At 42.8% G+C, this 72,089-nt stretch overlaps 2 protein-coding genes across 2 annotated transcripts; one reads left to right on the forward strand and one right to left on the reverse strand.

Annotated features, from left to right (window-relative positions):
- Positions 1–10,572: 10,572 nt before the first annotated feature.
- Positions 10,573–26,634, reverse strand: UBE2QL1 (ubiquitin conjugating enzyme E2 QL1). The gene is made up of 2 exons (XM_075706419.1): positions 25,798–26,634; positions 10,573–10,704 (listed from the first exon to the last, which is right to left on the reverse strand). Exons 1-2 carry the CDS (start codon positions 26,632–26,634, stop codon positions 10,573–10,575), a joined length of 969 nt encoding a protein of 322 aa, XP_075562534.1.
- Positions 26,635–45,244: 18,610 nt separating this feature from the next.
- MED10 (mediator complex subunit 10) lies at positions 45,245–48,976 on the forward strand. The gene is made up of 4 exons (XM_009491486.2): positions 45,245–45,378; positions 45,627–45,710; positions 46,881–46,983; positions 48,167–48,976. The coding sequence occupies exons 1-4, from the start codon at positions 45,251–45,253 to the stop codon at positions 48,263–48,265; spliced, it is 414 nt and encodes a 137-aa protein (XP_009489761.2). The 5' UTR covers positions 45,245–45,250; the 3' UTR covers positions 48,266–48,976.
- Positions 48,977–72,089: the final 23,113 nt, after the last annotated feature.

Genomic DNA, 72,089 nt, shown 5'->3' on the forward strand with positions numbered 1-72,089 from the left:
ACCTAGCCTCCGTAAGAAGTTAAGGACATTCCTAAGGGTCCTTTGAAGACATTTTTCAGTTGGAAACAGGGAGATTCTATCTTTCTACTAGTTTTTTTCTTAAATAGAGAAAAATCTGGCCAAACATTTAAAAAACCTTTGATGCTTTGCCCTGTTCAGTTGAAGCTGGATATGCCAGCTGTTTAACTTCATGACTTAATGAGTATACTTAAGCTTTCACCATTTGTTTTACAGCATCAGTATTAGAGGACAAAGGGATGTAGGCATTGGGAAATAAAATGCTGCTTCGATTTCTCTATTACATTAGAGCTACAGTTACATGTCATGTGCCAAGATCTCAGATCACTTGGAAAAGTGTCCTGAAGAGAGAATTTATTTCTTGAAATTAATTTCAGTGACAGAGATGGCATGACCATTTTATAAACCAGGGCTGTCTACTCTTGGATTCATACATTAGCTCTAACATTGCCCTGATCCAGCAGATCATAGCTTTAAACGACACAAAGGCAGCAGCAATGTTTATTTGTGCTTACTAAGATAGGTGCACACTTCAATTTACTTGTTACACTGGCAGCTTCCAAATTTCTTTCCAGCTGGTACGTTGCACAAAACTTACCTAAAAATGTATCAAATCAGGTGCAGCTCTGCAAAGTAGACGAGTCATGCAAGTTACGGATGCCTGCTAGCTGAGGATGGTGGAAATACACAAACATTTGTGAGTGCTTTCCCTCCTACTAGCACTTGCACCTTTTCATTTAAAAGGAGTCCACACTGGCCCATGACGGTGTCAGTGACAAGGTCCCTAGGGTATGATTGACATGTACTCTCAATCTCTTGGGAAAGCACTGGGAAGGTGGACAGTTATATTTAACCGAATGGCTGCTGTGGGCATGTGAAGAAATGTAGGACAAAGAGGTATAAAGAAGAATTTTCTGGTAGTCTTTCAAATTTCTAGGCACCCCCTAACTTCTTAATCCTTCCCAGTTTGGCTTTCTTTACTGACAGGAATTTATGTTCTTCTCTGTCAAAAGGTGATTTCAAGAGAAATCAACAGCATAAACTGAAGCTTCTCCTTCAGGAGGCTGCAATAACTTCTGCTTCTTTTCCTTCCAAAGAGCTCTTAAGTTCTTCCAGGAACATGGTTAGCTACAATAATTTATGGTCACCAGGTGTACTGGTAGGGACTGTTTCTGACTGCTCCTTTGCCACCTTCACCATGGTGGATCCTCACCACTCATACCCCAGTTCACCTAGTTACATTTATGTTTTTTCCATAAAGAATTTACCATGGGTATTAATGGCAGTGTCCAGCTGTCTCTTTCTGAGAGCTGGTGGGTGAATTGTAGAGTAGATAGCTCCAGCTAGCAAGTGGATCATGTCATCTGACAGTGAAATTCATGTCAAGAAATATATTCCCTCTTCAGGTCACTTCCAATGGACAGGAACCTTTGAATTTATTACTGCCAGCACAGAAAGAAGAGCAGAAATGGCCTTGAGATAAAGTTGTCATTTATACCCCAAGTGCTGCAGAAGACGTATATGTAGTTATGCTCCAGGTTTGAAAACCTTATGGGTGCTATGGTGGAAAGAATACCAGAACAGCCTGTTTCAGCTTTGCTCTTGATTTGGGTCCAAGTTTCCCCTGTATATATATTATATATATGTGTGTATATACAATATATAATATTATATATTATAGATAGAGTAGATAGTATAATTTTTGTAGATATTATAGATATTATCTATAAACATGTATATGTAAATATAAAATAAAATTAATATAAAAATTTAAGAATACATCAAGGATAACCGAGTGCCTGTAGAGTAACTGTCCAGAAAGTCAGGCCAAGAGTCAGATTTTTTTCTGCTTGGTCATGGAGGAGAGGTGACGGGCAACTCAACATAGATACACCTTGCTTGCAAGAGACCTTGTAGAGGCCGGGCACCACGCGGGCTCACTGAAAGCAGCAAAACTGCTCTTGCAATGCTTAACATTCAAACCAAGTGCACTTCCAGTATTACTCCATTTTGCGCCGTGCAGAGGATAAACGAGCTGAATCACACCACTATTCGCTGTTGCAATGTTAACAGCTGTGCTCTAGGGCTAGTCACTTTGAATACATTACTCCTTTGTTCGATCGCTTTGTTTTTCCAAGTGCTCTGACTGGGCTTGTGAGGGAGGGGTACTTGACAACACAACCTTATCTCAGAAATGGGGTCAAAATAAGTGCAATCAGAGAAGGATTTCCTATCCAGGAACAGTGATGCAAAGCACACCAGGGAGCAAGGAAGGAAAGACAAATCCAGGTCCTTACACTGGCCGTCTTTGACTCTACAAGGTGGACAGGGGAAATACATGTATCGACCAGATGGGGATCTGTTGTGCAGCAGGATGGGGACATCAAATACAAGTAGATGAACTGTACTGTGATATATTCCAGGTGAAAGTCCCTGTCAGAAATGCCACCAAAATCCTTTTCACCTCAGATGTTAATTTGCAGAATGTTTAGAGGATGCAGGTAAAACCAGGGAAAGATTGAGAACAGGGGCTTTGGCCCTAGGAATTCAAGAACAGCTCACCTTAGCAATCATGAAAGCCTTGCAGTGTAAGACAACTTCAATTACAGTAACTTGCTTTCCAGAATTTAGAGAATTTTCTTGCAGAAGATCCCATCTGTAAGCTCCAGGCTTGCTTTATGTGGTTTCCTTCCTATTCTCACTACTGAGGGAAGTATTTTTCAATCTTGCAATGCAGGGAAATGGACAACATGAAAAACCTCTTAAGCTTAAAGTTCTTCAAGGAAAACAGAATTAAATGTTCTCTCAAAACACCTATTTACATGGAAAATACTTATAACAGTGGACTGGTAGCTGGTATATGTATGCAAAAATTTTAGTGTGGATATGCTAATTAGCGACACCTTCAACGGGTGTTTGCACAACTTCATACACCTCCATCCATGAAGTGAAGTTAGAGCATAGGGTGCTTGGAAGGGGTACTTTACACTAAGTATGGAGTCATGATCCCCTGGCCCTTCCTGGAGGTCAGCAGCTTATCAATCAGGTAGAGCTTCACAGGCATATTTTTGGCCACGACATTTGTTTCCGTAATACCTCTGAATAGCAAAATTTATAATATAACTAATATAATAGAATCATAGAAACATTTAGTTTGGAAGAGACCTATGGAGATCTCTAGTCCAAACTCCTGCTTCAAGCAGGGCTAACTTCAAAGTTGGATTGGGTTAATCAAAGCATTATCAAGTTGAGTCCCAAAAATCTCCCATGATGGAGATTCCATTATTTCTGGGCAACTTACTCTAGTGCTTGCCTGCTTACATGGTGAAGAGGTTCTTCCCTCCATCCACCTGGGCCCTTGCTTGCTGCAACCTGTGTCTGCTGCCTCTTGCTCTTTGGCTCCATCTTGGAGAAGAGTATGGCTCCATCTCCTCTGTAAACCTTTTTTAGGTTGTGGAAGACTGCTATCAGCCCCGTCTCAGCCTTCTCTTTCCAGGCTGAGCAGAACCTGCTCTTTCAGCCTCTTCCCACACATCACAGGCTCCAGACCTCTAACCATCTTGGTGCCCCTCCACTGGATTTCCTCCAATTTGTCAAAAAGTGCCATGTTCTGGGGGGCCAAAACTGGACACAGTACTCCAGATGTCAACTCACAAGTGATGAATAGAGGAAAAGAATCGCTTTCCTTGACCAGCTGGCTATGCTCTTGTCAGTGCAGGCCAGTATGTGGCTAGTCTTCATTAAGACAAGGGCACACTCTTGATCCCTTGTAAATCTGCTGTCCACCCAGGCCTCCAAGTCCTTTCCTGCAGCACTGCAAGCTAGCCAGACAGCCCCCAGCCTGCACTGATGAACTTGATGGCTCAATTCAAAGTTCGGGGCTTAGCACCTGTCATTGCCAAACTTCATGAAGTTCCCACTGGCCCATTCCTTCAGCTTGTCCAGGTCCCTCTGAATGTGAGCACTGCCTTCCAGGATATCGATCACTCTCTCCCAGTTTGATGGGATTATCATAAATTCTATTAATATATTATAACATTGTACTTAAGTAATAATTAAATAATAAGAACAATCTCATCTAGTATGAGGCATTGCCTATGTTTGTATTGTTATTGTACATTCTCAGAACTAAATGATGCTGGCATAAATTAAGAAATGGTTTAAATTTCTCTTAAGGATGGTCTGCTTTCATTCCCAAGATGCATGCTAATCCATCTCAGCATGGATTTTGTGCTGAATTTGAAGTCTTGGTTTTGTCGAGGAACTTCAGAGGGGGAATCTTTAGTAAAAGTCTACGGATCTTGTTAATGCAAATGGCAAGTGAAGAACTCCTCTAAATCACACAGACAATTAGATCTGTTTCAGTTACATTTCACTGATTTTGCCAAAAGGACCTGCAACATACTTCGAATATTTCTGTTAGTAAACCACAAATAATTTAAAACACATGAGGTCACTGAATAAGAAAACACAAGAATATTTGACAGCAAAAGATAATGAATGCTAAGTGTGGTGGCAAACACTAAGTAAAAGATGCAAAGTTTTCAGAGTGTGAGGAGTTATCTCTGAATTCCCATTTGGTGAAACACAACTGCAATGAATATTTATGGCCACCTTATTTAGCAGCATGAACAAAAGGAACTGTTATAAATAAACAACACTATGACAGTTTCACTGCTGTTAGCTTGACGTTCTTGTCTGAAGTCAATCAAACTGAAAGACAAAGCAATCAGGGAAAAGACTAAGTCAAACATCAAAATTACACAGTTTCTATTTTTGTGTTAACTACCGTCATCACTGATTTGTCCAAGACTTACTAGTGTGAGGAAGCTGTTGGTGAAATTTGACAGGTGTCAGCATGGCATTTGCATGCTTCTAGATTGAAATGCAGGCTTTAAATGTAAATTTACATGACTTGTTTTAAGGTTTCCTTAGCATATCAGTAAAACTTTGAAGTGATATAAAGGGGGGTAAAATTTTCAACGCAGAGCAATGTACATTTAAGAGGATGCAATTAAGTAGTCCGTAAGACAGGGAGGGGGGAACAGAGAGGCAAGCTCTGTCTTTATAACTTCTTGCAATGTCCTACTGGCTGCTCTGGCTGCAATATCTCACCTCTACCCTTTCATGTACAAACAAAACCACCTCTCCAGTGCAGCTGTGCTGATAATAGCAGGTGACTCACTTTCAACCTAGTTGTCCTCAGACCTAGTTTGACAGCCACTTTATTCTTCAGAGCGAGCAAAGCAAAACTTTAAGTGTGTCACTAACTTACACAAAAACCTCCAGCGTGTATTTAGTAACCCATCTGTTCTGCAAATCTGAACTCAGGTCAGAGATGTACTGAACCCTTTGACTCAATCCAAGTAATATACACATTTGTCAAGTATTTGCAAGATGGGTATATGAATACAAGACAGGATGCACATTATCTAGGTAAGCTCAGAGGCTTGTTGCCCCCAGCTTCCCGCAGCTGGCACTTTGGAGGGCAGTGCATGCTCTTAGTGCATGGGCACAGCCCTCTTGGTCTCTCTCGTTCACTTAGACCAGGGCTGCATCTTCCCCCTAGGAACGCACCGGGAAGGCTGGGGGAGATACATACCCAGGAGTTTTTCTTCAGCATCTCTACTGACTGTCATCTTCTGAAACGTGATGTCTGTAGCAGACTGTTTAATATAGGTTGGTGCTTGTCAGGGAGGGGATACGTAACTGGAAAATTATATTGTACCAGCAGGTTGGCCCGCTTAATTCTGGTTTAGTTCACCGTACAGTTTGAGAGGAACCTTCTTCACCAGAATTTACCTACCGCGCGGAAGAGACAAACCTTTCACACTGACTCTATGCAAATGCTTCCCCATGTAATTTCAGTTAAGCCTGCAGATGCCGGAGCATGCATCGCATCTGCCCATGCAATGCTAAAAAGTAAATCCTCAATACATCAGCCAAGCTCCACACCCAGGCATTCAGCTGGAAGACAGTTATCCTCTAAAAACCTCATCAACAAGAAGTGTGTTCATAATTGACCACCTCGTTGGAGTCATGTAAATAACCACGCTGGCCGTAATGCTAGTGTAAAATGAAGACACTGTGGCTCCATGTCTATGCTTGAAAACCTTGGGGAAAAAAAAAAAAGAGTAAAATGTGGTGAAGAAAACCCAGAGATTTAAATCCCATATGCCAGTTAGTTGTACAGTATTTTCTCTGCATAGTCAGCCTATCAAGAATAGATTTCTTTCTATTGCAAGTTCCTGTGGAATGGAAAGTACATACACATCACAGCACTGGCCATGACAGCAACCACTGCTTGGCAGCTGTGACTCTGAAGAAGTCTTTCTAAATGAGTTTTCTAAAAGCATATATATATATATATATATATATCTCACAGCCATATCACGCGGTTTTGTTATAGTAGAAGGGCTTTGTCCCAACCCTGCTATTTCTGCAAGAAGCTCTGTTTTAGGATCTTATGTACTGGACAAGGAGAATGAAGTGAGTCTTTTTTTTATATAATACACTGTCACAGCACCAACTAAACAGACCACACCTATTATCTTTCTTTGGAATCGGGACTGAAGTTTGGGCTGGAATGAAGGAGACACGCTGCCTTTGGGAGAGAAAACATGGCAAGTTCAAGAGGTCTTTGACTGCTGAGTTTTTGATTGTTGAACTTTTCAGACCAATTGCTAATGACACAGAAATACGTTCCCATATAAATCATCAGCTCTGCTCTTTGTGGAGATCCTTCAGTGTTTAGGTATTCAGAGACAGCTTTCTTCCTTTTATCATAAGCTTTCTTCATTCAATGCCTGTATTCAGTCAAGTAGCTTCTTCAGACTCAGAGAAGGGGCTCCAAAAGGACGTATTCTAAAAAAGCCAGAAAGTAGCTTCCTAATACAACTTCACACCTCCCCAGATCCTAGTTTCAAATTAATCATCTGTTCTGGGGACACAGATGGAAAACAATATTCCTGATTAAATGGGTCTAATGAGAACTGGAGGACCTGTGCTGACTGCTAATTTTATAAGACCTCCTAAGGAGTTTTTTGACTGGATAAAGGGGGTATATTGATGTTTACTGTCTGGAAAAAAAAAAAAAATCCCCCCACTTTTTTGATATTGAGGAACTTTGACAAAGCAGATGACTGGCCAATCTATTCTGATTTTGGCCTCCTTGAGTTTAGGATCTGGGAATGACACTTGGCTTTATTTCTCAGTCACAGAAGTCAGGCAATGGCCTGATTTGAGTCTCACACCGCAGCTCCAAATCTTAACATCCTTCTCTGCTGCCAGGAGGAGGACAGAGCAAGGAGGAAGCACACAGCACTTTCCAGAATACAAACAAAAAGGACATTGTAGGATCTTTTTCACTGAAGCTCCCTCAACAGAAAGGCACCTGGAGCAGCTCTGCAATCAGCTCCTGCAGTAGATCATACCTAAACTGCTGTCCTTCAGCGTTCCTTGTTGCTTCTTTCTGGTACTGTGCTGTGCTGATCTCCTCTGGTCCCTTGTTTTATCCCCTTCCATGATCAGTTTTTTTAATCCTGTGTTTTAGCTGCCCAGTTATATCTTCCCCAGCCTACACTTCTCTCTCTCTCAGGTCTTGCTCCCTTCCTTCCTCTCACACACCTTTCCTTTCCCAATTTTCTCATTCACTTTTTTTAGGCTTGTCTGTTGCAGAGAGAACCCGTCCAGCACACAGCTAGACAAAACCCATGAACTAATTTTCCCTAAAATAGATCAACCCTCTTTCTAAATCTATTAACTACATTCGTAGCCATCTCCCTTCCTCCCTGGTCAGAAGCATAATGCTTCTGTGCTTCCTGCTGTCCTCTTTTTCCTGCATCTCCCCCAGCACAAGCTGCTCCTGCTATAAGCCACCATCTCTTCAATAGGAGCAGTCTTATTTTTGGTGCGGCAGGAACTTCATCCTGCCCTAGTTCATGCAGTGTACTTTTCCTTCTTTCTTCCTTGCACGATTTGTTGCCGCAGCTTATCACATGCGCTTTGCTCCCCTTCTGCTACGGCTTCAAAGCACTCCGCATTTTTTGATTTGCCTCTCCTACTGCTCCAAGACTCTGAGTGATACAGAGAACCTCCTACAGCCAGAAAGTCACTGTGATTTTTAGCGATGATGTTTGCTATAACTATTTAAAGAACACTTAAGAAGACACGTAATAAGTAGGTTTGAGGGAAGTGGTAGCAATCCACCCACTACGTTCCTTTTAGCTAACCCTTTAATTAAATATTAAAGATACGGTTCTCAGGAAGATTTAAAATAACCCACTGAGAGAAAAAAGAGGCAGGTTAAAAAACAGCAGAGAAAGAAATAATCCCCCCCAAAGACTTACCACACCTTCACACTGCCTTTAACATAAATTTACTGTGCTGATGAGGGAAGAGCTTTCCCGAAGGGAAATAACAAACCTTATGCTTTCCAGTGCTAGATCCCTCTGCATGTTCTCAGGGAGTCCCACTAGGGATTGCAAATTGTTTGATGCCTAACTAAACACACTAGTTTCCTCTTTCATAAAGGATAGCAAGAAAATGTTTATAAAATTGAGTAAATAAATTACTTGAAATGTTATGCCTCACTCAAAAGACACATTCCGCTGCTGGATGCACAGAACTGATACACAGTTTGAGGGAAACAGTATATATACATTGATTATAGCATCGTCTCCAAGTATAAAGCAGGGTGAGATAAATCACAGCAAGATCTGTGCAGATTTGCGGTATGAAGCATTTCCATTTATAACTGAGATAAGGCATACTAGGTGGGTACCACAAATGGTCAAAGGAGAAAGAGAAGAGGCAGATGGTGGAGATGAGATGTGTAAGAAACCAGCCATGTCCACAAAACTGAGTGGCTCTGACCTACGTAACCACTTTTGTGAAGGCTTTGATTATTTTTCTCCCTATCTAGATGACAAACAGCTACACTGGCAAAGCACCTATAGATAAACTGAGCAGGGATTTTGCACAAATATCTGCTGTGCTGCTTTGCTTGCGTTCAAACTCCTTTGTCCTTCATTACTCTTTTGTTCTTCTCTACTGCGTGTAGTTTTAAATCAAACTCCAAACCCCAAAACTCTCTGTACATTGTCCACTGTTGCTGTAATTCAAACAGAAACTGGTCAACCATTTTGATTTGGTCTTGTGTTAGCCATAGAATGGAAAGTGTTTTCAAATGCATACTTTTTCCCCACCGCCAAATCAGTCTTACAGTCGATACTGTCCTGCTTTCAATTAAAATATAGCCACAACAGATATATCTATAAAGTGCCTAGAATTTCATAGTAGAAAACCTATTACTTTGAATACAAAAGTTGGCCAAAATGATTGAATTTCTGAGGCAACAGAAACGATACTGGCGATTTTATTCGGCATGTGTCCAATACGATTTTCCATTCAGAATCCACATTTTTTAACGCTTTTCTTATACCATTCTAAACATTACCTTCAGCTTTTATGGAGTTCCTTAGAAAGTTTTTTTTTCAATTTGTTTACCAGAAAACTTAAATCTTAATGATTAAATAATAGGACATTTATATACATCAGTGGGTTTTCTCAGATACTGGGCTCTAAGTACATACAATGTCTATTGAGTGAAAATAAAAATAAAATTCCAGTCATGCAAATCATCTTACAAACCATGTTCCATTTGCCTTGAAAATTTTTACTCTGTTACTGGCATATCATTTTAAAATTAAGCAGATAGTTTTTTAAGGTTGCTTTGTCCATTTCCATTCGTTTGTTTTGCCATTTTGAAGAACTGACAGGCCACATGCTACTGCAGAAGGTACCAGCAGGGTAATCATGGTTCTGCTACCACCAACCACTCCAAGCCCTGGCGTGGATGTGTTTAAAAAAGCCACCTAACCTGCAGCTAACTGCACTGGTTTATTTCTGAACAGCACATCACAATATCAGCATAGATAGCACATTGTAACCGGTTGGGTGATTCCACTTAATTTTTCAACACTAAGACCTTTCAGGATTTTAATTCTGGTTTCATTTATGAATTAAAGGTCATATATAGAGCACAAATGAGGTCTAAATTTAGTCACAGCAGACCACAGTTCCACATAAAGACAAATCTTCAAGTTATGTTGACCTGCTAGGAGACGAAGATAAACAGCAACAGCAAACATGTACCTGCAATGCACTGCTTCCCTATTAAATATTAACTGTTTCATTTACATTTAAATGAACTGAGCAGTAATGGATAGACTTTCCAGTACTGCTGTTTGGTGCTGCTGTCATGGAAAGAAGCTGAAGACAATGTGGGCTGTATGGGGGCAAATGACGCAATCTCGGCATCCGCTCAAGTGACTTCAGTGATGACCATTCTCCAATCTTGAAATATAATCCTACACAGCATTTTTTTTTTTCTCTCCCTCTGTAAACACATCTGTTCATAAATAACTTAGATGTCTCCTTGACATTCATGGTATGTAACTGAAGCTGAAGTAGAAAAGGATGGGTGTTGTACAGCACTGAGGAGATGTCACAGTACTTTTGTTCAGCATTTTTGTCAAGTGCAGGTTGCTAACATCAGCCATCAGAGACGGGCGGGGTCACCCACCCATATTTTTCATGGGTCTTCACCAAACTCTTAAATGTTGCTTCAGCTTCCTTTCGACTGAATGACTTTTTTGATTTGCCAGCTTTTCTGCAGATACGGCCCTGCACCAAACAAAAAAGAAAACCTTCATTAAACATGTGAACACTCAGCTGGAAACCACAGCTTAACTTTTCAACACGCCAGGCCAAGAGGCATTCACTTACGGGTACCAGAAAGCAGAGTTCCGAAACTGGGGCAAACAAATACTTTATTAGAGATGATTAAAAATTGTATTCGGCGGGGGGGAGGGGATGGGACCCAACCTAAAAACATCTGCTGGGCTATTTCTTCCCAGCAAGCCCCTGTGCTGGCACGCTGCCCTGCATGCAGCAACCAGCGGCCGCCGCTGTGGCCATGCCGCACGGCTCGCCTTCCTCTTTGCCGCGCGGGGACCCCTGCAAGCAAACGAAGGGACCTCTACCATAACACATTTGGCATGCAGACCCTCACGCCCGCCCCATACGGGCCGGGGCACAGCCCTAAGCAGGCAGGGACCGTGAGGAGCACACGAGCACGGCACAGAAACGGCGCCTCGGCATGGCGGGGCGGTCGCTTCCCACCGGCTCCTGGGAACCGGCAGGTTTTGTGAGCGTTCCCCGTGACCCTCTTCAGTCGCAGGAGAGGAAGGGGCTCCCCAGCCCTCCCAGGTCCCCCAGCGCCAGGGGCTGTGGGTAGAGAAGGAGGCAGGCTGCCGCAAGTGATGCCAAGGTACCAGCTTGGGGCTGGGGAGACAGAAAGAGATTTCAAACCAGTTTTGATGCCACGCTTGTAATATATACCGAGGTGCGAGTATCACGGAGCGATGACCCTGGATAACCATCATAAAAGTGGAGCGTTTCTGCATGCTACATCTCAGGGCTACCCGTTCCTCACCCCCTACACCCCACTGCCAACGCAGAGCATCACTAAAAATTACATCCATCCCACGAAACACATTCCATTCTTCTAATCTGACCTGTGACAAATGAATAGCTCTGGCATTTCTTAAAGGCAGGAGCACCTTAAAACCAACTTGCTTCCAACCTACATAAAAAAATTCTAATTTGTTTATTACCCCTTCGTGACAAGTTTGATAATAAATTAGAAAATACACGTTTAAACATGCTGCATCTTTATTACTTTGCAATTAAATATTACCTCTAAATGCATGGCAGTATATAATTTCAAATCCTTGTTTGGCAACAGAGACATTTACTGAGTTATTAATAGCTTACCTTATTTTTCATATTGGTCCATGTCAATTACCAACTAACAGAGACGCAAGAAAGAAATATAGCTGCGGATTGATTCCACTCTACAGCAATAATACCCTTTAAAGTATTTACACCTACTGGATTTGTTACAAAATAGTTTATTAAAGTAACAAGTCTAATAATTTTAATAACTGTTTGATAGACTGCACTGAAAGACTTTTTTTAAGAATAAATGGTACTTGACGAGCAGATACCATATTACAGTGTTACAATTATTAAGAACCAAGTTAGTATATTCTCATTTTTTCCATTCTTTTGCTCAAAATGATGCATCAGGCTGCATCTTTTGCCTCTTGTATCTTAGTGTCAATTTGGAATTTAAACCAAAAATTGTCATTTGTAATCGCATGCAACAAATAATACTGAGAAAATAATCAGGTATATGGAGGGGAAAAAAAAGGGAAAAAAGGGGGGGGGGGGGGGGGGGGGGAAGAAAACAAACTCTGTCCTCAGAGTATCAAAGTTATTTTTACAGACTAAAATGAGTAAGATTAGTCTGCAGTGTGGACAAATAATTTTGTTCTAGAAAGCTGTCACAATATTGCACAGATACACTTTTGTGTTTAGCAGCACTCCTATTATAACAAAACTGTGGACACATGAGAGAAAAAAGCTGTTCCCTATTCCTGTTTTAATAAGTCATTTTTCTGTGTGGTTTGACTTCTTTTTCAGAGCCTACCTTAACTAAAGATTAGGAACAGCCTCTAATTCCCACCTCGATTTATTCACAGACAATTTATACCCATTTGGCTTTCACAAAAATAGCTATTTTACCTTTTGATGCTTTTCCTTGCCTTTCTCCCTAGCTGTCATTTACAGACTAGCAATGTATTTCCTCTTTAAATACCCCTTGATTGACTAAACAGCAAGACACCTTCCTCATCCCCATCCTAATTTGGCAATTAGTAAAATTAGTATTTCCCAAATAGGGATGACCTGAATGGTACTTGATTTAACCCCACTAATAAATTTTCTTAGAAAATGTTCCTTTTTAGTTGTGACAAAAGGAACACTTAAATAAAATTGGGTAACATATTTTTTTAAATCTCATTGACTAATTATCTTACATATCCTGCAGGATTATTTTTGTTGTTACAATACATGTTTTGTATTTTCTTCCTAACCTGAGTTTCTGTTGGAAGCATACTTAGAGAAACATAGGAAAAGATAAAGCAAAGTGCAACAGAAGATGAAATCGGCACAGGAAATGCTGTCCTCAAAATCTCACCAATTAAATACTTTTGAAAGTAAATTTAAACTTACTCCACTACTTAGTTTCTGGATTAGGTCCATTTGCCATCTCTTGTCTTACACATATTATTTTTTATCATTTACAGCTTTGATACCTTTCTGTATTGTGTGCATAGCACCTAGCACAGTATGATCCATGTCTTCCCCAGCTTTACCAAAGTATTAACAAACATCTGTACCTAGAAATAGGATCTTTGCATTGAGAACAGCTACTGCTCATGTTCAGTGTCAGCTACTTACTGCTTTCAAACAAGGAAAGTAAGAATTCTTTGGTGTTGCAATAATGCAGTGAATATCATCACATAATCTAAAATGTTACTGGAGCCACAGCAGATGAAATGAGCATTGTTCCATGAGTTTATTCTCATACTTCTTTGTTATTAATGTAACGGATCATTAAATCCACTTCTAAACTGCGTTCTGGTACCATATGCAGGTTGTATGTAAACTGCATCAGTAAAGACCAGCTAATTCTACCCCACTGTAGTCCATGTATTTCTATGTTTAAACAGAAACTATGGATGGCATGGTTAGCACTGTCTCTTATTAACCAATATCCTGCCAGGTGTTTATAATTTGGATAAAATTTAACCTTGTGGACTGAAAGTTTCCCTTCTTGGTGCCTCAAGTAAACCTGAGGTAAAAAGAAAGAAGGGTGGAATTTCAGTCAACACAGTTCAGATGCTTTTGAGTCTATACTCGGGTGGTATCTGCTGTCTTAACGATTTTTAGCTTTTTGCCATTCCCACAAAAACTCTTCCCAGGTTTAACTAAAAAATGGCATTTTGGACGCAATTATAAATGAAGAGTGTCAAACATTTTAACAGGCACTGTCACCAGCTCATATTCAGAGTACTACTAAAACATACAGTGACTTTAACTCTGGTCAGGAGACTATGAGCTGCTGCATTCTGTAAAGACGATAAGTATGGTAAATACAGCATGTAAATACAGCGCTGGCCATAGCTCAGTTGTGCACAACTGAATTTTGACCAACCTCTAACCCATTACTGCCATGGTAGGGAATACAGATCATTTGCATGGCCAATGTTTTGACATGTCTAGCACCAAATCAAGAAAAGATATCAAACCGATATCTGAACAAGATCAAAAGATTCCACAAAAGATTAAAAACAGAGAAAACCCAAGAAAGCCTTTCATAAAGATATTAATGTCAACTTTAGCTCTGAGAAGCCACACCAGCTTATTTAAATACTTGCAATACTTTCAGACAGTCACAGAGTGCTTTTCATAAAGGGATAACTGAAAAACTAATTAATATAAAGAGTTGGAGAGAACATTTCAGATTTTGCCATCTGCTGTGACTTCATGTACTTATCAAAATATAGTTTTAACAAGCTAGAAACGTATGAAAGGTGAAAGTAATGCCACAGCATCCAACTGGTTTACACAGCCACGCCGAAATGCAGGGGGATATGTGCTGCACTCAGCCTCCTCACTCACTTGTGCTCCTACTGCGCCTAGTTTGTGTGGCACGGTGAGCAATTGCATGCCACTCATCTACTCTTTGCCCGAACTAATGAGTTTGAACAAACAGCTGATAAGGATCCAGTCTATAACCCTGATAACTGCTAGGAGAAAGACTTCCTGGAGCACGGTCTGCTGCAGGTAGCCTTCTCAGGACTGTGGACATACCTAGGGACCGCTCCCTCCCGCCATATTCAACAAAAGACGCAAGGTAAATCTCACATGTGATTTGGCACCCATATTTACAGACCACTGTGGGCAAATCTGGGAGCTTTTCTACTTCCCAGTGATGCCACAGTAGTCTCCATGTTCTTCCACAATCATCAACGCATCAGCATGTCCTCCCCTTGAGAACGCCGTGTGACACTGAAGCGCATCCTCAAAAATATTCAACTCAACATCTAGTAAGTCTTTAAAGTCCATCAGTATCACTATCAGCAATGTGCCATATCTTTTTTTCCCCAAAACCACCATATCACGAAGTGCTCCGAAGACAGAGTTAAGTCCTGTACAGAGAGTCCTGCAGCTCTTCAGCCCTGTAATCCCACTACAACCACGTATCTGCCCACGTGTGGCCTGTGTGTCACGAGAAACAGTCCTGACATTTCTGCTGGTATTTCCAGAATCACGATGGCCTGAAGGGGATTTCTTTGGCAGCGATGAAGGGATTTGCCTCTCTCATCAAACCAGCTATAGTAGCTCCCAGACCAAAACCCAACAGTTTTGGCATAGCACACAGCATCAGGTGTGCTTCCATGTCGTATCAGTTTTGGCACCACCTGGAAGGACAGGACAACGTAACGGTGGCCAGCCTCTCATACGATCATACAATCACAAAAGTGCTGGCTGGAAGACATCTATGCAGGTCTCTAAGTCCAACTTAGATACTCAGAGCTGAACTGCCAACATAGGTCAGCTGTGGCACTGCATAGACACGTCCTGAATCCTTCAAGGTTGTGGTCAGTCCTCTCCTGATGCAACTCCCTGTGTTACTAAGTCCCAAATTTTCAGAGATTTATTGTACGCAGTCACCAGCCCTTATGGGACTGAGGTTATTCTGGAAATAGCGCAAGCCCCTGTGCCACAGGTCTCTGAGATGCCACAGCAAACCCTTCAGGCACATCCAGACTTTTTTGCCTGGACTGGGTAACAAAAAGTTGGTATTCATTGCAAATGGTACACAGCTAATAGACTCAGAAGCAGGCAAGCCTTCACATTGTTAGCACCAGTCTTAACACAAACTCCTCAGCCCTGCATTCCTCCTGGATATGCAAATAACTCGAGGTTGGTCTTCCAAGGGCAAATCATACCTGCCTTCCACACATGGGGCTAAATGTGGCCCATCATTTAAGCCAGCATAAGGGTGCATAGGTACAATTTCATTTTCTCCCTTCATCTCTTAAGAGATCTCTATAGCAGGCTCTAATGATCCACTTCTAGGTATACATCAAGAGACGGAAAACAAGCAAAGGTTTAGAGAGGTACACAAAAGACTGTAGGAAGTCACTGTGCCACACAGTGCCTCACTGGAGGTGATCCCTCCAAGGACAGGAAGGAGACCCACAAGGATATGCTCATTTTCCAAGTCTGTTGTCCCAGGCTTCTCCATGGATGATACAAAAACTGTGGATTTTCTAAGAGCTGGAGCACACTATAAGTCTCCAGTATGTAACACGTTCCACTAATGTGCCAGTGACTAATGGCTTTGTGCCTCAACTGTTCAAGGCTGCATACTATGCAAACATACTCAAATCTTTTCTGATAAGTAACAGAGGAATACCGTGCTTACACCTGAACCGGTCCTATTCTAGAATATTTAAACAAGTGTTCAGAGACAAATATTTCCACTGGCTTTAGAGAAGCATTCAAAAGTAGAGCAATGCTGAAGTGAGCTACTGTCATGCTCTCAGTGCAACGACTGCAATGTGTCACAACATCAGTGCTGGAGTGCAATATACACAGTCTCTCCTCCCAATTACATGGTTTATAATTTTTTTCCTTCATGGACTGATGAGACACAGTTAATCATGTCTCAAAAACTGCACACAATTTATATTGCACTATATATAATTATTAGCTGTAGCTAAAACAAAGCAGTATAGAAAATTATGCAGACAAATACTGTTGATATTGCAGCATAAGTGCATTAAAAATGGGATGTTTTCCTGCAAATGTGTAATTTCCGAAGCAGTATTTCCATGCTTTTTTGGTCTCCTTAAGGATAATCCATACAAAGAAGTGAAAACGCAACAAGTTCTGGCTTTAAAGCATCCTATAAATTGCTCCTTCTGGGAGCGTGACTGTTCTTTGTCCAGCAAAAAGAAATCTGAGTTCCAGCTGAGTAATTATTAACGCTCGCTCGTCTGCGCACAGCCTGGTGCAAGTAGCTCTTAATCGATACAAACACTTACAGCCCCAATCCCTGTTTGACAGCTACAGAGCACTGCGCTGCTCTTCCTCGCCCTTCCCTAAGGAAAGAAACTCCCTTCCTGCATTTTACGGGTGGGACAAACTCTGTGTTGGCAAAAGAACAAGAAAATTTTGACAGCCGACTACGTTCTTGGAAGGTGCCTCTAGCACCTCCAGGGCCAAAGGTGCCCTCCTACAACACGGCGGGCTTCCGTCAAAAAAGATGGTCCCTGTCCCCTGCTGTCAAATGGGCACCTGCTAGTCTAGATGCCGAAGGGTCATCTTCTCTGTCAGTCTTCTGCCGAGCTCCCTAGACTACCTCTCTGTGGAATCAGGTACCAGCAGAGTTACTGAGGGCAAGACCAGGTGAAAAGGCTGGGAACATGACAGCCCTTCTTTGCATTGGCCCACAGGTCCTCCACATCAGGGACCTGAAGTTACCCAAGTTAAACACGGGTATAAACCCAACCACAGCAAAGCAAACCACCCTTTATGACAGGTTGTGAAGATGCAGGAGCTACAGCCCAGACAACAATGTCCATCTCCACATTTCCCATAGTTTCAGCATGCTAAAAAAAACCAAACCAGGAGTAAAAAGCAGACTACCTCTGGGAACATTTAATCAAGTTAAGACCAAATTTGGTTACGATTAGAGTCACAAGCTGATGCACTTTCCCCCCTGCTATTTGCACAAACATGTCAATCACTTCACTACGTTATGTTTCATACTGACGCACATGGACATCTACTCATAGAGCCCCCACTTAAGAGTGCTTTAACTATGTATCCTCAAATGACCTTTGGAAAAAGGATTATCTGTTTCACAGGTGGGAAAGAGGAATACAGTGAAGCTATGTGACTTGCCCATGACTGCATCGGAAGTCAGTGGCAAAACCTGGAAGCTAAACTTGGATCACCTCTCCTCAGCCTAAATGCTCTAACTGCGAAATATCCTCTCCCCCAGTAATTATAGAACACATCAATACTAGGTGTCTTTAATAGAAATAATCTTGTCAAATTTATAGAAAATTTGACATTTATAGACATTCACAGAAAATGTGAAAAATTAGTAACATCAATTTCCTTTGCTTTGTGATGCTTCAGGGTTTTTTTGTGGGCACATATTAGGGAAATAAGCCCTACATTTCTTACTGCAGCTAGGGGTTTGTTATCATTTGTAACACAAACCTAGAAACAGGAGAAATCTCTAGTCATTCCACAGCTCATAAAGCCTGGCTATGAGAAGTATCTGAGCCCCAGGCCACTTCATAACGCAGGCTTACTCTTCCTTCCTCGGGTTTATTTTCACTCGCCTTTGAATGCAGATTTGGGATTGTGACTGACTTGTAACTCTGTCAAGGAGTCACTGCAGAAGTTCCAGGGGCTTTGGAGAGCCTGCGCAGAAGACGGTTAAATCAATGAGGATCATCGATTTTAACAACACGCACAAAATCATGAAGCAGATAAAAAGACATTGGCCAAGGACAGACTCAGCACGTGCGCAAGGCAGGCACGTATCTGCCACACACAGCTGAGGACAGGCACACCTGAAGTGTCACTCATCAGTTCGACTTTTAACTGGAATGGGGCAAATCAGACTGATACCTTGGTCCTGTTGCAGAAGAGGAATCACCTGAATGTCATAAGTGTGGTGCTTGCTTACCTGTTTTGCACAGACCAATAGCGACTGCGAATTCATTTTCATCAAAGCACACCTACGCTTCTTCCTGGCTTATGCTCTTTCAATTCCCAGCACGGTGCTGGTTTCACTGCCAGCCAGCTTAGGTAACAGCACCATGTCCCTCCCGTGCAGCTTGTCCTGCAACTTCCAGGATCTACTCAACTACCGCTGTTTCCAGCCAGAGTTAAAACACCAACACTGTGGACTGCTCAGCACTCTCTGGAAACAACTGTGGACTATGACTCAGGTCAGCCCCAAGCTTTTTTCAAAAATACGATAATATTCAACAGAAACCTGGTGTTCTATTTGCAAGCAAGACAACTACATCCTGCACACATTAAATTTAAGACATATTTTGAGCCATTCAGACAGCAACATCACCACAGTCCTGAAGTTCTCCTTATTTAACAGCGGAGTAATTGCACCTGGCAATCCTTCCACCCTCCCATCTCCCTTCACGCCTAATGTCAGGGTTACCTTTTTTGACAGTTGCAGGAGAAGATAATTTGTAAACTGGAAACTGCATGTGAAGGACTGAATATGTCAAGGAAAAGAAGAGATGTTCACTGACTCTCACCAGCCCAAAAGAGCTTGGATGGGAAAAAGAAACGCAGCTAATATTACGTTACTTAACCAACGTCCCACTTTGTGAGAGCAGATGCCCACTCAGGGGACTTGCCTCGGATCACACCTGGCAATAAGACTCCCATGATACGAGGACCAGAATTACGGTGGAGTTACAAATCTTTGATCTGGAAGTCTTCGGTCACGCATGGAAATCCCTGGGCACTGTGTAGATGCTAGGAAGTCTGCATATTTTCAAGGCTAGCCTGTATAAGGAAGAGAATGTCTCCCTCGCAATAGAAAGTGGGTTTTTTTAAGTTACTCCTCCAGGAGGACACAATGTCACCCCTTGGGACTAGGCTTTCTGCATTTGAAAAAATACAATTCTTCAACAAAGTATCTGACAAAACACCCATATGCTACACAGTTCCCCCTATCTGAACACCTTCACTGAAGAAAATGAGGACTTCTTTTAAATTCTTATTTAGGAGATCAGCCAAGTATTGCCAGGAAGAATTAGTTCTACCTGCTATAAAAGCATGTTTTAAAACAAGTAGTTTCAATTTAGTGATTTAACTTATTGGATGACTATTTTAACACCAGGGATGACCGTTGAAAGTATTTTAAAATTTTCCTTTTTATGCTTTGAAGGGGTAAAATGGAGATTATGTTCTCCCTGCTTTTTAAAAGAATTAAAACAGCCTCCTACTTCAATGAGTTGGAATCCCTGTGTCTTCATTCCTCTCAGTAGAATATATTTGCATAATAATAGTGGATAGTCAGAACAGCAATATATCAGAGTACACATGAACAATGTTTTTTCCAGCCCATTCATCAGTCCCAGCATCTCAACATAGAAAATATATATGCTCCCACTTAAACTTAAGCTTGAAAATCCTAGGTTTCTCAATTGCAAAAAAAAGGGAAATCTTTGAAGGGAAATACATCTGATTTTCCTCTGCAGCTAAACAATATTCTGTGTTACCTCTTTGGCCCAGCATTTATACCTTTTCATGGGCAACAAGCCCATAATACATTCTTTGTCTCCTCTGTAATCTTTGTACATGAGTCGATGTGTTTTTCAACCATGGACCTAAAGCAACATTTCTTCCCTTGATGATAACTGGCATCATTTGCTCAGGCAAATGCCAAAAGCCAAAAGCCAAAAGCAAGCTGGTTTTATTTTTTAATGCCCTAATACGATACAATGGCTCCAAGTAATTCAGAGACCACTGTGTTCTCTATACACTTCTGCAGCCTTTGAGATTAGCTGATTTATTCATGGCTACAGTCCTCACACCCAGCATCTGGAGTATGAAAACCCATGGATTTGCAATTAATTTCTGCTATACATATTTGAAAGACCTGGAGTCTGCTGACCTCCTGGACACCACGCAAGTCCCATCTGCTACCCGCTCACTCATACTTTTGTTTGAAAGGATGAAGAGGGGGCAATTTAGACTATGATTAACTGCTACCTTCTGTATCTGTTTTTCATAAAATAAGCCCATTTCTCCTGTTTCAATCTGGTAGAAGTCAGCTGGGATACTTGTATTTTTAAAACGGAAAGATATATCAGTCCAATGGTCATAGAAGGCACATACCTCTTGAAGCAAACTAACGGGATTCCACTGAGGTATTTCTAATAGCACAATACAATAGATGAAAGTACTATATACCAACAATGTTTATTTGAATTCAGGAAATTTTCCTATAAAAAATGAGATCTTAATTACAAATTACATTTTGGTTTTTATTTAAATCATTACACAGAAGCCCACCACAGCAGAAGTACTCATAACTAGGGGTTCCCCGTTCCTATTTTAGTATGTCCTGACAAAATTTTTATGCTCCTTCTATTCACTGGAAGAATAATGGAGTATTTTCCTCAACACAAAGAACTTTTTCCACAATGTAATCTGCAGAGTCGCCAGTTACCTGAGAGCTGCCTTTGGCTGGCAGTCCTGTCCCAGCCTCCACAGAGAGAACAAGGAACTCATAAAAAGGAGGACAAGGCTGCTACTGGTCAACACTACTGCAAGCTTAAGCCCAAAGTCTTCAAGGCATCAGGTGTGTTAATTGTTCTCAAAAAAAAAAAAAAATCCCCAAAACCCCCTGATGCATTATTTGGACATTGGCATACATAGCTTTGTCCTCTTTTAAACTTCCACCAAACCAATGTGAAATCATTCCTCTCCAGTAAGAAACAATATGTCTATTAGAGGACACAAAATCCTCTCCCACTTTTGGACAAAGTCTGCCTCTTTTCGTCTGGGACCGTATCATCCGCCGCGTTGTCAGATGAGAGATGACTCCTCCCTAAAACACGGGTGCTGGCCTCAGACGTGTGCGTTACTCAAGGCGAGCCATGATGAACCTCCTGCTGTTTCATCACTCTCCTACGACTGGCACTGTTCCCCCTTCCTTCCTTCAGTTATTAATAGTATTGTGACAATGGCACTGACATCATGAAGCCGAGAGCAACAGACTGATTTTTAAATCTCTCTCAAATTATCAATAAACCCTTTCAAAGGGTGCTGCTAAGAAGGAATAACGCTCACTGGGCCGCTTCCACAGCCTGGATAGACAGACAAACATGGAAGGCTCTGCCTAGACAGGCATGTCAAACAGTTTCCTCCAGGACAACAAACAACTGATATTTAAATTATTTTGTTAGTATCACCCCACCTCCTCGGCTGACACCCCAGCTCCGCGGCAGCTCGCAGCTACCATTTTGCCAGTTTGGCAGGGCCAAGCGTTCGCCCATGACGATGGGAGCCAGCGAGCAGCTGACTCCGCAGGACGCAAGTACAAAGTCATCCCCTCAAAACCAAGGCTACAGATGAGTTGACGACAACACCAAGTTTTTAAAAATAGGATTGTGGATCCCAGACAGATAAATAGTCTTAGGTCTTTGATGTACTGAGAATTCCCCTCAAGATACTGACTAGAGCTGTGTGAATAATTGATTTTCTCAGCTGAATAGCTGAAGCAACCAACCAAACAAACCCCACCTTGTTTGTTAATTAACATTTTTTTTCTTGAAAACTGGGGGCGGGGGGGAAGCATAGGTTGGGACTGTTGAATTGTTTCATTCAAACAGAAATTCTCTCTCTTCCATTTGAAACATTTTTTTCTCAGACAAAAAGTTATCTAAAAGTGCAATACTAGATTTGTGATAGGAAGTAAGGGTATGCATCCCATAAGGCATAAGGTAGGACATCTCTCAAGCAAGGCCACCCGAGGCGTATGGTTCCTGCTTGGTGAAATCTGGAGAAACAGCCACCGTGCTTTCAAATCCAGCCCCTGGGAGACATGCTCAGGTTTGGGAACCTGGACCCAGGTTTCTCCACGTACAAGGGCAGTGCTGAAAAGTAATGGAAAAGTGCTACCTCTTAATTTCTGTGTTGCACGCTTATGTCTCCTTACGGACGTAGCCCCTGAGGGAAATGTTTCACCTGTGAGATGTCAGAATGACTTCTCTCAATTTTTCTTTTATGCTGCTAAAAGGTCTGTGAAATCCATTTAAAAAAATCTGAATTTGTCAAGAATCTTGACTGCCCAAAAATGTATTTTCAGTCTTAGTTTCATCTGCTGTTTGATCACTTTGTCAAAAAAAAGAAGGTTATATATGTTCATAGGTTCACAGACCAAGAAGCGCTGCACTTCTCTCCAAAGAACCGGCAGAGAACAGCAGCGTTACAGTTAGATCGGCAAAACGGGACTGATGAGAAAGGCTGAATGAAATCAGCCACCTCGGTTTTAATCACGCAAATCGCCAAAAGGAGGAACGTACGCTGGCGGGAAGTTCGGTCCTGCCCACTCCCGTGCCGGCGAGGCGCGCTTTCGGATGCGTCACAGGCTCAAGCATTCGCAATTTCACGTTAAATGACGGCGCTGCGCACTGGGGACATTTCTCTGGAAGGCCCCATTCACCCACGGGCACCGGCAGCGCCCCATCTCCCGCTCGGCCTCAGGGCTGCCGCCATTTGCTCATGCGGGGTCGTTTTGAGGCGCTGGAGAAGGGACCTCGCCCTTCCAGCCTTTCCGATTAATAGCAAGTGTGCTGAATGCTTCACGCTAATGCAGGGCGCAGGCTGCTGACGGAAATTACACAATTAACCTGGTGTAAGCCATCGCTGTTTGTTCAGGACGGCTCCTTGCAGGCACTGAGACTACCCACAGCACGGCAAGAGTTACCCAAAACCAGCCCCGCAGCTCTGGGAAATGCAGCGCCTCGGCTCTCAACGTTTCGGTGGCTCCATTTGCTTTTTTTTTTTTTTTTTTTTTTTTTTTTTAAGACCAGAGAGTCAAAAGTAGATTACCTGTAAAATGAAAAATGAAACGGGGGTAGGGGAGCGCCTGTCGTTATTTTGAGCCCTATTATGCAATGGAGCCGAGGTTACATAACGAGGGGAGTGCGATTACAGAAACGTGGCTCCCGTGACGCGGCGCCCGGCTGCGATGACAGGCTGGCAACCCATCCCGGGCTGCACCTCTGTAACCCAGAAATTAAATCTGTTGTCTCCATCGCCTATGAACATTTCCACTTGGAAGGCATGTTCCGAGACTTTGAAACGTGCATGTTGCACCTATTTAACTACTAAGTTACTGGCGGCAATTTACTTCCGCCTTTTATTTTGTCCCACGTGCATTCTCCTTTTTTATAATTAACTTTGTAAACTTCTGGAAGAATGTCATTGAAACTCTTGAACTTTAAATGTGTCTATTAATGATGCACACATAAACATCCTCTGTTATCAGAAATCACTACCACTTTCTGGAAATCTCTTAAGTGGTTTAGGGAAGAAAATTATTGGGTTCTATAGCTTAATGTTTATTACTAATAAAACAATTCAGTACTTTTCTTCACTGAGCCATTTTATGATCCCAGTAAACCTTAATTTAACCAGTTTTCATTCAACATTCAATACTGCAGAAAGATGCTGAACTGTTAAAAAAATGGAGAGAATTTAGCATTGTCCTTCTAAACCCTTGTTTAAAATAATGAGAAATACGATCACTATTAAAAGAGATGGGTTAACAAATAGTGAGATGCGCTAAGAGTAGCAGCTACACAACTTCAACATACCCCAGGCTCAATGTAAATGAAAGCTCTTTTTTTTCCGGTAGGTGTTTTTTATACGCCAAGGTGACCTAGGAAACTTGACCTCTTCAAATGAAGTGCAGAGAAAAATACTATCTGGTTAAAAAACAGGAGCAGTACGCCCAAATCAAAGAGGGAAAAAGGAGGAAAAGCAACTTACAAAAGAGTCTGTTATATACCCAAAATTGATCTTCTGTCTTAAGAGAAACCAAGCCTTTACTTCTGCTCATGCAAGCAGTTCCATGGAGGCAAACAGGATTAACCTCATTTTTAAGCAAATGAAAAGTATGTTGTTATTTACTCCTTCCCCCTCTCCTTGCCAAGATACGAATTTAAGAAGTTACTTAGCATCATTTACTGACAGACGTGGAGCTGTGCATGCCCCTGAGTTCAAGGGCATTCACGAAGTGAACAGGAAAATCACCCTGCCACAGCCGTGCGCATATCACCCACTACAATGACCACAAAGAAGGGCTGGCTACGAGTTTCACCAGCGATATTTGCCCATTTATTAAAAACGTCTTATGAAATACTTCTCTTCTGAGCGTATTCTGCAGGAGAGAAAGAAAAAGAAAAAGCATAAAACGCCTTGATCGGCTCAGACGAGATCCTCTGCCAGGGGAACCAGGCACCTCCTCCGGAGAGGGTTGCTGGCAGGAACCATCTAGCTGCCGTAACTGCAGCACATACCCGAAATTACTTGTTCCCTTCAGGCAGGGAAATTTTACACTGGTGCAACTTTGCCGGCAGCTCAGGCAGCAATTCCAGGTGTGACCCCACGCCAGACCTCTGCCCTGTGCGCTGATCGCAAACCCAGGAGCAGGGGGCTCGCCTTCTCTCCCCCGAGGGATGCTATGCAGGACAGCACCAGACAAAGACCTGGGGGCAGCAGCTCCGGCGTCGCGCCCTACGCCAGCGGCAGCACTTCACGCCGGAGACCAGCAAGCATGGCCGACTACTTGGCGAAGGGCAGGAGGTGGAGGACTCGAATCCCAAACCCCGCTGGAGCATGAAGAGCCCCTTCTGCTTTGGGGCGAGGGAGGTGCCCCTCGGGGGCAACGGGCATGACATCCTGGTGCCGCACGCAGCAGAGCCAAGCACGGGGACAAAAGACACGCGGGAGGACGCGCTGGACGCGTCCGCCCCTTGCTCCTCCAAGCTGCCCTGTGCATCCGCTGCACCTGCCTGAGAAGGCACCCCAGAGCAAAACACGTGTGCCCCTGTCTCCTTCCCACCAGTGACGCCAGGTCCTGGGGGGGAGACCCGTCACCCACAGGCCTGGCCAAGGTCAGCCGCAGGCGGGGCTTGACCCGCTGCCCTTTGGGGTTCCCACCCAAACACGCGCGCAGACACGCGCCCCGCCGCCACACGCGGGCAGAGCGAGAGCCCACGGACCCCCTACCTGCCCCTTGACCAAGCTGGCCGCAAACTGCCTCATGACGGCCTCCACGGTGTAGGCGCTGGACCAGCCGCGGGGGGTGAGCAGCTCCATGCAGATGGCTCCGCCGTCGAGGACGTAGCCGTTCTCCAGGCGGGGGCTGAGCACCCTCATGAAGGGCGGCGAGAAGGGGAAGTTGTCGGGGAAGGTGAGGTTGAGCAGGATGTACTCCGTGTTGGTCTCCTTCATGTCCTGCCACAGCACCGAGTCCTTGTCCACCTGGTGCAGCTTCACGTTCCAGTCGAAGAGGCTCTCGTCCACCAGCTCCACCGAGATGAAGCGGTCGCTGAGCCGGGCGATGTCCTGCAGCTCCTTCATCAGCCGCCGGGTCCGCACTTGCGTGCAGTGCTGCTGCCGGCCCGCGGGCGCCAGCGGCCCCGACCCCGACGGCAGCGGCACCAGCGGCGCCGGCCCCGACCCGCAGCCGGAGCCGGGGCCGGGGCCGGGGCCGGGCCGCTGCGCCGCCTCCTTACCGGCGCCGGGCTCCCTGGCCGCCTCCCGGGGCTTCTCCCTGCCGCCGCCCGAGCGCGGCTGCGGGGGCTGCTGCTTGGCGAGCTCCGGCGCCTTCTTGTTCTTGTGGCCCCCGGGGCTGCTCTCGCTGCTGCTGCTGCTGCAGCCGCCGCCGCCGCCCCCGGGGGGGCCCTGCGGCTGCGGCTTGTTGCTGCTGTTCTTCTGGTTGCCCCTGCCCCTGAGCGAGGAGCCCTGCTGGCTGCTGCTGCGGTGGTGGTGGTGGTGCTTGGGGTCCTCCGTGTCCCGGTTGTGCAGCCGGATCAGCCCGATTTTCCGCAGCAGAGTGGCCATGTTGCGCGCGGCTCTGGCTCTCCCTCTTGCCTTGATGGGTTGGTGGGGTTTTAGCAGCAGTATGATGAATTTAGAGCCCGGCTGGGCGGATTTGCTGCCGGCGGGCAGGGGGGGACGGCGCTGGGCGGGCGGCGGGGCCCCTCTCCCGGCGGTCCGGGCGCACGGGGCGCGGGCGGCGGGGGGAGAAAGGCGGCGGCGCTGCCGCGGGGAGGGTGCGCGGCCCCGGCCGCCGCTCAAACGCCTCCCCTCGCTAGGGCTGCGGCGGGCAGCATTGCAGCAGCGGGGCTGCTGCCGGGGACATCACGGCCCCGCTGCCGTGGCCATGATCCCGTGAAAAGGGAAAAGGAAAAAAAAAAAAAAAAAAAAAAAAAAGCCCGGGGGGGGTGGGGGGGGGAGGAGGGAAAAAAAACCAAACCACCCGTAAGGGAGAGCCCCCCTCCCCCCCGCGCTCAGCGGGCGAGATGGCCTGCGCTGCAGATGGCTGCCCCCAGCACCTTCGGCTCGCAGCCGGCCGAGCCAATCCCCGGCGGCTCCCCGGCGGGCCGGTCCCCACGCCGCGCCGGGCGCCTCCCCCGCCGGGGAGGGGGGCAGAGGCCGGCAGCGGCAGCCCCTGCCCCCGCGCTCTCCCGCAGCGGCGCGGCGCCCTCCGGCCCCTTTGTTCGGCGCCCACCCGCGGCTCCGGCCCCGCGGCTCCGGCGGGGGGAGAGGGGCCGCTCGGCGCAGCCCCCTGCCGCAGCCCCCGGCGCTGCCTACGCGCCTGGCGGCACCGGCGCTGCGGGCCTCGGCGGGGCGGCGGCCGGCGGGGGGTGGGGGGACACGGGGAGCCCGTCCCGCAGCGCCGCCGCCCGCCCGCGCCGCGCCGCGCCCGCGCGCTCCGCTCCGCCCCGCCCCGCGCTGCGGCAGCGCGGGGCAGCGCGGGGCAGCGCGCGCGGGCGCGGCCCTGCCGGCGAAGCGGGCCGGGGGCAGTGACAGCGCCGGGGGGGGGCGGGTTGGGGCGCTGGGTTGGCCGCCGCCCCGGGAAGGACCCGCGGGTGCGTGGGTAGGGGGTATCGCGGGCCTGCGTGTGTGGTGGGGTGCGTCACCGCTCGGAGGGCTCGGACGTGAGGTGCCGTCGTGCTTCAGGCTTAGTGCACGCGTACGCGCGTGTAGGTAGCACATATAGAACGCAGGTGCGTAAAAACGGTAGGGTCGCGTGTAGGGGCGTGATTGCATTTAAGCGCATCTGTGTAGATGTACTTACTGCGCACGCATCTACCCACCTGAACACGTATAATAGCACCTGCAAGGCGTACACTTACAAACATCCATATGTAAACATGGTAAAAAAATAGGTATAAATACATACATGTGCATACATTTGCATGTGTGTGTATTTCTGTATTTTTTGCGTTGGGAATGATGTGACCATCTTGGTTACTTCACAGCAGATACACGTACCCTGTCCCTCTCACACCGGCTCACCTCCAGACCGGGTAGGTCCATCCTCCTGGGACTCTGTGTAGCACAGGAAGGAAAAGCTGATTCCGAAAATCTCTGTGCCCACAGCCCTCTTTACCTTCAGAGACTGGAAAAGAAAAAAAAAAACGCAATAAATGTTTTGGATTGGGCTGTAGCAAAGGCAAGGCCCAAAGCGTGATTACGTCTGTTGTGCCGAGGACATAAAGCAATGGGCAGCGTGTGCATATAGCAGCATTATATTCCGTAACGCCTTTCCCAAGCAAGCACCCCCTTCGCCAGGACTGGCCTAAAAGGCTGTCTTCCGTGTTTTTGAAAAGTGGCTTACGCTGGAAAAGGACTGCTGCACTTGTGCAAAGATCTCCAGAGAAAACCGGCTGGGTTTCTTGAAAGGTTATCTTCAAGGCACGTTACGTTTTCATCAAAAACTGGGTAACTGACTCGCTTCCAAAAAAATGTTGAGGTCGGTTCACTTCTGAGCTTTTTTTCCCTTTCTTCTTCCTGTTACTTAAAGCACTTAGTTTTACTGACAGGTCCATATTCAGCAGGTGACCAGCCACCAGTGACCATTATGTCAAACTAGATAGCGTGAAATGTAGTCTCTTTGCTGGGCTTTACAAATGGACCCAAACGATAGATCAGTCTGATTTACCACAGATTAAAAGGCTCGCCGTTTTTAAAAGCAAGATCCTAGAGGTAGAATTACATTTGTTTTTCAAACGTGGCATAACTGAAGGCTCAAAATCATCTTAGTAAAATCATTGAGAAACCTTCTTACTACAAGGGTGTTCATAATTTCATTTATTTTCTCAGTTTGCGCAATGCGCACAAAGCACAGAAATAAGTATTTATTTATTTTAAGATCTTACCTAATAATGTAGCAAATAAATTCACTCTACGGAACCTGTGTTTGAGGAGGTCACAACAAAGGTAAACTGAATGATGGGCCACATGGTATAAACGAGGAGGAGGAGGCACAGCACGACTCCATGGCCCCGGCAGGGCTGCCCTGTGTTGGCTGCCCCATGGTACTTCGGGACCGGTGGGATGGCCGCACTGTTCTTCAGCTCCTTTTGGGGGAGCAGGAGGTGGGGGAGTTGGAGGTGGAGGCCTTCTCCTCTTGCTCCCAGATGACCCTGTAGAGAAAGGTCAGGACATACTAGCGGAGCTGACCCACGTGTGATACCTGCTTCATCTCTCATTAGCCTGCTTTGAAGAGAAGGAAGATGAAGAGCTGCGAGCTAACTGTAAATGATGGCCGAGGAAGCAGAGATGCCACAACGCTGTCCTTGTTTGCTCCTGCCCTCCGTGCTGTTGACCTGCCCGGTCCAAAAGCCTGTTGGTGTGATAACACTTGGGCTTGCTTTGATCCTTCCCTGTGTGCAGATACCCAGGGTTGGCTGCAGGAGGTGTTTGCTAAGTTTCCTACCCTGAGAAGATCTGCATGTGAAATGCTGTTGACAGAGTGTTTCCCGGGAGGTCAGAAGTCTTGGGGAACGTGAGGTGGGTGGGCGGAAGCGTCTGGGAATGTTCTGTCCACCTCATGTTCCTCTCCCACCTTCTTTCTCTCTATAGCCCACCCCACCTGAGGGAATGAGGAACCTCCAGTTTACAGGATATCGGAAAGTGTGTCCAAGCCTTCCCCTAGTAACCTTCTGGAGTGCCAGACATGCTGCCCACCCTGACCTATCGATGACCCATCCATGGAGCTGGGAAATTTCTGGAGTGCAGGCAAACTGCGTGCAGACATTTCATGGTGCGTGATGGTTGCAGATAACAAGTAATCTGTGCTTTGATGGGATAATGACTTGAGCAGGACTTGCAGGGGGAGAAGCTAAGGCACAGAAGGAAATTTCTGTTCCCCTTGTTAGCAGATGGAGCCGGGCACAGAGAAAGGTGATGGGACAGGTTGGGTGGCTCCTCCTGCTCTGGTGCAAGAACTTGAAGTCACAGAAACTTCACCTGCAGCTTCAGTCCTGGTGGGCGGTCAAGCAGAACAAGGCGTTCAGTGGTTGAATATCTAGCACAAGACAGGATGGTGGGGTACATATGCTGAACTGAACCAGAATGCCAATTAGCAACTTGAGCCTTTGTGTTGGCTACGTTAATGTTTTAAACTGAAAGGTCTCTGCATGGTGTTCCTGTGACAGTTGGCAGCAGGAGCCGCTATCATAAATTTAACATGAAGGAAGTTATTTACCTGTCTCATATGACTGCTGAGGTAGCTACCTAGCGGTGAAGCCATAAAAAAGAGCAAGGTCACTGCAAAGGGAGACCAGAGCAAAGCAGCCCCTCTGTGGTCTTCCACCATTGTTTTGCAAAATGGTATGAGATTAATGATGGAAGTGATGAGAAAGCTGTTTCAGCGATGTGGAAGGTGCAATAGGTGTGCCCGGCCAAACGGTGTTCTGCTGTGACAGGGGACTGCTCGGATCGTGCTGCAAGTAGTGAATCTGGTACAATCTGTGTCTGTACCGTCTGTAGGGTAAAAAAGCTGAAGTGATGCAGTGAACTCCTCTTTTTCATACCCAGGCTTCCTCAGCAAGGGAATTAGTTGGCTAGTCCAGGATGGACCCCGGATGGCTGCAAGTCTAGGGCCTTGAAGCAAAACAGGGAGTAAAACAGTTTGCAGGGGAGTCTCCTCCTGTATCATCTAGACTGTCCTCATCCACATATTCATTGACTGACAAAAAAAATGAACAAATTTGGTCCGTGATCTCTCTTTAAGGATTCCTCATCAATTCTTCTTCCATAGTATCTTACACAGTAGAAACATACCTATTAACTCTGTTCGCTATTACACATTCTCACCCATTTGCCAGGTGCAGGGGTCAAACTGAACTAGCCTGCAATCTCCCAAACACAGCCCTCCTATCCTTGCCTTGGAGCAGGACTGGTTGATCCACTTACGGTACATAAAGACACCCTAGAGTGATGCAATGACTTCAGAATCAGGGAGGTAAAAAGGGCACCTGGGTGTGAAAAACAGACTGACCTCTGGCAGATATTTCTCCTACGTATTTAGCTGGGGAGGTTTCAGGCTTTCAGGCTCAGCCATTGGACACTGAGTAGTGAAACAGGACAGTGTTCGAAGCTCAGGTCTAGCAGCAGCCCTCAGCTTCACGCGGAGCAGACTGCAGCTGATGAAGGGCATCTCAGATTCTTTTTGCAGTAGAGGCATCTCTCACTAGCTGGAGATTCAGAGCTCCTAGCTCCTATTGCAGTACCAATCTGGTGTTGTTTGGGACTACGAGGAAGGTGGTTTTTTTTCTAGCAGGATAATATTGGCCAGTGATTTTCTCATTTTTACTGAGTTTGTAAAAAAGGAGTTACCTGCGGCTCAGCGAAAAGCTCAGATGTGTATTGTTTGCATCCACTTAAATGCAGCAGAATTTTAAGGCCTGAGTGTGTTAGAAAATGTCACTTAAATTGAACAAGTGCAAAGAAGCATTTCTAGGATGATTAAGGGAAGAAAATGCACATCTTCTTAGGAGAATTAGAAGATCTTGTCTTGTTTAGTATAGCCCAGCGAAGACTGAACGGGGGTGTGGTAACACTTTATAAATATATTTGAGAAGTAAATGTCAGAGAGGGATATTGACTTCATCACATGATCAAATGGCTGTACAGTGAGTAATCCTGAATACATTTGGACTGGAAATCTAAAGGCTTCCAGCTATCTGATGAATGAAGGGTTCGAATACTCTCTAGCTTTCAGTCTTGTAGGATGGAGCCTGAGACGCTTATGGACATAATTGTACAGCACAATAGAATAGGAAATTGCCCAAAGATAGAAAATTAAGCTTATATTATGAGTCCCTGGGCATGTGATGTGTCAGTATCCCCAAATGTGTGAGGAAATAGATTAGATTACTGTCAATTTGCATTATACTTATAATAATTCCATGCCTCAGGGCTTCCATTGGAGTTGGGAAAGATTTTATTTTATTCTTTTTGATGCATGATTTGTCCTCTACTGGTCGTCTTTGTCTTCGTCTGCAGGTCTGCAGATAGATTGTTATAGGTGGCATTAAAATCTTAGGGTTTATGTGTGCTGCTCATATACTCAGGATTAGGCCACCTTCTAGACCTGGAACTCTACAATTAGAGTTATTTGCCTAGATCAGCTTGGTAGGCACCATTGATTTCCTTTATAGCATGGGACACAGCCTCCTTCCTAGAGTCAAATAGAGTTTTATTTATCAAATTCTTTGTAAACCTGCAAACACACACTTTTTCAACAAGCAAGCTATTTATTCATCTTTTCCTCCTTTGCCTGACTGAGCTGTCCCAACGCTTACTAGTATCTCACTGGGCACATTTGATTATTCATTATTTGCCTGCCTCCTTTCATCCTCCAAAGTGACAACATCACTTATTTTTAAAAGGATATTTAGAGGAAAGGCATTTCCAGCAACAAACATCAGGAATGAAGACACAAAAATGTTCAGGAGAGGCTTTTTATGTTCATGGCGTTCACCTTCATGCATTGCTACTGACTGACTAAAAGAAATTTGCATCCAGGAACTCTGAATTATGGAACTTTGTGTCAGAGGTGACCATCTCATATACATACAGGTATTTTTAAATTCTTGCACTCATATACAAATGCAAGATATGGTCAGTTATCCTGAAAAAAGTCTTACTGTAAAGCACAAAAATCACTCATAAATTTCTCCTGAAATAAAGGTACAGTGCATCCTTTACCTTGTTCCACCGTCAGCCTGGACATCTTCTGGCCACATGTGCATCTTATAATCACCTTTACAGTCATTCTGTAGGTGCTCAGTGTGGAAGCTGTATCTCATGGAAGGGTTGGAAGAATGGCAACTATATGATGGTCATTCTACTCTGGATGCAAAAAATTCTTGTTTGTCATCGCACACAGTGACTTTCTGGATTTTCTGGCTAGAATTTCTCAAGGTCTGAGACCATGAACTTTTCTGGGCTCCTGCATATTACCAGAGAACCAGGGCCATCATTGAGGCCTTAACAGGTCTCCTGCTTTTAACTGGGGCAAAAAATATGCATCTGAGCCTAGGTAGCCCCTTTTTTGCAGAGTCTCCAGCTAGTGATGGATGGCTCTTTACTCCAAGAAGAGTCTGAGGGATGTCCTGCATCTGCTGCAGTCCGCTCCACATGAAGTTGAGGGCTGCTGCCAGACCTGTTTCACTAGTCAGTGCACAGCAGCTGAGCCCGAAAGCAGCAGTCCAGGTGCTCCAGTACTCTGGTGCACAGCACCAAAGGGACACACAAATGTAGCTTATTACCAGCTCAGAGCGCTGGGTTAACCCCCAGCTAGACAAAGGCACTAAGACTCTCTGTCACCTAGGTGACAGATGGATGTCAGTGTGAACCACACAAAGTTAACACAGGGAGACAGTCAAACCCATTGAGTCCGACTTTAAAAGCAGAATGTTGGAATTTCAGTAATTTAGTCTCAAATAATTTATGGTGCCATCATGTAATTTTTGGCTCCTGAAGTCCTGACCTCTTGCTCACCTGAAGTGACAGGAACAGGATAAAGTTCAACAGTACAAAGTCATGTGCTGAAGGGCCAATGATAAAGAATTTTTATGTAAATCTGGAGGAGCAGACAAAGAAAGAAGATAGAAAGAAAGAAGAGTGTGTTGGTAGAAAGGATAAAAAGGATGTGCTGCCAGAGTGATACAGATCTAAAAAAAAAGGCTGATGACACTCACTGAGGTACTTTCAGTAAAGATGGGGAAGTATTAGAACCTTTGTATAAGACGATGATAAGATCACATTTGGATCCCAGAACAACACACTCTCATCTTTGATGCCTGCTAAACGCTTTTGCTTTGAGTCTGGTCAATCCTTTCCCTTTGTGTTCCCTTAAATCTCACCATATTCTCTCATTTTGCTCTTTACAGCACACAGCCATAAGAAAGGTCAATTGCAATGCATTTATGGGTAATGAACTCTTACTTCTTTTTCCTAAGATCTTAACATCAGCATTGTCATCACAATAGTAAGAGACATGCTTTAGCTTCCCATTTCTCAGTGCCAATTATAAATGCCAAGCTACTATGGAGAAAGTTCAAAAGGGGTGACAAAGGATTAGAGAAACTAAATTCTTTAAAAAATAGTTAGATTAGTTGCAAGATTACTGGCAATGTCTCAGTTCCTTAAAAGTGAGGAGTGTGTATTTACATACGCTGTCATACACTGTCACCAGGGTCTGTGATCAAGCCCTCAGACCCTGATCTTGGAGAAGCTGCTGCTGCCACCAGCTGGTACTTCCCTGGTCCTTGGCTGGAGAGATGAATACATAGCTTACTCAAAGAAGTCCCAGGAAGACAGGTAGGGCCTGAAGGAGGTCACATCTACAGAAAGTTACAGAAACATTGCTCCAGCCAGAAGTACATTTTGGAATTTGACAAAAGGCAAGACCTGTATTATGTTAACAGGACCAACTAATGATAGCATTCACAGTCAGCAGTTATCCATGGGCATGGCTAGAACAGCAAGAATACTAAATTCACAGCAACAGACATGCAACGCTGGTCCTTTTTACGATTAGATGACATTCATCTGCTTCGCCATGTGGGTTCCATAAATACATTTCAGGGTGGCAGCTCCTTTGTACTCTGGAAGTAGAAATGGCAGTTCCTTGCATACTTCACTGCTGCTTCTACAGAGCCAATGTAAGGAGGAATCTAGTAAGCCCTGTGTTATATACCACACAAAGAACAAATGGTTTGTCACCCCGTGGCTGCAGTCAAACATGTTGTAAGAGAAGGGCTTTTGCCCCACCTATGGGATCAGTGCAGGTCAGTGGTCCTTTCCTGCCCACTCCATACACATGAAGATGCACACAGAGATCGTGGATTATCAGAAGCTGTATATGTAGTTGTAGATTGGCTGCTGGGTTTGTAATTAGCAAGCCAAAAGATGGAGGCTTCTTTCTATCAGGTTCAGCAACAACATGCACTTTCTCCTGCAACATCCTCTACAAGAGGACAGTAGGAGCAAACCTGTGCTTGAGTCCTGGAAGCACCAGGAGGTATCACAGTCACTGGGCTGCTGTGCACTTCAGAAGATGTTCACCAGGACTGGGATGGCTGTACTATCGAGCAAATCTCAGCTGGCTGGTTCATACCTGCTTGTTCCCTTGAAAGCTAATATGTTGCAATTAAGTATATTAGAAGAAATCAGTAACATTTTTGGTTTCTAAAGAATACTGCTTTATCTGGATGTCTGAGACAGAATGGATGACTCTCGACATCTTTGTTTCCAGACTAAAATATGGGAAATAGAAACAGAAAATCTTCTTGGGTTTAAGACATACCTTCATAGAAGATTAAATTAGGTCTGTTGTAGACCTAAATCACAAATAAAACAGTGATGATGGATAGTGCTTGTTCTAAACACAACCAGTGAGTTATAGCTGGCTATCACAGCAGAGTCACATGCAATACTACTGCCTTCACAGTTTGCTTGACTTATGATGCCTCAAGTCTTTCTTTCTCAGTGAAGCCAAGCTCTCTTTCTCACCCATTGACATCAGCCTTCATGACCTCTGAGTGTATCTATGCTGTACCAGGTGTTGCTTTCCTGCTCCAGCCATTTTCAGATACACTTGTAGGCTGATCTCTGAACATCTGCAATCTCTGTGGCATGTTCATTCACCCAGCCATTCGTGAGGTGGCAACACCCAGCAAGCCCTCAATGTGTGCTTTATATTCCCATTGCACCTTACGCAAAAATGCTGGTTGGCCATTTCAGACTTTTTTTTTTGTTGCAAGGCATGTTTCTGCCTCCTGTAGTACCAAGCCTGGTACTACCATTGCTAGGGTTTGCCAGATCGAGAGAGACCACATGAGCATATCTGATGCCGAACCAACACTCAGCAGCATGGCAGCAATAATCCAGCATAGGATTGGCCTCCTTTCCCTTTTCTCTACTCCTAGACTCTGTCTCCATACCTGTATGAAACCAATCACATACAAGATGCACAATCCTACATGAACCTTTGTAAAACCAGTACCTTTTCCTACGTAAGACAGATAGTCTCTTGAAAACTGTCACTACAATTTCTGGCTTTTACCTGCTTTCCTTCAGCCCAAACAACATTTTGTCTCAGCTTCCCATGCCAGCCTCTGAGAGGCATCCACCCATGACCCACACAGCAGGATCTGGGAGCTAATGCCTAGGATGGTGCTTGGCTCCCAAGGAGGTCCAGGCTGGGAGGGACATGGCAGGCCCAGCACCATTGTGACTGGGTGGGTGAGCTGAATGCTCAAATGTCATTCTCATTGTGACCACAGGAGATCAGGGGAAAAAGAAGGCAGGGTCTGCACGCTGAAGATAACTTCTTTCCTTCTTCAAGGCTGGACCACTCTACCAGCTTTGCAGCTTTGTCTCCTCTCACCCACTGCCAAACATGGACAGACATTTTCTAGTGGGGAAGAGCGCTGCCAAGTGCAGGGTGTTTACTTGACCTTCATGGCATATAGTCATAGCCACAGAGCTGGACAGTGGTTTAAACTGGGTCTTCATGTACCTGCACCCATCCTTACAAATCCTGCCACAAGAATCACACATATTCTTGGACTCTGAGCCAGTGGTGGCATTTGTATATGAAATGCAAAAGCAGAAAAATATGTGAAAACCAGAAGAAGAGGATCTATCGAGGCTTCTAGGTAAGGTATGTTTATTTTTAAGAGTCTCCCAAGGCTTGGCCAAGGCCTCATCCCTATACCTGTGGTACCCATCCAAGGAGGCTGTAAGCACGTCTGCCACTGTGTTTCTGGTGGCAAAGGGAAGACAGAGAGTGGAAGGGTTGATGTCAACCCAGTAGCACCAAGGTCTTGAGCAGACAGCAGACCAAACAATTCCTGAGTCAGTTTATGTTATTTGATTTCCTCTTGTTCTGAGAACAGATGGTCCCTTCCTCTTCCCTCAGCCTTTTTCTGGCACCAGGGCAGGCTGTTCCCTACCTGTGCATAATCAGTCTTCTCTGTCATGGCCCCTAGGACACTCAGTGTCTTCTGTTTCTCCATTCTCTGGCAAACAGTATGTGCCCGCCAAGGTGAGATCAGGCAGAGCTTGCATCTCCCTTTCAGAAGTGTCCGTGGAGGGAAGAGAATCAAGGAAGATATGGTCCCCAGTGTCGACACACCACAGTGAACTGTTGCTTATATTGATTTTCTCTGCTGACACCTCCATCTGTAGGCCACATTTTGTTTCAGAAGTGTTTTGTCTGAACATATTGAAACCACATCCCAGAAGAACTGCTGGGGCAGGAGGGCCACCAGGCACTCCCCAGAGGGGTGTACAAGGCAGTGCTCTGAGGTTTTGTCTAAAGACCTGTGCTGGGGAGCAGAAGGGAAGCAGTAGGCACAGAGAAGAGCCAAGCTATATGGTCTGTGAGATGGTTATTGCAAGAGAGGGCTTTTCCTGCTCTATCTTTTCAGCCTTCATAGTACAGAAAGTAGTTTGAGAGCCTGTGCTACTACCACAGCCTCCCTCTTAGAAAGTGAGGGACACTGAATGACCATGAAAATGGTGTTTTTATAGTAAGATGATAAGGGTGTACATGGTATAGCCTGAGCCAGGGCTTATGGAGACATGCAGGGACATGAGGCCTGTTGGGATAGTGTTGGACTAGTAAGCTGAGCAAGGCAAATCTGACACAATCTCATCCGTACAGTTTGTAAAGAGGACCCTGGAGCAATCCTTTATGTCAGACTTCACCTGGAGTTCAATCTCACATCGGGCTGGTCCAATCACTCTGAAATCATTTTTGGGAGCAGTGTGGCAAACCAAGTGATCTGCTCCTGAGGCCGCTCCCGAGTAGGATTTGGTTTGGTAATATTGCCAGCACAGTTCCCTGGCGGACTGCTACTGGCATAATTTAATAGCTGTATTGATGATCTGGAAGTAAATATAAAATTGCAAGTAAAAGAAGGAGTGTACAGAAAGGCCAGTGAAGTGATAAATAGTGTGGCGGCAGACTAAATTGAATATTTGTGTTTGTAAAATAAATGCCTTTTCATAAAAACAATTTGCAAAGTCATCTTACTAGGACCAAATCACGTGAGTTCATGTAACTGGAGACTATATTCCCTATAGCGGCAAACTTTAAATGAAATTAGGGGTCATAATGTACCAGATCAGCACAAGTTTTTGTGGAATCTTGTGGCAAAGATGAATTTTGCAGTCCTGCAGTGCATCAACAGGAAAGGATACATGAGCAGCACAAGGCATGGGAGAACAGGGACAAATACCTCTGCAGAGACCAATACCAGATTTCAATGTGCAGGTCATCTTCCCTTTTCTGATGATATTGAAAAAATAGAAACACTGAAAAACTGGAAGTCATTAAAGAAAATAATATAAAGAGTTCAGTGTGTCTAATTTATCATATAGAAGTCTGAGAGATGATTCAATTATTTCATTAAAGCACAGAATAGATATCTGAGAACAAAACTAACTGGACAATAAAGCATTTCTTCATCAGGTAGACAGAGGTGTGGAAAAAATCAATAGCTATAAATTAGAGTCTTCCTCAGGCGACTTCTGTAAGTAAAACCTATTTAAAGACTGGATGCTGGACATGACCAGTAAAGTATCGTTCCCAGCGATGCAGGCAGATTGTAAAGAGGGTGGGATATGAACACACAAGAGTGTGAAGAATGAGTTTAAAATTGAAGAGTTACTTGAACACCACCCCCCCGCCCCCGCCAAAGAACAGTAGAAAGAGAGTGTGTAACTCAGTGCCTGCCTGTCTCATAGTGCCTTTCAGGAAGAAATGCTCATGGGGCTCAGTTATCTTTGGATCAGGTCCCAGAACATCTCAAGATCTACAGGACCTGGAAGAGCAAAAATTATTGCATGAACGAAATCCGGATCCTGCCGCTTCTTAGATAAATACATTTAGATGATTTCAGTAAGACTGAGATCCAGCCATGATGCATAAATGCATCATCCTGCTAATTTGTGGTAAGGCGTGTATTATTTCAAGTCATTAATGAGCAAGTTGCTAAATACAAAATCTGTATGGAAACTATAATTACACCTCTATTCAGCTGAATAATGGGGTTTTTAAAAATTGTTTATTTTAGTGTATCATGTTATTTTTATGCAGCAAAATGTGAAAAGACAGCATGCTTCTGAGTGAGTCGAAAAACATCCTAAACATAAATACCATCAGCCTGATATATCAAAAGCAGGTAAATGGTATTCTCTGTGCTGCTCACATCTATCTTCCCTGCTTCTCTTTTGCTTGTCACCTGTTGTAATTAAAATGAATAAGGGTAGCTGGCTCATAAAATGGAATTCTTAGGCAGGTGATGCTCCCAGTTAATGACCTGAAATTTCAACCTCCATTTCTGGGTCCGCAGAATGTGGAAGAAGTGATTGGTGCATTAGATACAGAAGAATGATGAATTAGATACAGAAGATGCAGAAGAAAATAGTAACAAAGTCAAGACAGAAAGACAAGGAGAGAAAACATACATCATTGGAACTCAATGTGTTTTATTTTCTTTATTCAATTCTTCCAATTTATTGGCCAGCAGCAGAAAACAGGAGCTGGGAGGAGAATCACAGTTCCGGAGATGGACAAACAGATGAATTATTTGTTGCTTTTTATATTTTTGAGAAGAAAAAGTGACTATACCAGCACTTTCAGTAATTAAACACCGTATTGTGCCATATTATACTGGAAAAGTCATTTATCTGGAGTATATATACCACCAAATAAGAAAAGAGTGAGCTGAGCTTTTTCCAGACCTGAAAACTATATAAACAGTCTCAAATCAATCTTTTTATGCTCTGCTTGATAAGAAACCACTATGCAATCTGACTACATCCTGCACAGCACAGGCCATTCTTTGACAATTCAGGCAGGCAGGACCTCATAACAGTAACCACACAGATTCAGATAAAGGCTCCCTCTGGGCCAGTATTCCATGCTCAGCAGTAACCAGAAGCAAATCATAGAATCATAGAATCATAGAATCGTTTAGGTTGGAAAAGACCTTTAAGATCATCCAGTCCAACCATTAACCTACACTACCAAGTCTACTCTAAGCCAATCAAGGGTAGACTAGACTAAAATGCTAAACAGTGAGGACAAGAAAAATATCTATAAGACCACTCCTGACTACTTTTCTGGGCTTGGACTACCTTCAGTCCATGGGATTTCCTGAGCTGGGTGTGGTTTATCTACCTCTCTCTGACTCTACCAAGAATTTGTCCCATTTCCCCTTCAGCCCAGCTAAGCTTTTGCTGTCCATAACATCCACTGGCAATAATTCTACAAGGCTGCTAAACCTTGCATGACAAAAATCACCTCTTTTTTCATGTTTTGAAGCTGTCTCCTGTTGGCTTGAATTGGACGGCCCCTAGTTTTTATGCTGGAAGACAGTCTAGGCTCCAGACCACTTGTGGCTTTGTAGATACAGCAAAGTATTGGTCATAGCTCTCATCAGTGGGCTCTCTCTCAAGCTGAAGAGTCCCTGACTATTCATGTTTTCCTAGTACAGGAGCCATTTCACATCTACAGCCATCTTGGCAGCCCTTCTCTGACTCTTTTCCAGGTCTACTCCAGGGAACCAGAACTGCACACAATATGCTAGGTTGGGGTGAACTGTGGGTTTATGCGGTAGCACAATGACATTTTCTACTTTGTTCTCAAACTCCTTTCCTAATAATTCCTAACTCTCCATATGACTTCTGACCACTGCTGGTCACTAGGCTGATGTTTTCATGAACTTTCTATTGTGATTTTCGAGGCTTGCTCCTGTATGGTAATTGTCAAGAGGCTATGAATGTTCAGGTGAAACTAGGATTTTTTTGCTTGCTATGTGCATCGCTTTACATTATCTGTGTGAATTTCTTCTGACACTTTGTTGTCCAGCCACCAAGCCTTTTCAGTTCCTTGTACAGTTTCCTACAACCTGTACTCGTCTTTACTCCACCAAATAACGTTCTCTTAAGCCAATTTTCTCATTGCACCATCTGATCTCTTTTCTGAGTCATCTATGACCACATTGAATGGCACAATTTTCAGCCCAGTTCCTATAGAACTCCTTTGGGAATGATTCTCCCCTACAAGAATTAAATGTTTGCACCTATCCTGCATTTTCTATCTGACGATCAGTTCTTTATTCAGTCTAGGATTTCTTCACTTATTCCATTGCTTTAGTTCCTTAAAAGACTTTGGTTAAGGATTTCACAAAAAGCTGATGGGAAATTCAAGTAGATTGTATCAATTAGATCACTCTTATCTACATGCTTGCTGACCCCTTGAAAAATTCATTAGAGGTTTACAAAACAGGATTTTCTTTTACGTAATCTGTGCTACTCTTCCCAAATGGGTCATATTGATCCACACGGCCTCTCATTCTATCCTTTATTACAAACCCTACTTAACTGTCCAGTGCAGATGTTCAGCTTACAAGCCAGTAATTGCCCACTTTCTGCATGGAAATCAGGGTAGGAGTGCAATATGGTTACTTACATCACGAACCATGAAATTTTCTTTCTAAATCTTTCTGTATGTACCTATCGATCGACTCAGTTATTTGTCAGACTTACTTTCCTTCTTTCTTTTCTTTCTTTCTTCTTTCCTTCCTTTCTTTCTCTCTTTCTCTCTGTTGCTTTCTCTCTATCTCTTTCATTGGAAAAGAAGTGTCTTCTTTAACTTTTTTTTTTCCCCAAACAGGGAAACGCTGCGCAAGTTGGTGATCATGAGAAAAATTTTACAACTGGTAATATATTTATAGCAATTTTTTAATCTTAAAAGCACTGTACACATTCATCTAACAAAATTCATTAATGTAACCTAGCCAGCCTAGTAAGTATAGATTTAAGATGAACTGGATAACCCTACACTTGATGTTCAACTTCCATTATTTTTTTCTGACAGATACTTTACCTGAGTTAGATGTGGTAACGGACTTCTGTTAGATTTCAGTCATCACAAGCAAGCTAGAAGTCATGTTTGCGCAGTTTAAACAGCCAAAGCTTTCCTCAAAAAGGGAAGGAGAGGAAGTTTTAACAGTACCTCAAAGACCACTTTTGTTGCTGAATTTAAAGCAAGTTGGTCTACTCTGTACTTCTGCTGAATGTGTTTGCCCATAAGCAAAGATGGATATAAAGCAACTCTTTTATTTGAATCCCAACCTCTTGTGCCAGCAGAGCCACAGCTGACACAAACGCATGTATTTAGACTGTTCTTCCAAATTTGCCCCCCGCCCTGTTCCTCATATTCAGATGTAATCTGGGTAAGTACACCATACTCTACAGTCTTCCTTCCCAAATACTAGAAAAAGCTATTCTGTTCCTCAGAACAAGATCTCTCATGTGATCAGTGCAAAATACTTGTATTAAAATCTTGTGATCCCAGGACTTCGGCTGTCCAGAGAACATTCTGCCAACTATGGAAACAGGAGGGTCAGCTGATCAATAGACAATGGATTTCTTTTTTATCATAGGATGACAATATTTGTCAAGGCCTAGAACTGAGTAATTGCTTTTTGCAGCCTAGGATTGTTTTTACAATTTTGCATTTGTACAGTACTGTATTTTCCTCAATATTTAGTGCTTTTTACAGTCACTTGCTTTTTAATTTTGGGTTAGCTTATTTAATCTTATGAACTCCTGAATAGTGCTCTGTATTTAGCAAAGACCCAACTTTCTGCTACTGAACCAGCATGGTAACCCAGAACAGAAACTGACCATTAGAGGGTTTTTTACATTTTTGTTGTTGTCACTGATATCATAAATGGGAAAAAATATAACTAATGAAAAGATACATTCAAGAAATTAAGAATTGCTGATTTTGATGGTTCTCATTGTGGAACAGAAATGGTCACGAGTTATAGGTACAAATGCATAAAATACATTAAATCTGTTGATTGAATATCATATCTGTGTTAGTTTAGTTCTTATTTCAGATATTCATTCAAATCATTCATTGTGAATCAAAGCATCAGATTCTTATCAGCTGTAAACTGACAGCAAATTCCTTTTAAATCAGTGGTACTTTGGCAGACATGAAGGGCTGACTTTTAGTTTTAATTGACATTACCAGACTGATCTTCTCAGATCCAACTGAAAACAAACACACTGGAAATAAGCTATTTATAAAACATACGGTTATTGTGATGTGCCACGGGAATTCCAGCATGTCAGATAATTTTCCCACAGGGAAAATGATAGCTGGATTCGTTAATAAAGATGGATATTTTGTCATTCCCCAGATAATTCCATTGTGTTTCTTACTATCATGTGAACTTCTGTCTGTTACTGCTTCTGTTTCTTACAGAGTTTGGAAAAACACTCATAATTGGCAGATATAAGACAGGTGGGGAAGATAATGAGCCCTTATCAGATAATCAGTCACTGGTCCCTCCATTTCTTTTTGTGTGGTATGTCAAACCCTGTCTTCCCATTGTTCAAGCAATACTTAATTTCCGCACAAAGCAGAAAAGCCATAGGCACTGGATGGACCCCAGTGCCAAATATGGCCCAGCCTTTGGGGTCAATATACCCTAGCCTTTTGTAGGCTCTGATCCTTGTGGATAAAAAAGAGAGCTTGGAATCCAGGTATCCTGAAATCCAGGTGTCCTGTAATCCAGGGGGTGTGTGTGTTTCATTAGAGATAAAAGGGAAGTCTGAGGGCTCCCTTTGTGAGTGGGATCAGGCATGGGCTGAACATATCTACTGATCAGACACGGGGAGCGAGACAGACAGAAAAATATCCGCCTTTTAGATCTATGCAGTTACCTGTACCCCAGTTGCTTCTATGACCTCCACCCACGAGTTAGGTCCTTTTGTGCTAAGGGCTTCACAGGGACGATCCCTAACCCAGAGTCTGTACCAGCAGGCAGCGGCTTGCAGCTGTGGATAGCGAGGCAAGTAATTTAATGAGGAATTTGACCGGATGCAGTGAAGTGGCGATAGTTACAGGCAGCCCCACCTAACAGTGAAGGGCAGCATAGGCAAAAAGCATGAAGCCGCCTTTTTGAAAAGCTTTCAAGAAGGGAGTGGGCTCTGCACTGCAGATGGGTCAGGACTAGAGTTCAGCCTCTGGCACAGGGTGGGGGTGGTGAGCAAATTGGAGCCAGACCCAAGTTTTGAATGGGTCTGAGAACAAGGAGCGATTTTACGTGTATGTAACACAGGAAGGGGAACCACTCAAAAGCAGAGAGATTCCAAATGATGGTCTAAAAATATAAGCAATGTGCTAATATTTGTTGAGGACAGCAAAAAGGATAATTGGCAAAAAACCAGTGAGAGTCAGTTATAGCAGTTTTATAGGAGTGAGCTGGCAGGAAAAGCTGTATATTTAAGAAGTCGAGCAGAGAGGCACTTTGAGATCTAGATGCAGCAGCCCACGTCTGGCAGGCCATAGCAATTAGTAGTGAGTTTTCAGATCTCACCATCTCAAAAAAGGTGCCGGCAATTTTTTTCAAAGATGTTATTAATCACATTGTGCGCTTCCCACACCACTGGGATCTACTGAAGAATTCCTGGAGATGTTATAAGGGAAGAAAAGAAAGGAAAGCAGAGCCGAGGGCTACTGAATGATCCATATCATCACGCTCCAATTATTTGGCATTTATGAAAGATGCTAATTATAATTTAGTATTGATTACCTCCAGGGTAAAAAAAAGAAAAAAAATTCTCATTATTTGCCATCACGCGTTTGATAAATCCGCAATGCCCAAAGCAAATACTGACTTGCACAACTTAGGGGTTTAGCAGATCTTGGTTTTGCCTCAAATTCATCTTCCGTCTGCTGCGCAGCCGGGGAGCTGAGCATCCTTCCGTAAAGCCAGACGCGTTAATTAAAAGACGCCGTCAGAAAGGGCAACCCGCCCTTGAGCTCAAGGCAGGCGGGCTAAAATTCTCATATGGCCACCGTGGTTTTTGTACCGCGTCTGCAAATGCCGAATTTACGATACCACCCTCCCCCCGCCTCGCACCGACCCCGTTCCCGCCGCGGCCGCGGCGGGAACGGGGTCGGTGCGAGGCGGGGGGGCGTGGCTTGCGAGAGAGGGGCGTGGCTTGCGCACAGGGGGCGTGGCTTGAGCAGGGCCAGCCCGCCGTCTCCGCCTCCTTCCTTCCGCGCATGCGCGCGTGGCCGGAAGCGCGGGCGGGGGGGGGGGGAAGAAGGGCGGTGATGGCGATGGCGGAGAAGTTCGACTCCCTGGAGGAGCACCTGGAGAAGTTTGTGGAGAATATCCGGCAGCTCGGCATTATCGTCAGCGACTTCCAGCCCAGCAGCCAGGCTGGTCTCAATCAGAAATTGTGAGGGGCCCGCCGCTCCGCCAGCCTTTTTTCGCTTACCAGGCCAGGCCGCGGGGCCTTTGCCCCCACCCTCAGCCTGCTGCCTCAGGGTACCGGAGGCCCTGGCCGAGGCGTCTGTCACCCTTCCGCCGTAGCGAAACGTGTCGGGGGGTTTCGCCGGGGTCTCCCTCGCCGGGTTTCGTGTCCGGGGTTAGGGTTAGCGCAGTATGTCCCTTTTTGGCTAAAACCCACCCGTTTTCTTTTTACAGGAATTTCATGGTGACGGGCTTGCAGGATATCGACAAATGCCGGCAGCAGCTTCACGATATCAGCGTGCCCTTGGAAGTTTTTGAGTAAGTAACTTTGTACCTGGAAGGGAAGGTGCTGTAGTCGGTGGGATTCGAGGTAGCCTGTTGTTGCAGCGGGGATATTTTCCCTGAGGACTGCTTGTTTCTTAAACTCCACCTTCTGAATGCCTCACGAGAGTATGAGCAGGCAGAAGGTAAGAAGTACCTTCAAGCCTGTGAGAAGGCAGAAGGGTGAGAGAAGTGATAAATTATACACCTGCTTTCAGATTTTTTTTTTATTTTATATTGACTTCACACACATCGGCAGTAATACAGATTCTGCCAATTCTAGCGATTTCGTAAGTAAGCTTTCATTTTGGAAATACACTTTTACACTAGGTTAGAATCAGTATTTAAAGTTGTAGGTGAAAATAAATTAGGTCAGTACTTAGGTGTTTAGTTTCAGTAGTGGCAATCTTCTTGTTGGCAGAAAATGAGAACAGTAAAAGCAAAATCATGAATGTAGAGGGAGAGCTATACAAGACAGTTTCTGACAATATAGCTGACAAGTTAATTTACTAGCGTTTCTTGTAAGTCCAGATGTCACTGGTTTGCTGTATTCTGGTGCGTTACTGGCTATATAGGACTTTTTTTCAGTTGGGCTTTCACTCTATCTGTAAATCTGTGATGGCAATCTTAAATGGCCTGTTTTCTTTATTCAGTGATGGAATTTCCCTTTGTCAGGCACTTATACTGCAAAGCAAAAATACACTTATAGGTTTACTGATACAGATGTGTTAATTTTTACTGTTTACTATGGTACGTACACTTCCTCCTCATCCTTGAATTGCTGGGTGCCGTATTCCTGTGTACTTATTGCTCACCATATACCAACTAAGCCGCTTTATGGTTAGCATGCTCTTGGTTGGAAAAGGACTATTTTTCTTCATTCACGTGTACTTATTGCCTGTGTGGAGCTGGGTAGTTACATTTTTTGTTTGCTTTTAATACTTTTTTCCAAGCTCCAGACTTTCTGCAAAGAAAGATTTAAAACAGTGTGCCAAGACAGTTCTCCTTGAGCTGTCTTTTGAAAATGGCTGAGTTAAACTGTGTTTTTTAAAATGCAAATTTCAGATAATAGTAGTAACAAAAAGGCAGCAAAGTGAATAATTCTGTACCTTGGAGAACATCCTAGTAAGAACATGATCATTTATGTAGTATCTTTCCTATTTTCAGATACATAGATCAAGGCCGCAATCCTCAGCTTTACACTAAAGAGTGTCTGGAGCGAGCTTTGGCTAAAAATGAGCAAGTCAAAGGAAAAATTGACACAATGAAGGTAAACCAGAAATAATGGAAGTACTAATGTAATAATATATTTGATAAGTTTTTACTTCTCTGTAAATATGTGTGGGTTTTTCACTTGTGCAGTTATTAAATTCCGTTATTAGGTGATTTGTATTAGGAATTGCTTTTCATCCCTGTATCTTAATTGATGCTAATGCAGCCTGTTCTGGAAAGGAAACTTGTAATTCATCCCACAGTTGGAGATGCAGATGTTGCTATGAGTTTATTTTGGTTAAAGTTGTATGTAGCATTACAGATCTTTGGGCTTTTTTGTTGTCATTTTGAATACTAGTGAGTACCTCACACTGCTACAGATCTGTAACTGTGATGATGTGTGTAAATTTAGAAATAAGCAAAACAGAAGGGGTATTTTCTGGTCTTGAATGGATCTTAAGAGTATTAAAATGTCAAAGGTGCTATAGAATCATGAATTAATCTTTATAAAATTAACTCAAGATGTATGCCAGTCTTTAGGGTTTCCTGAACTTGTACTTTCATCTAGTATGAACCTAAGCATTCTGCTATACCGTTTAACTGCTGTAATTACTGTTGAAAAATACAATCAGAAAAGGAAGTCTGGTGAGAGAAAGGGCTGTTTGTGTTTCAGAACATTCTTTGGCTGAACTTAAAATTAGTGTGGAGGATGGCAATTTGTGCTGCAGAATGTAGACGTATCTCCGTATGTTCTAAGCTTCTTTTGATGCGCTCTGCACTTGTAGAAGTTCTAGGAAGAATTATGTATTTCTGAGCCAGGTGTGAGCTCCTTTTTGGAGGTGGAGGGGATTCCGTACCAAATCAAGAGGACATCTCCCATTATCAGCTTTGCTTAATAAGGTCAGACAGATACCAATGCACAACAGTTTACCAGAGAGGTCCAACTACTTTCTGTTTCTTAGGTGAAAATGCTAGTTAACTTATGGGAAATCATAGGCATTTTAGTTTGCCTGGTGCTTTCCTAGTGGATTTCACTTGAGCATTTTCTGTGAATTTTGTAAATGTAACTTTCTGTGTTTGTGTGTGTGGTTTTGAGGGGGTTTTTGGGTGCCATTCTCTTAGATCACCGAAATGTAGAACTGTGTTGTGTGCAAACATTTTTGTTCATCAGATAACATTGCTTGATGAAATATAAATAAATTGTGCAGATGATGTGTATATACATTTTTTTCTCTTTCCAGAAATTTAAAAGTCTGTTAATTCAAGAACTGACAAAGGTGTTCCCAGAAGACATGGCAAAGTACAAAGCTATTCGAGGAGAAGATTCTCCTCCTCCTTAAGTTGGCCTTTGATAGCTCTAAAATTGTCAATTCCATAAACTGACACAACTCCATAAAAACATTGATTGGAGAGAGGAGGAATCCAAGCCTTCATAACAACTGTCCTAAAAATGTTGGTGATGGACTGTCAAGGAGCTTGATGATTGCTGATGGTTCTGGTCTGAAGCCACTGAATCTTCCTGAAGACTTTTACTCAAAGGCTGCAGCTGAAGTTTCCTATGGTGATCTGTTCTCCTTTCCTGAAAGGTTTTGGAGATATAATTGCCTGCAGGTCATCAATATGTAGCATTTCCCAGAAAGTGCATTCCCAGAGCAGAAAATCATGTGTTTTGTCTTCTGAAAGGTGTGCTTCAGGATTGTGGGCTCATCTGCCTTTAAGATAAATGTATTTATTATACTTGATTTTTTTTTCTCATTTGTAAATGGCTTTTTTATTACAGTACAAACAATTGACTGCTTTCATCGTGCCAAATTCTACTGAACGGGAGCCCGTCAAGGGTTGCAGTTCTCATGTGTCATAATGAATTGCAGCCAAGAAAACCTTCAGACATTTTTGTTTCATTCTATGAGCTGCAATGCAGATGGCTGAGGATATAGAAAGTGAGCATATTCGGGGACTAGCTCCTCAATGTTAGTATTTTGTATAGTATTTAATGTAAGCTTTTGTTTAATTCTATTAATTTTCTGTAAGCATATTGTTGAATAAAAATTTGAAAAAAAAATTAAATTCTAACATTTTTCTGTTGCATGCTACTCTTTGTAGAATGAACTGAAAGCTGTGAAAAATAGCATATTCCTCAGTCTCACGGTGATAGAACTAAAATGTATACCAAAACTTGGCTGTTAAAAGTTTTGTATCTGAAGATAATGTCAACTTGGTATTTTGGTTTTGTGGGGAAAACTTCCCCCTTAGTACCTGAAGCAGGAGATTTTGGGTATCAGTGATGGTGACCTGAAGCGTTTCTGATTAGCTGTGAACTCCTCTGTGAAATCTGTAACTCTTCACACGTAAGGCAGTCCTGATGTAAAATAGCACGTTGGGTTCGCTACCCAGGGGCGTAGTGCATGTGCAGGTGACTAGTTTTACGGTGGAAGCAAGAACGCTTCTTTTAATCTTGAGGATTTGTGAAACTTGAACCATTTGTGCTTAACATTTGTCCTTCCAGATGTAACTTCACTTTTTTTTTTTGCACCAGCCAGTGAATTTATTACTTTGCTAACTTAGTTGCTAAACGTAGTGGTTTTGGGCAGGAGGTCCAAAATAGCACCCTGTGCACGTGCTCTGTAGCAGAGCTACCTAGTCCATTAAAGACCTTAATGGGGATTTAGGTATGTTCGAGTTGGTGCCATAGTTTCCACACCTGAAGTACTGTCTGTGCTCAGTCACCTGGCTGAAGCAAAGCCCACCCATAATGCCAAGCAATGCTATACCTGACTGAGCTTTGGCATAACAAAAGGAGAAAGAAAAACAGGAAACTAGGTGTTCCTCTGCATTAGTTATTTAAGACGTGTTACCTGGCAGTCTGAATTAGTCTAATTGCTGCTTGATACTATCCTGTCCTGCCTGAGTCTGCACACTTGCTTTTCTTTGTGTTTGTTCCACCGCTAATCACTCTTTTTTTCCCTTCACGATTTCACTGTACTAACTTGGCAGAAAACAGCAACAAAGAAAAAGCAAGCCATGTCGGCATTTTGCTCTGCCTGGATTGCCCTAGGAGTTGTTGAAGCAAGGCTTGTGACTGGCAAGTGAGGTGTATACAGGGTGTGAGCAAAGAAGGTAAGAGTCATTTTTCCTGTATGTGTACGTGGTGGGAAGCGGAGCTTGAAAGCAAAAATGTCGGTAGCAGGCAGGTGAAGCTGTGTTTAAATGGTAGTTGAGAGAGAACATTTAAGGGACAAGAGGTCGGTAGATCCTGGTCTGGATACTGGAGCGTGCTGGCTCCTAGCGCCGACACCAGTTTGTGTGTCGGACTTTGTGGAGTAGCACACTTAAAAACCAGTGCTTCCTGGAAGGCTTATTTTTCTGTCTACTACTCATTCCAAAATACATTACTCTGGTTGTGCAAATTCTCTTAGAAATTCATATTTAAAAAAAAAAAAATCTAGGTAGATTGGCCTTGCCATTTCAATTTTTGGATATGTAAACTTTACAGGGTGTCTCCTAATGCTTTAGAGCATCCTTGGTAGCTTTAATTTTTGTAGCACCAACTTAGGAAAAAAAAAAAAAAAATGAAAGCACTCTAAAAATCAAATGAAAACAAAACACAGCACTCCTCTGTAGAGCAAGCTGGCATTTAGTTTGTAGACAGACTTCCCCGGGGAAGCACTGGAACAGGCTGACCAGACAGGTGGTAGGATCTCCAACAGTTTGGAGGTTTTTGAGACTCACCTGGAGCAGGCCCTGAGCAGCCTGATCTAACTTAGCAGCTGGCTCTGCTTGGAGCGGGAGCCGGGCTGGGTGGACTCTAGAGGCTTTTTCCAGTCAATATGATTCTGCGACTCTAAGGTCCCAATAAGAGTTTGTAAGTACAAAAAGGGTAAGGGGTAGGAGCTAAAGTTGCTGAAAGAGAAATTTGGATTAGGCATTAAAAACCAATCTTAGTGTAAGGCTAGTAAAGCAATGGTATAGTTTTCCTGTTGAGTTTCCATTAGAATATTCATGAGACATTGGTATAGTTGATCCTGTCTTAAAGCAGAGGGAGAAACACGATGACTACTTGGGGTCCTTTCCAGCCCTTTTTTGATCATAGGATTTTGCCATTCAGGGAAAAAAAAAAAACCCAAACCCTATGAATTACTGTAAAGTATTTCTTGAAAAGAGAGCAGGGATGGGGAGCAAGGACAAGAGGCAGTGGACCTGAGTTGCAATGGAGGAAATTTCATGGACAGAAGGAGCAAGTTCTTCGCTCTGAGACTGGTTTAGCACTGGAACAGGTGCTTAGAGTGGCTGCAGAATTGCTGCGCTCAGAGATTTTTCCTGTCTTGCCTGTGCAAAGCCTTGAGCAATCAGACATAGCTTAAAAGCACTTCTTGGGGCAGTCAGCTGGACTACATAACCTGCAGAAAATCCCAACCATTTTTTTTTTCCTGTGTTCTATGATTCTATTATCTTGCCTTATCACAGTGACAGGCTTTTGACTACTCAGCCTCAACGCTGATTTTTTTTTTTTTTGTTCTAGTATGCTGCAGATGATACTAGGTATTTAACCAGTGCAGGGACCTTTGGTTTTATATAGTGCAAATTGTGATTAGCACCCATGCCTGTAGGCAGAGTACTGAAGAGATGCTGCAAGAAGCTTTTTCATTTGCTTTTCAAGGCATTGGGTTGTGAGCATAAACGGTTTTAAAGACGTTTGGGATCAGAAACAGTTTAAAGCATAAGCAAAGTCAAGTTTACTTTGAAACAAAGGTGAGGCCTGTGGAGGAACTGAAGTCTTGAGGTAATTCTGTCTGTGTAGTGCATCTTCTCTATTCATTCCTAAGCCCACTGCATTTAGTGGGCATCTCTGTGCCTGTTTCCAATTCCTCACACTAACAATGACTTCCCTGTTGGTAACTTTAATGTTGTTACATAAGAGTAAGGTTTGCAACCAGGAGAGACCTTATCTTTTTCTTTAATGAAAAACCCCAAATACTTAGTTTTACATTCTGCTTCCTCCTTTGATTCAGCTCCTTTGCTGTGATGCTATTCAAAAACTTTTAGCTTATATTTTTTTCATTTAAACACCATGTTCTAAAATGTAGTTCTCATTTTCAAATTAGTTTTTACACATATGGTTACTTTGAATTTTGAGCCTAGTTCATAACAGTATCACACGACGTTCGGCTGGTACTGTGAAAATACTATCACAGGATTTACATTCTAGGTGATGTGCAGAGCTCAGCATCACATATGTCTCCATCAGTTTATATGCTGACCAGCTCTGTGTTGATGAGCTCAGAGCTGATGAGCTTTATATGGTATGGCTTTTTTGTAATGTGTTCTTTCCTATATCTATATTCCATGCTATATCTTCAGTAGAAACTAATAATGGATTAGTAGAGCTTATAATGTATGGATTTACTCCTACTGCTGATAGGAAAAGAAGGTGTGAGAAGGAAAGGGATACTCTCACAGATTTGCTGGAAGGAGAGGATTTGTTCCTTGAATATAAAAACACTGAACAGAATTCAAAATTTAACTTTCTGGATATTAAATATTTTTGTGGGTGCTGAAAATTTCCTTTCCTTATCAGAAAAAAACCAAGTTCTGTGTGTTGTTTCAATGCATCACAGCTGTCCTCTGCCCGCTACGCAGCTGAATCATTTCTCTACAACCCTGCTACTTTCCACCTCTTAAGAGCACCAGCAGGGTAGGGCGAGATGAGTTTTTTTTTTGGGATTGTTTTTTTTTTTTGGCAGAGGATGGTGAAAGAGAAAGTCTGTTCATGGAATCTGTGAATTTTCTATGCTTTGGTGGGCTTAGTGTGGGAAGCCCTTGAAGTTAGTTGAAGTGTGCCCAGTAAGCATCCTTTCCATCTCAGCTACAGCCTTTGCGTCACTCCACAGGAATACCCATGTGCTGTTGCATTAGGCAGTCTCCTGTACCTTGTGGAAAAGCCTGTTTTTTTTCGCTACCGTTACAACCCCGTCATCCTTCTATAAACGCTGTACCAAGGACTCGGACTAGATCTATGCATTTGATTTGTTTGTGAAGCATCATTCAATTTTGGCCATGTTTTGCTGACGTTGGCACCGCATTATGGATTTGATTGTGCCAGTTACATAACGCCCCAGCAAGGCCTCGTGCGTTCTCTCTTCTCACTGTTTTTAGTGCTGTTACTGCAACATTATTAAAGTAGATAAGTTGATTTTTGCAGAATAAACAGCAGTGGTGGAGGATTCTAACAAATAACAATTCTCACACTTCCAAAACCAAAATCACAGTAACCTTTAGGGTCTATTTATAAAAACGCAATAAGAATTTTTATTTTTAACTTTTACTCTATTGTTATCCCAATTAACAGAGAGCCTTCTATTCTGAATTCCACTATTTAACAATTATTTTGTCGTGTAAAGGGTAATATTTTCCACAGGTCGTGCGTTTCCCTCTGTGTCTTGCTTTTCTCCTCCATCCTATAAGAATTAATTGTTACCTGATTATATTTAGTGGGCATTAATGAAGACTATTTTGCCAAAACACTATGAAGTATTCTTTTCTTTCCACATTTTGTGATGAGTGAGTGGACCTTTTTAAAAAATTGTTTTGTCCCTTGTGGCCAGTCCATCTTACACTTACAGTTCTAAATCTGTGTCACTTTCTTATTCTGTTATTTTATGCTTGATTCACTTACTGTTTCTAGGCTAGCCATGCAAAATACTGCTATTGTTGCAACTGCCCCAAACAGTCCATATTTAGCATAATATGCAAGAGAGGTAACTGTTGTAATTTATGCATGTTTTAGGGAAGAAAAGGTAGCCAGAATAATGCATTTGAGTTTGTGGCGTAGAACGAGAATTGCTAGAAACAATGGTGTCTTCCATTTCCAGTTGCATATGGAACACAAAAATCTAACCTGTTTTTTCTCTAGTCTGTTAATTGGTTCTCTGAAAAGGAGCATATGTATGAATGACACCGATGTATGCTCTGGTTAGATGATAACCTTCAAGACATTTATTAAAGGAGAACATTACATCTTCGCTCTTTCCTATTCTGTTACCGGGATTGCATGGTTGGAGGTCATATGGAATGTTATTTAAAAATAACATCGAAATAACATCAGCCAGGCATCAAAGCATCTAAAATAATTACAAGGCAACACAAATTTATCTAACAGAGATATGAAAGCCTACGAGCATTCAGAACTTCAAGTGTATCCTTGACTTTTAGTAAGCTTTTGGAAATAATAGGGAATATGTATTACTGAAAATTGCTTATTTTTTAAACCATTTTCTTTATTATATACACTATGAAATGAAGAGAGATTAGGTAATGCTGCTGGGCACACACTTCTCTAGAATGGAGAGTGTATTCCTATACTCCATTTAGGATAAATAAAGACACTATAAAATTCTTTTGCTTGGGCTTGAAAAGAACCTGATCAAGAAGGTGCAATGGATTTTACTGAACCCTGTTAAGGTTCAGCATCCTCTCTGTCCCTTTTTCTACTGGGAGTAGAAGCAGTTGGGTGCCCGGCCTTCCCCCACCCTTGAAACCTCTTTTTGCTTAAGCCTCCCTGTGTAGAATGCCTAATGTAAAGCTGTGAAGTCTAACAGGTAAAGCCGTAGCTGCTACAGGAGTTACATGCTGCAGCAGACCAGCTGTTTGCCTGTCTAACCCATAGCTCTTGCTAGGTTTTTTTCATGCAGAGCACGGCACTTTGGTTGTTAGCCAGTTCTCAGAATAAGATGAAGCACCAGTGTGCCTGAAGCAATCTGTTACTCTCATACCATTCGGAAGAGAGTTTCCTGATGCAAAAAATCACTCTAGGCAGAGCAGTTTGGTTTTCATTGATTCACCTTTCTAATTCAGTTGGTTGGTAAAGTACTGCTAAGTGGTGGCAATGGTTTGATGATTTCCCAAATATTTTACATTGTGATTTATTTTTTAGAAATTACTTTCTTTGATGAATGCAGCTCCCAAGTGATTGAAAGTGCTTACTGTATGATTCCAATAAAGTTATCCCAGGTACTCTGCAATCTCATCTTTGACTCTCTTATGATCACAGAAATAGAGAAGAGAGACCAACCAATCTATTTCTTCTTGCCCTGAGTGATCTTTGAAATTTTTAACTAGATAGTTAGAAACTACTGACTGAACTTGCAGCTCTACTGAAACCTCTCTAAATCAATGTATTTAAAAGGTAAATTATATAAATAAAGAGTTAAACAATGTGTAAGAAGTGTTACAAATACTGAGCTTAACAACAAGTTAATAAAAGAAATATTGCTGCCAAGAGTATTTCTGGATTCTCAGGTTTCAACACAAAGTAATTTCTTTACTACGATTAATAGCTGTAGCGTTTCTGGGCAGTTGCCTGATGTCCTTCTAGCTCCGCAGAGCACAGAGTCAAGGTGACATGAGTATCTGCCCTGCTCTGAGAACACTGTGTTTACTGCATGTACTTCAATTACTTCCATATGCTTAAGATCCTTTTGTATATTTTCTTAATTAAAATAATGGAGGAGCACACATTGCAAGATACTTCTGTAACAGCTCTTTTAATACTCTTAATTCAAATCGGGAATCTCTATTTTCTGTATTGTGACATACTTCATACTGAGAACTAGACTGTATTTAGTCTCAAAAAAAGAAACATCTTTCTGCACAGTATGCAAATTTTCAAAACAATTCCTTCTCTTCTCCTGAAAGAAAAGTCCCTTTGTGGGCTAAGCAATAGCACATAATATTCCCATTCCTAAAGATCTGACTTGAATCTGATTTACTTGGTATTTGTAATTTGGTCATTATATTAAACAAACTTCTCCAAATATTCATCAAAGGAAGATGAAGCTACTTTTATATATAATCTAGGAAAAGGTGATTTGAAATTATTGTCATATTGCATTATTTAACAAGTTAATTTTGTGGGAATCTGGGCCATATTTATATCACTTCTGCTGCAAAAATAGCATGTACTCTTCATGTTAATTATTGACATTCGTAAACTTTTATTTGGAGTGTTGCTAAGGATTCAAAATTCCTGTGATTAAATAGATGTAATGATATATACCAAGCCACTTCTGTATTCTCACGGGAATTTTCAGTCCTTGTCAGTAAACAAAAAGAAGCTTATAATTGTCTGTCACCAAAATCACTGGTAGGTATCATTTTTGTAGGGAAAATGTTTTACCCATAGGCACCTTAGAAACACACTGCTGAAGTAAGCTATTATAATTTAAATATATAAGAAATTCCATCTTCAAGCTTATTATTTGTTTCAAAGTATTATTACCTTTTAAATAATACACTATTATCTACTATTTTATTACATGTGACCAATACTTTTTTGAGAGATTCTCTCATATGGTCAAAGCCCAAGACCCAAGAAGTTTCAACAAACAAAAATGGCTTTGAATAGATCTCTTATCAATCAAACATGAGATGTTACTTGGTCTAAGACTATTTAATACAATTTCTGGTCATCACATATTAAGTTACAATACTTAAATGAATAATTGAATAGGCATCTGGTACTCAATAAAACAAAAGATGGATTCAGTAATACAACAAATCTTATTTAAGAGAAGTATGTTAAAAAAATTAACAAAATTTCTTTCAGAGCTGCTCTTTCAAATTAAGAAACTTGAAAAACTTTCAAATCAAGAAATGTTTTCACAGTACAGTAAGCATAAATTGTGTGACAGCTTTTTTTATTGCTTTTTACTCAGCCTGGGTATTTCTTTTCTTACACCACACATTGCAGAAGACTCATAGCTTCATAGATGCATTTTTCCTTGGACAGAAATTCTGCTTTTATATAAATGAACTTCCTGAGGTTGCTCAGTGTACGTGTAAGCTCTGTCATGTCTAGAAAAATCTAAACTGCTGGTCAGCAATGAAGCTTTATTTTGATCAAGTGGAGAGGAAAGAACCATTTTGATTACATGCTGGAAGTCACTGAGATCATGGTGAAAGCAAAACAAAGGAAGCAATTAGTAAAACCACTTCTTCCTCTTGTTTATTGGGCTCCAAATTTTACAAACCAATCACTTACAAAGCTTATCATGGAAATATTGCTGCTACCTTTATTATTATTTGAGGAACACAAACAGCCTGAAGAAACGTGATAAGACGTGTGTGAAAAGAGGATTCCCAGGCAGAGAAAATTGTGACTCAGGACAACATAGCAATTACACAGGTGAGTCTGTGGATGCTCCCCTCACCTCCACTGATTTAGCACAAAGGGACATCCTCATCCTGATGTATATTACCTTTGAGCTTTATAAGTCTCAATAGATCTTTTTTTTCTTCCCTCCGTGAATTTGTTGCGCTGCACTTTGAACCCCTTTAAACTTTAACATCTATAAAATCTCATGGCGAGGAGTCCCACAGCTCATATTTGCATTATGTGAAGAAGAGTCTGCTTCCATTTGTTTCAAATCAGCCATCCCCTAATTTAGTTCTTAGTTCGTGTACTAGAAGACACAGGGAGGAGGCATCTCCTATCTCTCCTCTTCATGTCACCTGTGGTTATACAGAATACTATAATACGCCCCTCCCAATCATCTTTTTTCCAGTACCTGAAGGCTACTTGGTTCAGCTGCTCCTCATACGGAAGCTGTTTTGTACTTCAGATCATACTTGCCACTCTTCTCTGAACTGTTTCCAGTTTTCATTTCTGTCCTTTTAAAACCTGAGATTCTTTAAGAAGGGATCTTGTTGAAGGCCATCAGGGAATCCAAACAGAGTTCATCTGTCCATCATTGATATCAAAAAACTCACATACACCTTTAGAGAACTCCAACAGCCTTCCCTATATAAATGTAAAGCCTTCCCTGTACCAAAAGCTATGTTAGCTTTTTTCTAGTACATGCTTTCCCTGATATATGATCTTGCTTTTGCTGTTCCTGGATGATTGAAAAGTTCTTCTTTATCATTTCAAGATTAAAAATGTTGTTGGGCAAGTTAGATTCCTGTCTTTCAAAGATTTCTGCACACACTTTATGTATATAGAACCATGCCATTTAAGGAAAAGACAGTGTACACAGCCTTTACACAAACATTTGCATGAACTATATGCCAGTTCAGTTCATATATAAAATCATCCAATATTTTTTCATAGGATCAACATCCATAGAATGTTTTAAAATCCTCTTTTATACATGATGGTAAAGGACAACAAGGAGCATTTTCTTCTTCTTTGCATCAGGTACATGTGCTTTTTAAGAGTAAATATTAAACTGAGTGATATAAAGACATCCTCCTTTGCCCAGGGATCCTCCAGCATAAAATCACATTGCTTTGTCTAAGTCCTCTTATCAGTGGTATAAAATTAAGCTTACTTTGAAAACAGCTCAATAGACTAAGTTTTAATATTGTGTCATGTTAACTCACCCCTGTAAACCACCTGGGAACTAGATCAAATGCATTTTGAAAAGGACAGAAAAAGGAATGTCTATCTCACAGCTTTGGCATTTCCTTTTCTTATCTATACTGCACTTGGGGCTGTTCAAGTAAACACAGACACATTTAAATGAATATGTAAAAGTTCAAACTGGCATGGCCTGCGGTTGTACAAACAATCATTTGAATAACCTCAGATGCATGTTAGCAATTACGTGTAAATACATATAAAAATAGTATTTAAATATACTGGTATGCAGTCATCCAACTGCACACAACCAGAAACTGTGCGTCTTTCAGATTCTGATGAATTAACCACTATACCATACTGTACATACTACACTGTACTGAAATTTCCTCATTGAAGAACCTGGGAGCCTTTTTTTGAACTATAATTCTATATTTTATAATAATTTATATTTTTATAAGTGAATATATATACTTTGTGCAGTAGTATTGCACATTCATCACAAATCTCTGGTCATATTGTAGCTCCATTAGCTGTAACAGCTGCTTTCTTTACTCAGTGCTTTAGTAATTTCATACAGATTAAAGCTACAGCACAAAAGAGCTATTAAAAATTGAAGTGAATTATAACGATTCTGCTAGTCTGTGTTCTGCAGGTGATCTGGTACGCTGAAGAGCTAGAAGACTGCAGAACACTTGCTATACAATTTTGTCCAGTTATCAGTAGAATAAGAGGGGGTTGAAGACAGTTCCTAATACTCAAACACATAGTTAATTGGTTATGTATTGCCTTCAAAGAAGGCAGCTGCAAGACTCATCAATAATTATGAATTGCTGCAAATTACTGGAGCTGATTTATCTTCTGGGCATAGCTACAGAAAACAGTACTGCACAGGCAGTAGTATTTTGGGAGAGGTGATATTAATTTGAAGGGCAGGCAAAAAGGTTGCTCTGGTCAGTTTTTATAGTAGTTGTCTTTGCAACAGTTCTGAGGCAGCACTGGAAAGGGTGGGATGAAGGATTTGGATTTGCCTGAAGAACTGACAATATTCTCCCATTCCTCCATTGGTCTGAACTGACTCTATACGGTAGAATAAGAATCTTGTTTGATTTTGCCGCTTTTGCAATAACTGTAGAGCCCAGGGACCTGAGTGCAGGCATTGGTTTACTGCCTGTTTCTCGTTTAGGCGCACTGAGCAGTGAACTGCTTGCTAATTTCAAAGGACCAATGTGCCTTAAAGGAAGATGCTGCCCCATCGCTGTGGAGAGAATATGCAAATTGATTGGACTTTTTTTTTTTTTATACAGTTGTAGCTCTTATACAACACTAGCATTTAGTTTTATTGTAACCAAGATAAAAAATTACAAAACTGAAGTGACTACAAATATTAAACCAAAAGAATTAGAAAGAAGATAAGCTTTAAAAAAATGCTTATATAGAAGGCCAGAAGAGATGAGATCTTCTTGCCAGCCTTACTACATTCCTGTGAAACTCTTAATATTGGAAACCATAAAATTTCACTCAGGCATTCTTAGACTAAGTTATAAAACTTGACCTGGGTTAAAACATTTCACTAAAAATCAGGCAAAGTCCAAAAGTAGGTGTTAGACACAGTGGCTCTGATGTAACTTGAAAACTAAACCTTATGACTCCCAGATTTACGAGTGAGCTATATCAGTTATGTACCTGATCTGAGCTACCAAAGCAGTGATTCACCGTATCCAATGTTTTCTCCCTGCACGCGACTGATCCACGTTGCTAAAGGAAGACAGGAACAAAGCCAAAACCATAACAGAGGAAGTCTTGTTAATGGCATGCTGGGCATAGCCTGCGAGGGACAGAAGTCCGTCCTGATGTCCTTGTCAACATCCCGGGTAAACACTGTCAGCTGCAAAATATTCTCCTTGCAGCTATGCGCGTGTAAAGGCGAGGTGCTGTGTGCAGGTATGCCAGGCTGCGCGTTAACTGAGGGCCCTGAGGACCTCTTAAGGTCCTGCCTGCAGGTACGTGGTCCTGCAGCATCCCTACCCTGTATCAGGAAGAGGCCCCAGTGTGGTCTACCATATACACACCCTGCACAGTTTTTAAGGGTAAAAGTCTCTTTCATGCTTATTTATGTGAAGCAGCATTTTTAAAACTGAATCCTACTCCATAAATAAACTACCAGCCCATGGTCATCAAGTAAACAACAGGAGTGAGGGTGGAGCGCCTCCAAAGAGCAGTGCAGATATTAATTTTCACAATATTCCTGTGGCAAGTGTGGTTCAAGTTGCAGATTTATAAAGTGAATCAGAAACATAAACATAGGCCACGGGTGGAGGAAATGTAGGAACCAGGCTCCAGCTGCCTCCCTACCTGTTCCTCAGGTAGACTAGAAATGCTTCACATGTACAGCACAGATAATCAAAACCCATGCCAGCCTTAAACTGAAAGAGCACTGAAATGATCAAGATGACAAAGTATTTTGAAGCAGCATTAGCTTGCAGAGCTGCTCAAATCTGTTTCATTCAGACAGTATTAAAATGAATTTTAATGCGTTTTAGCAAGTGTGTCAAAAGAATTCTGAGGGTAGAAGTCCACTGATCCAAATCACTCACCAGACCCAGAGTGAACTCTTTTACAGTCTCGCTCATAAAAACCACTTTTGTCTTTTTAGCAAGATGACCCAGCAACCAATTTTCTAAAGCCATTGCAATTGCTTACCATGAAAATTACAGGTTGTGTTCAAGGAAGGGTAAACACCAGAAGAACCTTTGTCCATTTGCTCCGCTTTCTGCTGAGCAGCTTTGGCCGCAGCTTTCTGAGCATCGTATCTCATTTACAAGGTGACCCACAACGCAAAACCTTTTAATTAGCCTGAAAATCCAACCTGCTTTATATACATGCCTGTCAGCCCCCTTGCCTTCTGCTGCCCTTCGTTGCTATGGCAGCGCTCTCCCAACAAAGGAGGATATCTTGCAGAAGGAGAAAAACATAGCCAAGATGCTCAGAGCTTTTGCATGCGGCCGGATAAATATTCATGATGCAACTGCGTGCTTAAGAGCTGCTCTTTGAGTAAGTTCTAGGGCTATTGTTCACCCTCAAATAACACCCAGAAGAAACTTTTCCTTATTAAAACATAAACAAATCCCCAGGTAGACCGCGCATGTTAAATCACCTTCCTTCCCCAAACAGCAGTTGGGAAGTGCCAAGTGAGGAGATTGCTGTACAAAGAAAGACGAATCAGGTGCTTGACCAGTGTAAATTGGTCTGCAGAGATCTGTAAAACCTCTCCGTTTTTTACTAGTTGACAATTATAATTTGGCCCGTGGTACTGATGGTACAATCAAAAGCAGAATAATTTTAACTGATGAGAAATTATGTAATTGTCTATGTATTACTATTAAGTATGTGGTACAGATTTATTATATGATACAAATCACAAAAGGACATAAATAGATACTTACATCTGAAAGTGTATTAGGCTTAAATAATTTCCCCCCTTATCCTGTGTGGCTTTCTTTATGGCATCTTTCTTCATGTCACGAAAGTCTTTTGTTTATCTTGAGGTGGTAGAACAACCTTCAAAATGTCTGAACACACTTTGTCATCTATTCCAGCGCTACAAACTGGGAATTGTAAACGATTTTAATACGTCATCATTTAAATAGTATTCTGGGATGGTTCCAACAGCAATTTTTGAAATAGTTAACATCTATGCTGACCAGGACTTATTTTAGCTCATAAATCTCATAAGCATCAAAAAAGATGCTGTGCCTTCAGCAGAACACTGATTTGTATAATATGTCTTTCTGTCATAAACTGACAGAGATGCAGATACAAAAAGAGGAGGACTGAAGTGACAGAGATTAGCTTCAGGTTTGGTGACATTAAAACATCTCAAGGAAAGGGGAAAAACTGAGGAAAGAAGGCTGTTTCTATCTGGGTATCCAAAGTTGGATTAAGGATTTTGTATTTCTTAACCAGTGTATGAAAATGTTAGTGGCAGGCTACTGTAAAGCAAAAAAGGAGAAGTGCTATATCACTACAAAGTAAATTTTGGTTTCCTCTAAATAATACAGAGCAGACCGTAATTCATTCTTTAGATGACAAAATTTGCTTAATCTTGAAATGAGTAACTACTATATGGTTGCTTAGCAACTCAGACAATACTAACATCCTTGGCCAGGTGGTACCGACTTCCTTTTCTGAATTTCTGACAGTATCTTTCCATTTGTTTAAAGCTCTGTAATAGCTTCCCTGCCTCTTATGCTTTAAATCCAAGACTGTCCCCTTTTGTTTCTCTGCACAAGAGATAGCCTTGATTTCATAGAATAGAATCATTTAGGCGAAGTGATTCCATAGAATTGAAAGCTGTCATGTATTTGATATATGTCTATGTCCCTGTAGTCTCTTAGAACCATTTATGGGGAAATGCAGTTGAATTCTGTTTTCATTAATTAATTTGATTAATTTTAATTTCCTTTTTTACCTGTTCTTTGTCCTGAACCAGACACATTGCTGATGTGAACGGGATAGGGAAAGGGGACTTCGTATGGTACAGGAGCAAACTTCCCTTTCATGCTGTGTTCCAGGAAGACGTGAAGCTACTTGGAGTGAGCCTGGTGGAGGGCCATGGAGATGGTCATGTGGCTGGCGCTGGCCAGAGGGATGGATCTGGCTTATCCTGGAGAAGAAAAGGCTTAGAAGGAATCTAACTGCTGTCTTAGAGTAACTGAAACTGGGTTATAGAGAACATGGCACCAGACTCTGGTCGGATGCGCACAGTGAAATGACAAGAGGAAACTTTTTCAGCAAGGTGCAACAAGAGTAATGCCAGTGACATGTAAGGAAACAATTTTTTCATGGCGAGAGCAGTTAAGCACCAAAACAGGTTGCCCAAAGAGATCGTGAATTTCCTTCCTTGGCAATTTTCAAGACTCATCTGGATGACCTCCAGAAGTCCTTTCCAACTGGGTTTTCTGTGATTCCATGCAAGGGGCACATTATTGGTATTTTTCTGCAATTCCTGCACCGGGACACATTATGGGTTACATTCCCCACTGAAATATATAGGGAGGTGACAAAGCCCCATCCTGAGGCTTGGATAACAGAACAGACCAGGAGAAAATCCTGGACATAACAAAAGAAATTGCCGAACATAACAAATAGCAGAGTGAACAGCTGACAAAAATGACAGTTTAACACCACGAGAAATAGCTGGATTTCACAGTTTGTTATGGGGAACTACGTGAGAGAAGGACAAGCTCCACAGATAACTGGAGGGGAATATTGGGGACCTTTTGGAGAGCACAATCTTGGAAGGAAAACAGTGTCCAGGTTATCAATAACACCAAGCAAGGCCTAGACGTTTTAGGTAACAGTATCAGAAACATCAAATGTGGTTACGGATGTAACAAAACTGAGAGCAATGGGGAAAAAGTAGCTGGAGTAGTTCATCTGGGAGGAGACAAGGGTGGAAAAAGAGAAGGATCAAGGTGGGCAGGGGGAATTGTAAGCATGGGAAAATGGAGGGAAGTGGGAATAAATGAGGACAGTCATGTATAAGCAAGCTGCTGGTCGATACGGTTGTCCAATCAAGCCCTGCACCAACTACGGTCTCTCTTATCTTCTTACTAAATCCTATTAACTATTTTTTCCAGTGTAATCTCACTCTCTTAGCTTGTGCTTGTGTGGAGATGTCCAAGTGCCAGCAACCGGAGAAGGGGCCGTGGGTCATAAGGGCCCCTGGTGCCAACAATTGGACAGCATGGTATGCAGACATTGCCAAGCTAATTTCAGCCCTGCACGTGTAATTCACTTCAAGCTGGACTAGCTGGCAAGCAGGAGACCCACATCTGGAAAGACTTAAGCCCCGAGTTAAAGACTGGGAAATGGGCCCCTGGCCCAAGTGCGGGTAGCAGGCGGGCTTAGAGCCTGTGCTGAGGTCTGAGGGATTTGCCGATGTGCTGTGCTTGGGAGCCTAGGGAGTGAAGGTGCATGTAGTCTTGCATTGGTGAAGGTTAAGCCTGATAAACTGGGGAGGAGGAACAGGACCCAGCTACCTGTATTTACATTTATACGAGCGCTGTTGCGTTCATGCAGGTGCCAGTAAAGGCGCTGTTTGGTCCGTGCCAGTCGGTGGGGCTGGACCTGTTAGTGCTGTGTGTATTGCACGTGTGTGCGTACCTGTGTGCCTGGAGCACATGGTCGGTCTTGCTACTTCCGCAAATGGAAGAGCATCAGCCACAGCCATTATACTGGGACAGGAGAAACCTCTTGGGCTTTGGCGGGGAGGGGAGTCTCCTGTGTCTCAGAGGCTACTGGATTCCTCAACTCTCTTAATAGTCCCTATTTTGGGTCATGTAATACCCACAAATTAAGGTAAAAAAGAGGCTGATGTTCAGGGCAATGGCTCTAGAGAGGCACACACCTTCCAACTCTGACAGAGTCCATCTCCCTGACATAGCTGGTTTTTTGGCTCAGCTCACCCAGCATGAGGTAGTCTCAGGTTTTGGAGGGAAGCCCAGCCCTGCCTGGGGAAACTCGAGTGACTAGGTCTGTGATGAGAGAAATGAGATTAGGGCTGGGGATGCAAGCATGAAGTGGAAGACTTGGAAGACCTGCTTCTGGGACAAGCTCTTAGCTGGTACCTGGTAGTTACAATACGCACTCCTTAGTCCCCCCTCATTCCGGATCAGACAGGATCAGGCTGCATAACTAGCTGCAGCAGGAACAGGACTTTCAAGGGCTGGAGATAAAGTGTTTTGCACCGTTAGATAACGTGACTCTTAACCTTGACATTTTCTGATCCAGACATCATAGTACATATTACTAGCAAACAACAGAAAACCAAGAAAAGGGCTAAGGGAAAGAATTATACAGCAATAAGTTGTTTGCTTATTCTTCTCTAAATTGCTTAGCTACCATGGAGATAAGCATAGCACAGATAGCAAGAGGAACTACTGTTATTCCTGCACATGCCATTCTATAGCACTGTGAACATTTATTAAGCTTTAAAAATAAAGTATCTTAGGAGAGATTGAATTTAGGAATTCTGAACATCAGATCTGCAAACTGTATTGCCTTTCAAGAGAAAAAGAAAGCTTCAAAAAGCACAAGACTTGAGACTAAGGGCTGTCTCTCCATATTTGAGGTTTTGCAATGAAGCTTGGAGAACAGGCATCTTCTCTGCGTGTTGCTATAATAATTTATTTTATGGGTTTTGTTCTGTATTTTATTTTATTCTATTTCAGTAAGGTTTAAGCAGCTGAGCAAAGAAGGGGAGTTAGTAGCAAATTAATAACACTTTATTTGATTCTTCTTTCTGTAGGGAACGCTTCCAGAAGGAAGATACCTACACCTGACATCTCCGGTCTGGTTCTATAGCTGGGAGGAATATATCTGCATGTGTAGACTGCTGTTCTTGTTTGAATTAGTACCTCCAAAAAGCTTAATAGGAATGTGCTTCTTTTGGAGACTGGACCTAGCATGGCTTCATAAAACCACAGACCCCCTTGTTCCCTACATGCTCTTTGTTCCCTAAAGATAAGAGTTCAGAAAGCCTAGCACCTTGAGAGCCTCTCCAGCTCATAACAAATGTTGAGGAGAGGCACATGCTTTAAAGCCCTTCTCCCTTAAAGTCTGTCTTTACTTCACCCAGATTGGAGAAAAATACCTAACCTGCAGTCAAGATTTGTACCTTTGAATCACCTCTGGCCAGTTTTGCTTAGGAAATACAAAACTACCTCTGGGGTGCGTAAGACCTACTCTAGCTTCCCATCTTCTTGAGAAAATCTGAACACCCTGCCAAAACAATACTATACCAGCAGGATACCAGATACTGTGAGAGCAGGGGAGAGTTAGTTTACAGCCCCTTCTGACAGCAGTACTCCACACTGAAGTGGAAGCTGATGAACCACTGAACTGGACATTCATCGCTTGAGAAAGACACTGAGTTTGACCAGTTAAGCACTGTCCTGTGATAAAGGACATGCAAGGATTTGTAACAGAAATATACAGATTGAGATGATGGCATGAACAGAAGCAGATTTATGTGAAAGTGCCACAAGAAACACTAGAGCACAGGCTGGAAGAATGGTGTGCATCAATAGCCAATGACATATGTGACAGAAATAAAACCGGTAGCAACTAAGGAAGGTACTGCTTGCACCAAGACAAGAGTACAATTCACTCAGCAGCAGCAGACCTGCACTCCAGCAGCAGGAGGATGGCAGCACAGTTATAGCACACAGGTTGTGCCTTTCCTCATCCTGGTATTCCAATAGGAAGACAGACTGCAGCCACAAGACACCCAAAATGAGGAAATAAAAGAAAATGGGCAGCCACCCTGCTTAACATTTTTTTGGAGGCTATTGTAAGCAAGCTACTGAGGCAAAAGATTACACTTCAATAACTGGTGACTCCTGAAGGATACAAAACTGCCCCGAAGCAGTTAATTGTCACCAAAGAGATTCAGAGGACTCAATAGCTGGCACCTCTCATCCTCCTTGTTATGCACAAGTGACCCATCCCAAACTACCAATACACACGTCTTGGTGTTTATATGAGTAAAACTGAGGAAAGAATGATTGGAAGGGTGGAGAGTAAGTTTTGTTTAAAATAAATATCACCTTCCCTTCTCATAAGGTATTATATTGATTTTCATTACCTTAATTTGAAATGGTTCCAGTCCTTCTGTTGTGAATATATCACTGTCATCTTAGGTATTCAACAGCTTCTAAGCAAGTGCTCTAAAAATTAAGCTATAGCTGCTGTAAATCTCTGACTCAATAACCAATAATTATTTCACACAAAATAGGATGGGTTGAGATGCTGAGGGCTTTTCACCCCAGAATACCTTGTATCAAGACTGCTCCATGGATTTTTTTAGGGGTGTGTGCGAGATCTGGCAAACTAAAGGAAGGCAAGTATGCATGTACAAAGGGTTGGACTGAGGGAGCAAGGAATGAGCATTGGTACTCCAGTTCTACTTCCTCTACTCTTGCTGCAAAAGTCTAAAATGACCTCTGGTCCCTCCCTCATTCACATGCATTTATCATGTCCTGTGAAGTCCTTGGTGCAGAGACAGTCTTCTGCTATCAGCAGGATACTTGCTTCTTGCTTGCACTCCAGATTAGCCCATGAGCTGCCACTTGAGAAGCTGCTGTATAGTTTCATGTTGAGAATGTTCAAGAAGCACTTTAGATCCAGATTTCCTCAGGCCATAGAAACACCATCACTGCAGTGTTGTCTCTGATGTCAACCTCCGGGTTCTTCTATTTAAAAAAAAAAAAAAAAAAGATTATAGCAGTGCTGCTTTCTCTACTCACTGTGTTCTCCTTCCTCCTCAGCTCCTGTCTATGTACTAGGCGAGACCATCCTCTACAGGTGTTTACAGAATGTGAAGTGGTAGCACATAAATGTTGGCACTTTTAGCCAAAATTTTTAGGGCTTAGGCACTAAGCAAACGGGACTTTGAGAATCTAAAACTTCAATCTAGATGCCAGGAGGGATAATTGGTAAACATTTAAATGCATAACTCTTATAAATCTTGTCCCGCTAAAATGATGAATATCACTTCTTCCTTCCTGCACTTTGACCTTCTCAGAAGGTCATCTGGTTATTCCCAGACCATTTTCCGCTTACAAAACAAGAAGAGAGGCCAAGGTGATATATACATATATTCATGCTTAACACAAATGCAGTACTACTAACCCTGTAATTCAGAATACAGATAGTAATTATTTCATTCCCTCTTTCCAATGAAATAACTCACTTTTACTTGAACATGAAGAAGTTTAAATAGCTAACCATTGGAGCTAGAGTTGCTATTTCATTATACTTTCACTGTGTAAGTAAACATGCAAAGGGAACACTGGAAGCTGTAGCTATAGAAATCAATGAAAGAAACACAGTAACTTACTCCACTAAATATTTATAATTTTATGAATCCCTAACTCATCTTTGCAACAGTCAATAGTTTTGTTGTAAAGAATAGTTTGCTGGGAGCATGTCTCTCCTTTGTGATAGAAGCCAAGTATGGATTACAGTCATAAGCATTTTCATTCCATGTGTACAGATACAGTAAAACAATCCAAGCAAGTGAACATGGAAATGGACATGGAAATACATAAGCAAAAAAGTAAACATGTAATAAGCAACACACAGAAAAATATCAATGATTCTACTGGAAACTGGGTAGAGATCCCAGATCAAAAGCTGTCTATGGAGACCGTCATCTCTGCTTACACAGACACTGCTCATCTCTGTTTAACAGGGTGGACTAAGAGTTTTGTTATCTGGCCTGGGTAAACTCTAAAACTGTAACATCTGGAATATGGCTAGCTGGTTATCACTGTCCTTAGTCTGCACCTTCCTACCACACCTTTACCAGGGGAAACCAGATTCAAATGGAGGATTTATGGCTTAGGATACAACCCCCACACTGGGTTCAAGGAAGAGAGAGGGACACCATAGAGGCTTCCAAGTGAAGACCATCAGGGAAAGAGTTTTAAGGTGTCTGCCTTGTCCACCTCTTAGCAAGCACAGGGGAAAAGGGCTGCTGCTGTTTAGAGTCAGTAGGTCTCAGTTTCATCTGCAGTGTGCCTGGTGTTGGTCTTCAGAGAAGAAATGCTAAGAGGGAGAGATAGAGCTTCCTCACTGTTAGCTCTAGAAAGGCCTTGAGAAGACTTCATCCCTTGTGTTTATCCATCTCCCTCAAGGGATGCAAGCGCTGGCAGTCCCCAGAGTGGGAACTTCTTCCCTGAAAACACCTCCAGAAGGCATCACACAAATTCCTAGAAGGCATCATATTGTGACAGCCCTCTCAAATAGGCTCTAATCCTGTGCCCTGTATAGTCACAGATGTGCTGGAGGCTGCTCTCTTACTCAGTCCTAGAGTACCGTCTCCTAAATTAAGAGAAAACTTCTTCCCTTGTCGAAGTCCTCCTGCTTTCTGATGCAAGCTGAATACTGTTGGTAACAAGGAGCACAATTTCTTCTTCAAGCTGTGAGGTTACCTTGAATGTCAGGAGCAGAATTGCTCAGAATTTTTCTTCTCTAAACCAATGAGAAGGGATAAATAAGCATCCTGTGCAGGGCCTTTCAAGGAGAGGTGGAGGAGTGCAGGCAGGAGGATTTAGATACCCTCATGTGGCATTACATTCAAGATCTTGTCTATGTGCTAAGGGGAAGCACACCTTGTACATAAAGATGAAAATTGTAATGCACACACATATTAGTTTCTGCCTTTTTCTTGGTGTTATCATCACCCTTCCAGTGCTCTTCTGGGTCTTCAGCATGGGTTTCATGCTGGTGTTGGCAGGGGAGGGAATATTACAGCAAGTGGACAACACCTGGAGTCCTTTACCAGAAAAAATATGAAGCTCATGTTGACAGTTTTTTTTTTTTTCTTCCTTTCTTCTTCCTCCTATCTGCTATTTTAGGGTTTTTTTTTATACACATATATATGTGTGGTATAATATACATAATACTCTATATACATATGTTGTATATTTGCTAACATACCTGTACACCTTTCTCTTTCTTCCTTGGTCTGCAGCTCAAGGTTACGGAGCACCATATATACTAAATTTGGATTTCTGTATGTTATATACTATTTCTTTGCTCTTCTTCCTAGCCCTAAACACAGTTTTGTCCAGCTCCAGGTCTGCAGTTTAACTGGCCATTACTGAATTTTTTATAGCATGGGGTCTCCAGTGCCAACCATGTATTCCATCTCTTCTCACCCCATATGTCATCCTCTATGTCACATCTTGTGTCTCCACATGTAAGCCACTGCTGTCATTGCAGACCTGTATTTCTCTACTCATTATCATTATATTAGAGTTGTAAGAACCTCAGTCTACCTGGAACAACTGCTTGTTACCACCAGCTATAGCAAACTGTGGTTTTATCACACAAATATAAACAAAACAAATCAGATATTGATATCTGAGCACTTAGAAAAATTGCTGCCACATCCAAACCAAGTAACATAAAGCTGCAGGCAGCTCAAAATAAATTAAAACAGAACAGAACTGACAAGACTCACCCTTGAAAATTCAATACAAAGCTTATGGCATGTTACTAGCAATGACAATACCATATTACAGAGCTACAGTTACACTGGCATCATGCCCAAGAAAAAGAGTGATTAGGCAAAAGAAAGGCAAAGGCATTGCCTGAACCCCCAGCACAGTTATGCCAGCTTCATCCATGTGGCCTCTTGATGTCAGGAGCATTGCCTTGTGCCACACAGGGCAAGAGGTGCCAGGGAGCAGCAAGAAAAAGGGTCCTCCACAAAAGAGATGACCCAGGAGCTGAGGATAACTGCAGCACAGACAGGGGTAGTGCCCTCTGATCTGCAGCATTCAGACACAGCAAGTATGGTATGGTGCTGGTAAGAGGCTCTTTTAACATTCCCAGGAAAAGTGAGGTGACAAACCTGGTCAGGGTACACCAAGAAAGCTGAGCCAGGGCCAAGCAGAAGGTAAGGCTCAGACAGAAAGCTACAAATTAGATCTGATAGCCACACAAGAGAGAGGACCAGAGGTAGAGCTAGAGATGAACTGCTTAGAACACAGATCTAAGATTCAGCCAGGAAATAAGTCCAGAGTCCAGACTAGAGGCAGATACCCCTACAACATAGCTGAAATAAGACCCAGTGGCCCAGGTCTGAGTTTAAATGGAGCTCCAGGTGAATGGGTGGAGGGTGTGCTGATGGAGATCCCAGGTGAGGCTGATAAGGGCAATTCAGGATTATTAGTGTCCTCAGGGCCCCTGACAAGAGAAACAGCGAGGGGCGTAAGGAGTATGTTTTCTTCTGTCCTCTGACAGCCTGTCACGGTAAAAGCCTATTTCAAATGGGTACAGAGCAAAGATTGGGAAGTAGTTGCAGATCTTGCATAGCTCTGGAAGCTAGAGTTGGGACTCCTTACTGAGACAGCAAGTGTTGAAAGTGCTCCAAGTGAGAGGAAAAGAGCCTATATCAACCAAGGTGAGCTTCCTCTGAAAAACTTACAGGTTTGTGAAGGGATGAAGAGGGGGAAGAGGCACATGGATGGTTAGTCCAACTGTTGGGGAGTATTTTTTTTGTTGATGACAGAGTGCTTAGAAGAGAGAAGCTCTACAGCTTTTCAGAGGTTTGCCTAGTGCAAGTTGTCTCATAAGTGCTAAGTAGTGGGTCTAGGGGTGGGAAAGCAGCTAGGAAAGCTGACAAGTTTGAATCTAGCTGTGACTCTCAAAGTTGAGAACTCAAGAGTTGAGGATGAATAGTAGCTTTCCTCCTCTCCAGAGGCCAGCGTTGTTTTGTATTTGCTTGGTGGTGGTTTTCCTTCTTATCAGTGTCCTCTCCTTTTCACGTCTTTTGCTTCTACTCCTTTGAAGATATTTATGCTTCTGGTTTCATGACTGTCTTGTTTGTGGGCAATGACTGTCTGGTATGCTTGGACTGTGGGAAGAATTTCTCCTTTTTCTTAGGCTTGAGGAAGGTGTTATTAAAGAAAGGAATGCTAAAGAGGCAGAGGTGTAGAAATAGTGCTTTACTGTGAGCCTCCCTAGGACACCTTGCCCTTCTTCAAAATGGGTGGAAGTAGTGACGGAGAACATCATGGCAGAGAGTTGATGGGGAAGTAGGTCAGCACTGGCACGCAGAGGTGGTAGAGGGAAAAGGTGTGGGTGGGCTGCCAGCATGGGGCGAGGGCTGTTCTGTGGTTGTGTTTCCTGCTGTTGTCTTCAGGAGTCAGACAGCTGGGGAGCTTTTGCCCCAGGTGAGGGAATGATTTCCACATGCTGATGAGAATGTAGATCTGGCAGTGCAGAAAGCAAGC

Source organism: Pelecanus crispus, chromosome 2 (assembly GCF_030463565.1).
Source record: "Pelecanus crispus isolate bPelCri1 chromosome 2, bPelCri1.pri, whole genome shotgun sequence".
Classification (NCBI taxonomy): domain Eukaryota; kingdom Metazoa; phylum Chordata; class Aves; order Pelecaniformes; family Pelecanidae; genus Pelecanus; species Pelecanus crispus.

Excerpts from the sequence above, each read along its gene's own strand:
- MED10 (XM_009491486.2), top strand. The coding sequence starts at position 45,251 with ATGGCGATGGCGGAGAAGTTCGACTCCCTGGAGGAGCACCTGGAGAAG. Across the intron at positions 45,379-45,626 it reads GCTGGTCTCAATCAGAAATT|GAATTTCATGGTGACGGGCT; the intron begins GTGAGGGGCCCG and ends TTCTTTTTACAG. Across the intron at positions 46,984-48,166 it reads GAAAAATTGACACAATGAAG|AAATTTAAAAGTCTGTTAAT; the intron begins GTAAACCAGAAA and ends TTCTCTTTCCAG.
- UBE2QL1 (XM_075706419.1), bottom strand. The coding sequence starts at position 26,634 with ATGGCCACTCTGCTGCGGAAAATCGGGCTGATCCGGCTGCACAACCGG. Across the intron at positions 10,705-25,797 it reads CCAGCTTGGTCAAGGGGCAG|GGCCGTATCTGCAGAAAAGC; the intron begins GTAGGGGGTCCG and ends TGTTTGGTGCAG.